The sequence below is a fragment of the Leopardus geoffroyi genome, chromosome C2 (genome assembly GCF_018350155.1).
Source record: "Leopardus geoffroyi isolate Oge1 chromosome C2, O.geoffroyi_Oge1_pat1.0, whole genome shotgun sequence".
NCBI lineage: Eukaryota > Metazoa > Chordata > Mammalia > Carnivora > Felidae > Leopardus > Leopardus geoffroyi.
Genome location: NC_059333.1, coordinates 88,823,167 through 88,895,255, shown reverse-complemented (window position 1 = coordinate 88,895,255; position 72,089 = coordinate 88,823,167). Strand labels below are relative to the sequence as shown.

The following is a 72,089-nucleotide window of genomic DNA, read 5'->3' as shown; positions in this document are numbered from 1 at the left end:
ACTGTGGGGATGAGAAATCTCCATGATCACCCCATGATCAATCCAATTACAGATATGAACATCAGCTGGATCAATGCAGATGCTAAAGCAAACTTTTTTTTTTTTGAAACATATAGGTTAGGCGTGGATTTAAGGAAGCCTGGATATGAGAATTTAAAGTTGGGTTTTTAGTTAGATCAGGTTTGTTTAGAAGGTTCTTAGAATTAGAGTGATCTACTGAATGAATTTAAAAATAAAAGTAGGATAAGATTGGATACTATACAAAAAGAAACAGAGCAGTGAGACTGAGATTCAGAGAAACTAGAACACTGTTGTCACACGGGAAGCAACTTTGCAAAAATAGTTTCTCCTACAGTTACTGGCATTTTTTCAAAATCAGAGGCAAAGTGTTCTTTGGATTTTAAGACAAAGGATTGTTTAGGGTTAAGGTTGCAGTGAGTCCTTTGGGAAATAGGAAAACTTACGTTTACAAATGAGAAAAGATGGCTCTGTGATATCTAGATATCCATCTGTAGTTAGGTATTGGTTTGCTATAGGGAATACTTTAAGACAGAGACATGTTGAAATGAGCAGTGGTTCAATCTAAGGTATGGGACCTACAGGTGAAGGTGAAGTAACAATTTGGAAGAGATAAAAGAGAAGCCATACTAAGATCAGTAAAAGCAACTGAAGCTGTAGAAGAGCCCATGGGTTATAAAGAAATTAAAAATGAGAAACCTATTACAAGTTAAGTGCATTGCTAGGCTACACAGCTCTATTAGGTATACGAATGCTATTAAATGCATGGGGAAATTTTATGTAATATGGAAATATTGCATGCTATGATTTAAATCTAATATTACCCCCCATATTCAATTGGTAGTTTTCTGCAGGAAAGATCAGCAGTAAATCGTTAACCCCTTAGTCCTCAGCAAGCTGGAGCCATTGACAAAAAATAGTTGGGTACCTTTCATGAAAATTAAGGAACTAGGAACCCCAGAATAACAAACATAAGCCTCATCAATAAGGACCCCTCTAATAAGATAGGAAACATACTCTATTCATTTTTACTATGTTTGGTGCCTAGTGCAATGCATGGCACATAGTTTTTGTTTTGTTTTGTTTCAGTTTGGCAATGTTTTTTGTGCGTGTATGCCCTTGGATGGATCAGAATATGTTTTTTTATTTGTTAATGCTAAACTAAAATCTTAGCACAATATCCTTTCAAACATTCTTTGTGTTCTTCCTCTTCCCCCCAGCCCCCCCCAAATCTAAAATGGGAAAAACATAAATCAAAGAAAAAGAAAAAAAATTAGAGTAACAAATAAAAAGATGAGAGAAACCCCAAATAAGAATAAGTGCCTGAAAAGGAAAAAAAAGCCATTGGAATAATAGCAGGAACATTACATACCTAATTAAACATATTTAAAATTGGAGCAATGGGTTAAATTGGAACATTGATGTTCGGCAAAAGGAATTAATTTGCATGCAGAGATTGGAGTTGTCATCAATGGCTGTTGTAGTTTTAGTAAGTCTTTAAATTTCCATCTTTTCCCTTTGTACTTTTCCATTACGCACAGCACATCATAACCAGATCAGTGGGGCAGCCAAGAGAGCAGAATTTATATTTCAAAATGAAAGTTGATAGTTAATAGTCTAGCAGCATAATGAGCCACATTTCTGGTCGAGAGTCCAAGCTTATACAGATAGTTCAAGTCTAAACAGGGACCCTCCCAAGCCTGATGATTTCCTTAGTAATCCCAGATGGTCGATGTGAGGCCCTGTAAAGCAATCCTAGCTATCACTGCTGCTGGGAACAAGAGGAGGCAGCCATGTAGGGTTGCCTCTGGGGGTAGTGAGGGAGGCACTGCAACCCCAATTTAATTTTCAACATGATTCCACTCATGGAGGAGTTGGGTACATTTAAATCACCTTTTCCTCTTATTAACAGTGGTAAGCCAAATCCATGTTTTAAAACTAAATATTTTGCCTTAGCAGTTTGTGTATTCTTGAGCAATGCATGATCTAGAGAAGAGAAATATAGTAGTTGAGGGGTGAAATTCCTTGTAATGACAATAGCTTATGTTTATTCAGTGCTTTCTGTGAGCAAGGCATTAGGTAAAGCCCCTTTCATGTATTATGCCACTTAATCCTAACAAAATCCTAATGAGTTAAATACCATTCTAATCCTCATATTAATGATAAAGAAACTGAGGTTTATAAAGGTTAAATAACTTGCTCAAGTGGCACAGCAGAGATCTGAACCCAAATCTTGTCTGATGCCAAATCCCATGCTTTTTACCATAGTGTATGGGCTTTTCTCTGAAATTTAAAGGAGCAAGAGAGACCTGAAAGTTGTCACTAGGATCTCCTTAGGCAATACTTTAATGCCTTGGGTTAATATACCATGATTCTTGTAGAACTCAGTGAAGCTAAGACTCATTTTGTAGAATCCCTTCTGTTACCAATGGGAAGGAAGAGATCCAGAATGAGTGCTCTTCAGTGGTAATGATTGTCCTGGCCTTTCAGCACTTCACCCACATTGTCAGGCTCAAGTCAGATGTCATGTTCTTTGAGGAAACTTCCAGAAACACCGTCACCTGTAGTCAGTTGTAAGCACTCTTTCTTTCCCACACAGCCCCACCACACCTTGTGCATATCATCTCTTCTTTACTCTCTCTACAGATTTCTAGAGGGCAACATCTACATTCCATTTTGCAGCTTAATTTCCAGAGCACAGTGCCAGGCTCAGGAGAGATTGTCCAATTGAGCTAAATCTATTGAAGACATTCTGCTTCCATTTTCACATATTTAGATGTTTTTATTTTCAATTTTAAAATGCCTAAGAAATGAGAGGAAAGAGCAAAGGCCAAGGTAATGGATCAATTTGTATAAAATACCTTGAGCCCTGACCAGGTCCCTTACCCAGGTAAGCCATTCGTCATGTGGTTCCCAGGTGCGAGTACTCCAAAGATTATGTTCAAATTCACAGTAGGGTGGAGGAATATCAGAGGCATAAGGTTTGCTGCAGCTGATGGGCCTGCACCTCATCTATCATATTAATTCATTTAATTAATTAATTAAATTAACTCAAGCAGTCATTTAAGATACATTGTGTGTATATTGAACAACATACAGGATAGAGATCAGAAGACTGAGGTGTTTTTTAGAGACGGGAATTACAAAGATAAATATGATGGCAATATCTCTGTTTTCAAAGTCTCGATTTTCTATTAGAGAAAACATGCAGGATTCTGCTCTAAGAGTTTATTTTGTTCCATCACAAAAACAATTTTTATTTATATAACACTTGACAGTTTACAAAGTACTATCACACTCATTTATTGTTTCATTTTGTTTTAAAGCTAGGTCCCCAACCAGCATCCTGCTGATGGTGAAAACCAAACATACTTTGTTATTTTTTGCATCTAGTTCATGGAATTAGAGGCATCCAATGGAAAATCATGGTAATTTAAGATCATGCTGATGGCATAGAGAAGAGGCTGATCTTTTGTTATAGACATTAAAGGTGCACTTCCTAGACTAGACTTCTATGCTGTGTTAAATGCGTCCATTTTTAGCTCTTAGCCTTAGGGAAAAAATAAAAATAAGCCCTACCTTAAAAAACACCAGCATTGAAACTACACCAACTCTTTCATGCTAGATCACAGCTTCTTATTGTGATGCTATCTTTCCATTGACCTGCTGTATTTCAGCCCATTCCTGCACTATTGTAGCCAACTGCCATCAATAAAGTTCAGAATAATAAGGCAGAAGATTTGTATTGTTTGTTGTTTTTAAGAAAAGAAAAGCAGAAGACAAATAGCTTTGACAACCAGAAAAAAAGCTTTTACAGATAAATGGCATGCTTATATGCATTATTTTTATTTTATTTATGTTAGAGAAAGAGAGAGAGAGGGAGAGAGAGAGAGGGCAGGAGTGGGGTAGAGGGGCAGAGGAAAAAGAGAGAGTCTTAAGCAGCCTCCACGCTCAGCGTGGAGACTGATGTGAGACTTGATCCCATGACCCTATGATTATGACCTAAGCTGAAATCGAGTCAGATGCTCAACCTACTGAGCCACCCAGGTGTCCTACATGCATTATTTTTTTGCATCATAAAAGGTGCCAGATAAGTTTCCCTCTAACTGATAAAAGTCAATTGTATTTGAGGGAATGACACAAGGCTTCAAGGATCAGTTGAGTAAATTTTATTAAGGCCCAAAGGGGTAATAGGAGAATCACGTTTACCATCTTGGGACTAGCTACAACAGCCTCTCCCCAAGAAGAAAGCATGACATAATTCATTGAACAGAGACAATAAAGATAAGTTCCTCAACCAGTTGGACCCTGACAGGCTCACACCCCAGTGATAGCCCTGTCAGTTCAATCATATCCCACCTAATGATAATGCAGTTTTAAATTTAAGGATAGCTCCAGGCCTAGTCATTTCTCTTTTGAAATGACAATTTACTCATCAATCTTGGGGAAAAAAAGAAAGGTTTTAGAAGAAAACTAGAAAGTCAAGGCATACGCTTGGTCAACAGTGAGTATTCTCCTCCACAGTAGAAATGTCCTGTCAATACAGTTAGCACCAAAATATTCCCCACTACCCAAGTCCTAGTAAAGAAGGAGAAATACTGACAAAAAAAAAAAAAGTGTTTCATTACCTTTCATTAAAACAGGGAAAGTTAAAAGTGAGGACCCAGGTTTTTGATGGGTTTGTTTTCTCTTTCCCAGACTAAGGAAATGAAAGAAACTGAAATGCTGTTATTTGAACAGATGAGTGGGCCTGTGTTTTCATCTTCTTAACATGGTCTTTTGCAGCTCAGTGTTTTAAATTGTGTTCAGATTCAAATCATCAATTTTTCTTAGTATGGTTCAAGCCTATGAACTCTTTATCTAGCCTTAGATCCTGAAGATTTTATCTTATTTTTTTTCCTAAAAGTTTTACAGTTTAAGACTTTACATTTAAGTCCATGATTCATTGTGAGTTAATTTTTATACAAGTTTTGAGGCATTAGTGGGTTCTTTTGTTTTTGTTTTTGTTTTTTTGCATATAGATGTTCAATTTTTGTAATGTCATTTATTGAAAAGACCATGTTTCCTCCATTGAATTTTGTAACTTTGTAAGGCCATAACTTTTAACATCAAGAATACATAAATTGAGCTAAACTTCCTTATGCCTAAGCAGAGAAATAGTTCAAGCTTAGAGAGTACTAATTCTGTGCCTAGGCATTGTTCTCAGCTCTTTACTTATCTTTACTCACTTCACTGTCTCAACTCACAACTCACTTAATTGCCTTAAGAATTCTTTGAGGTAGATGTTACTATTGCTCCTATTTTACAGATCAGGAAAACTGAAACTTTGCCAGGTTAAATTATTTGCTCAAAATCATGAAGCTGGTAAAGTGGGAAGCCAGGATATGAATCTAGGTAATGAACCTCTGGAGATTGTGCTGTTAACCTTTGTGAGAACTGCATTATTGACAGTGTATCAGATGTTTAGGAAAATATTGAACATTTTGCCATTTTTCTCACTGTTATCCCAAGGTATTTCAACTAATATAGGAAGGAAAGACTCTCCTCACTTTCCTCTTTTTAGGTTTCATGTGTTTGATGTTTTATTCATATCAAAACTAGCATGTCCATGAAAATACATCTTAAGAGTCAAAAAGGATCACATTATTTTCTAAATTTGGAGCCTGTTTCACAAGCTGAAGCTCTTAGTGTTGACACCTTGACCTTTCTCTTACCTACCTGCCAACCAACCCTTCCCTATAGGATCTAAAAAAATAAATAAATAAAAATAAACACAGGAATCTCCTGGGGAATCCCAGTGTTATTGCCCTTAGTAACAGAGCTTAGGTTGTTGACTAGAATCGACTCTTTTTCTTTTCTTTTCTCTTCTTTTCTTTCTTTCTTTCTTTCTTTCTTTCTTTCTTTCTTTCTCTTTCTTTTTTTAACATTTGTCCTTTTAAGTTTGCTTCCTGGCTCCTTAGGATAAACACAGCAAGTATTTATTTAAAAGAAGTCAATGCTAGCAATCCTGTCAGACAAAAATGATAGAAAAATGGTAATTCAATATTCCCAAATGGTAAATATTTTGTTTCAAATAGAGGAAGGAGATGGAATTTTAAAATATAAACAACAGTGGATTATGCAAAAATTTATATCCTCAGTAAAAAACAAGGTATTTTTTTTTTTACTGTAAGGACATTTTAGAATCTTTATTTCAAAAAGCATTTCTGAAGTTGTGTAATCTCACACAGTGAAAGAGCCAGAAGTTCCTTCTCAAATGTAAAATCAAACTGAGTTGGGTTATAGGAAAGCTGTTAAACTGAGTTTGAAGAATTTCTCATTATTCTGTTTACCTATTCATGAAGTAACTTCTCATGTTTTTGTCTTAAGTGAGAAGCCCTGTCCTACAATAGGGACTTGTGGTATATTGCTTTATTAAGAACAAAAAATGGGATAAAATCCGTGTGGAATGATTTTGAAGTCCCAATATTAAAACTAGTTGGTGTAATCTTGAAGTCACAAGATGTTTTAAAGTTGTCATCCTGATTTTCAAATATGTTTCAAACTAGATTGCCAAGCCTTCTGAGATGTTTCTGTCACTAAAATTGGAGAGATTTGGCATGTTGTATATCTGAGAAGATTGTTTAGAAATTGGAGGGTACTATGTCTACAATTGGCGAAGCTGAAGGAGTTTATGGATTATAAACCACATAATTAGGTTATTCTGAACTCTTGAATAAGTGATATAAAATATAGCACTTGGGGATCTTGAGCCTGCTTCCTGCTTGCTCCTCCTTTTCCCATCCCCACTCTCTGCAGCACTGTTAGTCCTTTTTTTCTTCTTTGTTCCTTTTCCCACTTTACATATGTGTAAAATTTGTACCATATGTTAAAATAATGCTAATATTTAAAAAATAAGATAATGGTAATATTTAATTAAATTCTAGACTTATTTATATTTATACATAAGGAAAATTCTGAATTACAAGTCCATGTAATGTAAGGGTTCTTGGTGAAGCAGAAAGGTGGGATAAACATTGTATTTTATACATTAAAGGACTCCCAGACCTGTAAAGAAAGCAAAGTCAACATTGTTCTTGTTAGCTTAGACTATAGGAAATTTAGGGCATTAGGAAAAGGCTAGCTTTTTTTAAAAAAATTAGTTTCTCTCTGTTTTCCTTCTCTTCAGATAGAGAGGCTCGGTATTACAGCAAGACATTTAACTGTGTAGGTCACTTGTGTTTTGAATTTCATTATGAAAATCAAAAAGGGCAAAAGTAAAATAGAGTGTAGTAAGTACATGGAATCATCAGTGTCTGAGATAGTGGTGAGACAACTTCAAGATAAAGAGTAAATCAGACAATTTCCCTTTTTTCTATAACCACATACGATTATGACCTTCCAAATGGCTTACTTGCTTTGGTAAAGTCTACTCTTTACAAGATTCCCCTGAGTGATCCTTTTGAAATGTAAACCAGATCTGGTCAACCCAAAACCCTCCAATGACTTTTCATCTCAGAATAAAATCCAGAGTTCTGTCAATGACCTTACAAGGTCCTATGCAATTTGTATCTCCTGTTCCACTGACCTCCTTTCTCTTAGCATCTTCAAATTTGCTCATCCAGCTGCCTAAACTGCTTTCCCCCTAAGATGTTCCAATGGTTTCTTCTCTCATCTCCTTTGGGTCTTTGGTTAGCGACTCCTTTCTCAGGATATCTTCCTTGGCCACTTTACCCAGCCACTCTCCACCCTGACTCCTACTATTTCTTATTTCCATTGGCTTTATTTTTATCCTTAGCACTTTTAAAAATCTAACACTAGATATGTTACATGTTTATCTTGTCTTCCATTTGTTTGTTTTGTCTTTCTAGTTCCTACTAAAATTCAAAACTAAGTGTAGGAATCTCTGATTAGTGAAGTAATGCATTTCAAACACACAAAACAAAATCTGACACATAGTATGGTCTTAGTAGATATTTGTTGATAAATGCTTACTGGATGAATAAGTCATCTGTCAACAGAAGCTGAAAGAAATCTGCCATTTTCCCCTTGATATTTATAAAGAACCATAGTCTGAGCGAAGCAGAACAAGCAACGTCACTGGTTGGATACCTGAATTTTTTTTTCAATTTATTTATGTAGTTTCCTGCTTTGGTATGTACTTATAGGAAAGGCCTGGTGAGACTTCCACAAGATGATGGTGTAGGAAATCCTGAATCACCTTCTTCTATAGACATACCAAATCTATAATTGTTGATAGTTTTGTTTTTTTTTAAGAGCAAGAGAGTGTGTGTGTGAGTGGGGGCCAAAGGCAGAGGGAGAGGGAGAGAGATAATCTTAAGCAGGCTCCACACTCAGTGCAGAGCCTGATGTGGGGCTTGATCCCACCACCCTGGAATCAGGACCTGAGCCAAAATCAAGAGTCAGACACTCAACCGAGCCACCCAGGAACCCTGACATACCAGATCTGTAGCTAAGTATGGATTATTTCTCTATGGTAAAGATCTGAAATCTAGATGACTTCTCCACACAAAGGATATAAAAACCACATAGAGATGGCTGGGAGAGTCCGAGACATTCTCACCAAAAACCCTATGTCTGGTGCAGCAATACATAATAGTGAGGGATCCCACCAGTCTTCACTTCTGGAAGAGAAAAACATTGGTGCCCCACATCAGGTGCCTCAACCTTGGGGATTTGTACTGGAGAGAGAAGCCCCCAAAAGTCTGGCTTAGAAAATCAATTGGGCTGGTGTCTAAAGGATCCAAAATGCTATAGGAAACAGATTCTCTTTTTAGAGAGCTCATGTAGAATCTCATTTGCTCTGAGATTTGGTGAAAAAAATAGTAGTTTAAAAAGCACCTAGACTGTATGTGAAAGAGATTTATTTGCTTATGTAAAAGCATCTGCTGGAGGGGTAGGAAACACTTGAAACTCTCCCTGGAGATGGAGGTGCTGGCAGAAGCCAATTTTGCACTCTCCACCTACACTGCTAGCACCCGTGGGTGAACTTGGATGTGAAATCCCCTCCCCCAACTGCCTTACTAAGACAGAAGAGGCAAGGAGATACAGCTCTATATGTCTGCCTTGCTGAAGCTGGGGAGCACTGTGGTTGCAGTACTCCACACTCCTTGACTGGGGTAGGTTGGGGTAGGCAAGTGTGAACAACCATTTTCTTGCTCCCGGCTAAAGCCAGTATGTGCACACAGACAAGGCACTCTCCCACTGCATTTCTGAAGTTCATGAGCATGGGCAATAAAGACATTTTCCTGCTGCTTTTCTGATGCTGGTGAGTATGCTCTCTCCCCTACAGTCTCCAACTGACTAGCTAAAGCTAACAGGCATGGACAGTCCACAAAGTGGATGCTCCTTGATTACCTGGTTCTGGTGGCCAAAAGGGGCTGGTGTTCCACAGGAATACAATAGTCAGAAAGATAGTTCTTGTCAGGCTACTACCACCGGGGCACTGCACAAATAGCAGACTGAAACCCAGTATTCCTGTGAAAAAGGCCTATTATCTTGGGGCTTTAACCTTAGGGACAAGCTTTAGACTCTCATGTCTCTATAGGCCAATGAGGCACTTCCAGGGAAAGGAAGGAGGGAGACATCATCCTTGTGCACCACTTCGGCTTTAATATAGCCAATGAGACCTCCCAAAAAAGAGCTTATGCACTCATGTGGAGCCCCAATACTTCCAAATATCACTCAGGGAACATCTCCAGATCCCCTGGTCTGGAGGCCAGGAGGGATTACAATTGTAGCCCCACAGTACTGTATATATCACATACTTTAAAAGCTGCTTCCTGAGGGTCTGGCTTACAATAAGCCCAGAACTACATGTTAAATGAGATTTCTCTCCTTGGAACCTTGACAGATCTTGGCATGCCTTCCACAACTGGGACATATCAAGAATAAAACAGGCAGTTTCAACAATCACAAAGGTTTGAGAGATAACTAAGAGGGCAAGATTGAATGAAAAGTATCATTACCTACTCAAGGCCACTCCTTCAAGACTAAAAAAGGTAGCTGTTTGGCTTAACACACACAAACAAATACAAAGAGTCAAGCAAAATGAAGAAACAGAGAAATATGTTCTAAGTGAAAGAATAAAACAAACCTCAGAAAAGAAAAGAGATAAGTAATCTATCTTAGAATTCTAATAAAGATTTCAAAGTAATTGTCATAAAGATGGTCACTGATCTCAGGAAAAGAATGGATGAGCACAGTGAAAACTTCAATGGAGAGATAAATTATTAGAAAGTACCAAACAAAAGTCACAGAGCCAAAGAATACAATACAATAAGTCAACTGAAAAATACACTAAAGGGGTTTAACAGCAAACTGGGTGAAACAGAAGTATAGATCAGCAAGCTGGAAGACTAAGTGGTGGAACTCATCCAGAGAAACAGAAAGAAAAAGAAATAAGAAAAATCTAAGGAACTTCTAGTCTAGTACTAACATTTGCACTTTAGGGGTCCCAGAAGGAGAAGAGTGAGAGATAGGGGCAGGCACCTTATTTGAAGAAAGAATGGCTGAAAACTTCCCTAACCCATGGAAGGAAACAAAAATATCCAGGTTCAGGAAGTGCAGAGAATTCCAATTAAGATGAGCCCAAAGAGATACACACCAGGACACATTATAATTAAAATGTCAAAAGTTAGATAAAGAGAGAATTTTAAAAGCAGCAAGAGAAAACAAATTGCTGAATACAAAGGAAACTCCAGAAAGCTATCAGAAGATTTCTCAGTAGAAAATTTGCAGGCAAGGAGGAAGTAGGATGGCATATTAAAAATGTTGAAAAGAAAAGCATTCAGCTAAGAATACCTGACCTGGCAAGATTATCATTTAGAATTGAAGGAAAGATAAAGAGTTTTCCAGGCAAACAAAAGCTAAAGGAGTTCATCACTATTAAAGTAGCCTTACAAGAAATGTTAAAGAGACTTCTTTATGCTGAAAAGAAATAGCACCAATTAGTGATAAGGAAACATGCAAAAGTAAAAATGTCACTCAAAAGGTAAGTATATACTTAAAATAATGGTTTAATCATTTATAAAGCTACTAGGAAGTTTCAAAGACAAAAGTGGTAAAATGAACGAAAACTACAATAATTAGTTAAGGGATACATAAAATAAAAAGATGTGAAATGTGACTTCAAGAACCTAAAATGTAGTGGGAGATTAGTAAAATTGTAGAGTTTTGGAATGTGTTCAAATTTAAGTTGCTATAAACTTAAAATAGACTGTTATATACATAGAGGGTGTTATATGTGAACCTCACAGTAACCACTAAGCAAAAACTTATAGTAAATACTCAGAAGAAAATGAGAAAGGAATTTAAATATAACAGTGAGAAAGGGCATCAAACCACAAGGGAACGGATAGAGAGAAGTAGAAAAGAACAGAGAAGAACTACACAATTGGCCAGGAAACAAGTAACAAATGTCAGTAAGTGCATACCTATCAATAATTACTTTAAATATAAATGGACTAAATTCTCCAATCAAAAGACATAAGATAGCTGAAGGGACTAAAATAAAAATAAAAAACTCCAAGATACATCTATATACTGCCTACAAGAGACTCACTTCAGAAGTAAGAGCACACACAAAATAAAAGTAAAGGGATGAAAAGAGTTATTCTATGAAAATGAAAATGAAAAGAAAGCTGGTGTAGCTATACTCATATCAGACAAAACAGATTTTAAGACAAAGACTGTAATAAAAGACAGTGAGGATATTACATAATGATAAAGGGGTCAGTCCGGCAAGAAGATATAACATTTATAAATATATATGCATCCAACATAGAAGAACCAAAATGATAATAATAAGAGACTTAACACCCCACTTCCATCAATGGATATTGATGTAGATCATCCAGACAGAAAAATCAATAAGGAAGCATTAGCCTGAAATGACACATTAGACCAGATGGACTTAATAGAGATGTACAGAACATTCCATGCTCCAAAAGCAGGAGAATAAATACTCTTCTCAAGTGCACATGGAACATTCTCTAAGACATATCACGTGTTAGGCCACAAAAGAAGTCTCAATAAATTCAAAAAGCTTGAAATCATATCAAGCATCTTTTCTGACCACAATGGTATGGAACTAAAAATCAATTACAAGAATAAAACTGGAAAAACTACAAATACATGGAAATTAAACATGTTACTGAATAACTACTGGTTCAGAGAAGAAATCAAAGTAATTTAAGAATGCCTGGAGATGAATGAAAACAGAAATGCAACATACCAAAATCTATGGGATACAGCAAAAGTGGTTCTAAGAGGGAAGTATATAGCAATATAGGCCTACTGGTAAGTAGAAACAAGAGAAATATCAAGTAAATAATTTAACCTAAAGGAACTAAAAAAAGAAGAAGTGAAACTGAAAGTAAACAAGTAGGGCTACATCAAACTAAAAAGGTTCTGCACAGCAAAGGAAACCATGAACAAAATGAAAAAACAACCTAGTGAATGGGAGAAGATATTTACAAATAATATATCCAATAAGGGGCTAATATCCAAAATATATAAAGAACTCACACAACTCAGTAACAAAAAAACCAAACACTCTGCTTAAAAAATGACCAAAGGATCTGAATAGACATTTTTGCAAAGAAGACATACAGATGGGCAACAGACACATGAAAAACTGCTCAAAATTACTAATCATCACTAATCATTAGGGAAATGCAAATAAAAACCATAATGAGGTATCACCTCACATCTGTCAGAATGGCTATTCTCAAAAAGACAAGAAATAACAAATATTGTAAAGGATGTGTAGAAAAGGAGAACCTTGTGCATTTTTGTTGGGAATGCAAACTAGTGCAGCCTTTATGAAAAATAGAAAGGAGGTTCCTCAAAAAATTAAAGATAGAACTATCATGTGATCCAGAACTTCTACTACTGAATAACTATCCAAAGAAAATGAAAACACTAATTCAAAGAGACAAGTATTTTCATGTTCATTGAAGAATTATTTATAATAGTCAAGATATGGCAACCTCAGTGTCCATGGATAGATGAATGGATATCCGATCATATATATGTGTGTGTATACACACACACACACACACACACACACACACACACACAATGGAATTATTCAGCCATTAAAAAGAGTGCAATCTTGCCATATCTGGCAATGTGGATGGGCCCTGAGGATATTATGCTAAGTGAAGTAAGGTAGATGGAGAAAGACAAATACCCGATTTAACTTATATGTGGATTTTAAAAAACAAAAACAAGCAAGCAAACAAAACTTGTATCTCTTAGATACAAGAACTGATTGGTTGTTACCAGAGGGAAAGTGATTGGGAGAGTGAAATGGGTGAAGAGGATCAAGAAGTACAGACTTCCGGTTATAAAATAAATAAGTCATGAGAATGTGTAACATTGAGAATATAATCAATAACATTGTATTAATTTTGTATGGTGACAGGTACTAGACTTTTTATCGTGACCATTTTGCAATGCACACAAGTGTAGAATCAGTATGTTGTGCTCTTGAAACTACTATAGTATTGTATGTGAATTAAATCCCAATAAAAACAAAATTGTGAGAGAAGCCTAGAGGTTTACCTAAATTATTAACTAATTTAAATCTCTATTTCTATTTTGCTGCAGGAGGAAATCCACTTGTAGTGTCTCAGCCCATGGACCAATGTCATATTGACTGAATAAAACAATTTGACTTGGAGGAAGTTTGATACATGCTGGATGAGAAAAAGTGTCTAAGCAGCTTTGAGGTTGGTCAAACTTGGATTTGAGTCCCAACTCCAGCAATGATTCTTAATGTACACTTGGTGAAGTTGCTGACCCTTTCTTGAATTTGATTTTCTCTTCCTTTATAAATGGGGTTCTATGGGGTATTGTATTAGTTTCTTCTGGCTTTTGTAATAAATTAGTACAAACTCCATGCCTTAGTAAACCCAGAAATTTATTCTCTCAGAGTTCTGGAAGCCAGAAGTCCAAAGTCAGTATTACTGAGCTAAAACCAAGGTGTGGGCAGGATGATGCACCCCATGGAGACTCTCGGGTAGAATTTTCTTTTGCATCTTCCAGTTTCTTGTGGCTATTGGCATCCCCATTGCTTGTGACCACATCACTCTAATCTTTGCTTTCTCTTCTTTTGTCCATATGATCTCTTTGAAATCTTTCTTATAAAGACACTTGTGATTACTTTTAGTACTAACCCAGATTTTCAAAATAATTTCAGGGCCCCTGGCTGGCTCAGTTGGAAGGGCATATAACTCTTGATCTAAGGGTTGTAAGTTTGAGCCCCATGTTGGGTGTAGAGATTACTTTTTTAAAAATCTTAAAAAAAATAATCTCACCATCTGAAGATCCTTAATTTAGTCATATCTGCAAAGACCCTATTTCCTAATCAGGTAACATTTACACTTTCCATAGATTAGGATGTGTATATGTTTGGGTGGGGAACATTTTTCAGCCCACTAAAGGTATCCTCTTTGGGTTGATATTACAATGTCTGGCATATTTTATGAATTCAGTAACCTTCCCTTTCCCATTACTTTTCCCTCTCTTCCTCCAAATTTCCATAATTATCCTCTGCCGTACCACCTTCTACCTCTAAGCAAGATAAAACTATAAAACAGGCTATGCCTGCCCTTGACATCCCTATGCCTTTCAGTCTTTCCTTTCATAATTAGTCAAAAACATTTCTTTAGGAATCACTAAATGCAATGCCTTAGACTTTAGGTGGCATAGAAGAAGCAGAAGCAGAAGCAGAAGCAGAAGCATTCCTATCCACAATAACTTATACTCTGGGGTGGGAGATAGGTAATTAAACAAGCACTTGTAAAGTAAGGAGGAAGAATTTATGGCTTACACAGAAGTATCTGCAATGCACAGTAAGTTAATAAAGGAAACAATGATTGCTACTGAGAGGTAGAGGCCAGAGAAAGTATCTTGGAGCCAATGAAATTTGAACTGGGCCATGAAGATAAGAAGGATGCCAATGGGTTAACAATGTTGAAAGAGTTTTCCAGACAGGGGAAAGACGCACAGGAGAAAGAGCTCTCTCTTATTTCTCTGGAAAATCACTATCTTCTCACTTCCCTCTGGCTGCCTTAAACATTCCCCCTGGGTCAACCTATCAAAACCTGCTTTCTCCTCAGTTCACAATGTGGGAAAATATCCTCTCCTCTAAATCTCCCTCCAATTAGCTGCTTCAATCTAGGTGTTGAAAGGAAAATAATAAGATTAATCTAATTCGCTATATGGTGTGCGTGGCTGATAGCTTCTAAAATCCCCTAGAACAAAAAGAAGAGTTTCTTAACACCAATAAATTTCTTTTGGGATTTTATGCCATGTGTAAAATTATATCCAGGAAGAGTGTGTTCCTAAATCACTTCTATTAAGGAAGATTACTCTAAATGAAGAAAACGATAAGCATAGGAAATTTTCCAAATGGTAAAAGTGCCTAATTAAGCAGCAAAGATTTTGAGCTATCGAAGACCACTTCATTATTTTTTATTCTCCATCATGCCAATGTTGTCAGAAGAATTCTGCCTCCCAATCTCATCCCTGCCCTACTCTCCAAAAAGAGGAAAGAAAAAAATCATTTTTAATTTTCTCTTTGCATGTTTTAAGAGGCAACTTGGGAAGCAATGGACAGAAACAAATCAGGCAACCCTCCCCCCCCCCTTTTTTTTTTCTCCAGCTAATTCAGAATGAATTGGATTTACACAAGCAACCGTGCTTAAGCAAAACCGTTCCTATGGTTACACAGAAGGCTTTCTAAATGTGGCACAAGATGCAGGCAGCCAAAATGACTTGACTGTTTATGTTAAATATGAAGTCTATTCCCTATTGAAATTTAATGATCTACTAGCTGCATTTTAGCAGCTTGCACCCTGATAAAATTAACATTTCGAATACATTTGGAGAGATAAATTGCTTTAGCAATTGGCGAGTATTCGCTCATTTTTATTTGATCACATCAGTGATTCAGATGAAAGCATTTCCCCCTGCACTATTAGAAATTGGGTCTACAAATTATCCTCATCTCTGGGCCTGCAAGTCCCCAAACACATTTTATTATCTTTTTGCAGGTTTGTTGGTGCCAGATGTTAAACCTAACACTTGGTAAGAGAGCTCAGAAAAAATATGTATTTTTTTTCTTTTACAGGAACCAGGCAGAGTAGGATCAACACTGTTTTCTTGTGGCACCTCTTGAGCCATTCAGTGGTTCTCAAATATCCAACAAGGTGAGTGAGCAGTTCAGACAGGGTGAAGTCTATTCCTCACCTCCCCCTGCTTCTCCTGAATGAAAAAGACAATCTGTCTGTTTTGAAAAGCTGACAGGAAATTGGAGCCTGGAAAGATATATTCACTGCATATTTTAGCTGACACCATTCAAATTTGCTACATAAGGGCGTTCCTTGATGTCTGTTAGTAGGAACCTCCCATTCAGAAAAAAACAGAAAATGAAAACAGCCTACAGGATGCCAGCCTCATGTATTTACATATTTAGTTCAATTCAACTAATATGTATTAATCATCTTGTATAGACTAGGCACCATGTAAAAGACTGTGGTTATAGCAACAAAACACATAGTCCCTGAGCACAAATAGCTCTTGGTCAAGTAGAGAGATAGGCAATAAATTATGTTATGCCGTGTCTTTCTTCTCAGTAGCAGACTATGTGTTTCTCCAAATCATCTTCACTATCTCACACCAAACATGAGAATTTTACAAAAGATTTGAGTTATCAGAGAAGGATTATTATACACATATCACTTGGAGTACCTCGCTAATTCATTCCCCCTACATCACTTCTCAGTATAGTCACCCACTGGGAAATCCCTTCTTCCTTCCCTCTTTCTCTACAGGCCCCCAATTCATTGGTATCTTTCTCTCTCTTGTGGGACCTCACTGTCAAAACACATTCAGGCTCAGAAAAGCTGTCAGCTTTGTCTATCCAGAACCCAAATCTTCATTTTCCAGAGCCTAGGACTGTGCATGTCGAGACCTTAATAGATGAATTATATGAAATTCAGCTGCAATGCACTTAAATCCTTGAAACAGAAATTTATCAAAACTTCTCTAGCCTTCCCTCATTAGAGGCAAAATATTTCATTCTAAATAGCACACTAGACAAGCTGGACATTTAATAGTAGTTTAATTATAATTTATCTCTTGAGATGAATGTACTTAACAAATTTGACACTTGAGAATTTTAATCTGTTTGAGGAAATTTATTTTGAATTGGCAAGTAGAAATACATTCATCACATATTGATTCCCTTGTCATGGTAATTCCCAAATTTAAGTTACCTCGTAGAGCTCTAATTGGTCATTCTAGAAGTGATTAATTACTATGATCATTGTTATTAATATATTTTTTGAAACTTTTAGTAAATTTTCCCTGTAGAACATTCATTGAATAAATAAAAGATGTAAATTTGCCCTTTTATTCTTGAAAAAATAGCTTTAATATCTATTCTTTCAGAATAAGTAGCAAGGGACTGGTATCCAAATATAAGAGACTTATTGAAATATGTGTCTGTAGGCTTGACAGATAATGTCCCAAAGTCTGACAGTGAAATGAGTTTTGAAAGTGATCCATACCTTTTGAGAGAGTAAATCCTAACAACTCAGTATAGTTCAGAGGAATTTTACTCTGCATTTTATACCTTGCTTTCCCCAAATCTCAATCCTCTAAGAATATAGGGGTTCCTGGAAAAGAATTGATAGTTTGTTAAAAGTAAAGTACTGAGAAGTCTCCCAAAAATCCAGCTTACACACAATGAATTATTCACCAAAATTCTACTTTCTTTTTTCCTGTTTATAACCAGTCCACAAATCCACTAGAATATTGTTTAGATAAAGATGAGAACTGAGCTAAATATAAGTTTCTTTTTTTTTTTTTTAATTTTTTTTTCAACGTTTATTTATTTTTGGGACAGAGAGAGACAGAGCATGAACGGGGGAGGGGCAGAGAGAGAGAGGGAGACACAGAATCGGAAACAGGCTCCAGGCTCTGAGCCATCAGCCCATAGCCTGACGCGGGGCTCGAACTCACGGACCGCGAGATCGTGACCTGGCTGAAGTCGGACGCTTAACCAACTGCGCCACCCAGGCGCCCCTATAAGTTTCTTTTTCCTGAGAAAATGGATCTTCATACAGAGCTCTGAAATCATAGAACTTTGATATAAAACTGCAGAGTTGGATCTTTGTTATGTAGGAATGACATATGTGGGGGATAAAGACTGAGAATGGTTTAGTAGAGGAGTGAAATGATCAAACTTGATTTTGGACAGATGAGGAAAATATTACTTAGCATCTCACTCCTTGACAACATGGGGTTATGAGCACGAATGTTATGGCAAGTCAGAGAGTTTCATGGCTTTAGCTGCAGGAGACAGGTAGGTAACCAGATGCCAAGAAGAGCATACATCTACAAAAAATTGTTTTTTCAAGAAATGATGAATCATCTTCCGGTCCAAAATTCATGATTTCAGATTCAAACAGGAATGTTTATTATGCAGTATCTTGGAAGACATATATTTGCTCTTTCCATCCTTGTTCTCTGCCCTTTTTATTTAAAAAAAGTGGGGTGGGGGGAAGAAAAATGAATGCCAGATGAATTTTAAAATGATGACTCTAAAGTATTGATGCCTCAAGTGCAAATATGAGGAACTTTAATAATTGTTTCCAATATGCAATGAAGGAGATTTAAATAATGTCTTCATGGGGTAGAAACAGTTAATTTTCCAGGGCTGATTTCCAGAATTCAGGTCAACAATCCATGCATAACATAATGTAAGATGTATTTAAATACCCAAAAGTAATTTCATTAGGCAGTGAACCACAGTGTTGTTCCCGTTTGTTCTTACTCAGAACACACTCACCAGTTCACTCTGCATCCATCACTTTTATTTTGTATCAGATACTCATTGTCTGAAGTAATAATGGATAAGTGATCCAAAGAACAGAGTATTGCTTTGAACTGCTGACACACTGAAGAATGCAGCATTATGCAGGATTGTACTGCTAGCCAAAATACCCATGTTTAGCTCTAGCTCTTTCCAGAAAGCATGCCCTTGTTCCCCCATTTCTGTATAATATGCATTCTTTTTTTAAAAAAAAAATTCTTAATGTTTTATTTATTTTTGAGATGGGGGGGGGGAGAGGTAGAGAGACAGGGGGAGACACAGAATCTGAAGCAGGCTCCAGACTGAGCTGTCAGCACAGAGCCCAACACAAGGCTCGAACTCATGGACTGGGAGATTATGACCTGAGCCAAAGTCAGATGCTTAACTGACTGAGCCAACCAGGCGCCCCTCTGTATAATAGATATTCTACAGTGAGTGATTAAAAATGGAAGTTTTTCGGGGCGCCTGGGTGGCGCAGTCGGTTGGGCGTCCGACTTCAGCCAGGTCACGATCTCGCGGTCCGTGAGTTCGAGCCCCGCGTCGGGCTCTGGGCTGATGGCTCAGAGCCTGGAGCCTGTTTCCGATTCTGTGTCTCCCTCTCTCTCTGCCCCTCCCCCGTTCATGCTCTGTCTCTAACTGTCCCAAAAATAAATAAACGTTGAAAAAAAAAATTTTTTAAAATGGAAGTTTTTCTCATTTTGTTCGATAGAATGGGAAATGGTATATGATGTATTTAATTTTAATCATACTACTCCGTAGACACATTTTTAATGAACTGTGTTTGAAAGGCTGCTTTTTATTTGTTTAGTGTAATATATCTTGAAATAGTAACTAATATGAGACAAAAATGAGACAGTGCTTTTGTATTTTTATGTGAATTGTTTGGGATGCAAACTTACATTATGTAAAATTAAAGTCCTCGGGGGCGGGGGGATCTATCTCACCCAAACACCACTGACTAATCAACTAAAAATAGAATCAAAGAAGCCCCTTCTACTTTGCAAGATCTGGATTTGTGGTTATTTTCTAATGACCCACATTCAGCACAACAGCACAAACCCAGGGGAAATCTGTATATGACATGAGACAAGTTGCATGAATGTTGTGGCAAGATGGACATAGTTTACTACAGAAAACAGAGAAGACATTTTTTCCTTGTTGCCACAGAGGTAAAAATGTGTGTGTGTATCTGTGAGTGTATGTCTCTGTCAGTATCTGTGCATATGCGTGTGTGTGTGTGTGTGTGTGTGTGTGTGTAGATAGATACAGATATGTGTAGGTATCATTTTTAAGAGATGCAGATTGTAGATGTAGTCTTGAGTTCAGGGAGGAGATAGTGAAGACCATGACTAGTATGGAGTTGTGTGAGCTCTTCCCTTGGCACACGGTGAGACACACATTTTGGTTTTTGCTGCCACTTGTTTGCATACAATATAGGGACTATGTCTGTGTCTTTGATGATTTGGGAACTTGAATTTTGCACAATAATATGGTACCCCATAGCCTAGATCCAAGTTTTAGTTTGCAAGCTAAACAGAAGACCCTGAATGTGAGAGGAATGGGGAAAAGGCCAAATTACAACTGTTGCGTCAAGTGGGTGGAATGAAAAAGGATGTGCAACATTGTAAAATTGCATGTGTAGCTGAAAACTATTGGCCTCTAGCCTTAAAGTTGTGGAGGATTACATAAAATGCATTGTTAACCTCATGGAATTATGCCTGACTTACTAAATATGAGTATTATAATTTGTCTTTCCAATCCTAAAAGTTCAATGTGTCCATTATTCCATTGTGGTTTCTTGAAAGTTCTTTCTAGTTGAGTTATAGACAATGGCTGCTGTTCTATATTTATACTTAAGAAAAGTCAGAAACATTCCCCATCAATGCTTTGAAATTCCCTGGCTATCTTCTAGAAAAATATCATTTTCAATAACAAAAGTCATTAGGTTTCAATCATCAAAACTTATCTCTTGACTTCTGACATCAGTTATAATTTCAGTTGGATGTTTTGCTGCATGATAAGATGAAATGAATATAATTAAGTTTAGTGTTGATAATGTTGGAATATTTGGAGGCATTTTCCTGTGACACTAACTTCCTTTCAGCACCCAATAGCTACTATTTTCCATTATGGTAAAGAAAGTTCTGTTGGCCTTTATAATTAGAAGAAAATGACACTACTGCCTTCCCATCACAGGAGGATACTTACTTGTTTCTCCATTAGTGTGAATAGATTTTCATTGATCCATTTGCACTCTGTTACTTTGTCTCTCTTGTGGTTGCAGGCACTGTTTCTGAAACTTTCACCAGGGTAGAAGGAGAAGCGTAGATAGCTGAGTACTACCACATGCTCTGCTGGAAAGTGACCTGGCTCTGACATTTTCCAGTTATCTGGATAAGTCACTTAACCGGTCAGGCCTCAGCTTTCTCCTCTCAACTGAGTTACTTGGAATAGATTATTCTATGTCCATATAGAATTTTTTAAAAATGTATGTGAACCATATTTTTGCCTCTCCCTTGCCCCAATTTTATTAAGAAAACCTTCATATATAAAGAGAGATAAAAGAATAATACAATGATCAGTTATACATCCCTTACCTATATTTAAAAATTGTTAATATTTTCCCATTTGTTTCTATTTTCATGAAACATTTGAAAGTAATTTGCAGACATCATGACACTTTACTCTTAAGTATTTCAGCATGAATCTCCTAAGTGTACCATTCTCCAACATCACTGTAATACCTTTATCACAACTAAAAAAAAAAAAAAAAGTAGTAACAATAATTACCTAATAGCTTTTCTTATGTAAATCAAATTCAAATGTCCCGTCTGTCTCAAAATTGAATTTTCTATTCCCTTTTGCCCCACCTCCACTTAGGGTCCAGTTTTTTTTTTTTTTTTCTTACATTACTTATAGTTGTTATTCATGACAACTTATAGTGTCATAGATTGCATGGGCTTTCACATGATGGTACTTTTTCATTCAGTAGCAGTTGATTGAAAAAATACATAAATGACAAAAATGAATGAGTGAATGAATGAATGAATGAATGAATGAATAGGGATACCTAGTATCTGGTAGTTGTTTAATATTTCCTTACTGAATACATGAATTTATTAATATTTTTAGGTGACATTGCATTTTACTAAACACAACTGCAGCTGAATATAGTTACAAAAAAACAAGACATTTCTGGGTGAAAGGCATTTTTAAGTTCAGTCCACAGACTCTAGTAATCGCTAATGTGATTTTGATCACTTACTATGTACCTGGTGTGGAGCCAAGCACTGAGTATTAGCTCATTTAATCTTCATAACAAGCCCACAGGGTACCATTTTATAGATGGAGAAACTGGGCATGTTAAGTATTTGCTAATGATTTCAGAGTCCATAAGAGAAATAATCTATATATAAACCTGAGCTTATCACAAATACTATAGTGCTTTGCAAGACAAGCTTGCTGCAGTTCACCCTCAGCCCCATCTAGCAGATAGCTTGGTATCTGTCTGTCCACTCAACTGTCCCAGAAGAACCACTATCAAATACTTAGCTTAATTATTGCTGTGGCTTTAAGGCAACTCATATCTCTGTGAGGAAGCCCTTTGAAATACAAAGGATCAGTGCACAGTTTTTTTGTTCAGAAAGATCTTTGAGCAAGGTCATGTCTGTTTCCTGAATGAACGGGGTTAGGATAGGAAAACTGGAGAGTTTCCCAGCTCAAAGAGAGCCAAGTTTTCACTGTGTCATTTCATTCTTCCCTTTGAAGTAAATTCCCAGAAAATCAGACACACCCATATCCAAACTTAAGTACAAAACACATCCTACAGCCAACTGGCCATGATTCAGGGAGTATGCCACCATTTTGGATTGCCTGTACTTTTCTTCCCTTTCATTAGTGAGGATAATCGCATGTTTCCTGTAACTTCAAAAAAAGTGCAGATTAATCCAGTACAGGCATATCACTGTAAAGGATCCTAAATTGTAAAGAGAATAAATCAGAAAAAGGAAGAGATCAACTTTACTAAACATCTGATCCCTTCACAGCTGCAATTCAGTTTGGTCTGTTCTTTCAACCTGCCATTATAGACTCTCCCTTATTTTTGTGGCTTCATTTCCCATGAAGTAAATTTTTATTTAAAATTTTTTTTAATGTTCATTTTTTTTTGAAAGAGACACAGAGCATGAGTGGGGGAGAGGCCAAGAGAAGAGGGAGACACAGAATCCAAAGCAGGCTCTAGGCTCTGAGCTGTCAGCACAGAGCCGGATGCAAGTCTCAAACTCATGAACCACGAGATCATGACCTGAGCCAAAGTTGGGTGCTTAACTGACTGAGCCACCCAGGTGCTCCATGAATTCTTATTATTGATTCTGTAAGTTAGTGGTCTGGTCACTTAAAATTGATATCTTTATACTCTTAAGGAGAAAGTCCTTTCTAAAAATCCAAGTAGATGGATTGAAAAAAGAAATAATAGCCCCCAGGAAAATGTCTGGCCAGCAGTTGGCCTTCTTTGTGGAATTAACTTCAAACCCCCTAACACGTTTTTTAAAAACATGAATGAACTAAATTAAATGTCAACAAAAGTCAAAATTAATCATAATAGTGATCAATACTATGTATGAGAAAGACTTGTTCATATGGATATAAAAGCAGTCTGTGAGACACATATTTTTAGATGCCTTATAAACTAAACTTATGGAGAAGAAATCACACAAGGTTTGACCACAGATGAAATGTGGATCAGTCCCACAACTTTCTAGTCACCTAATTTGTAAGTGCCCTCAATGCCTCCCATTCTGGGCACTCAATAAATACTAAACAGGGCAGCAATTTCCTTTCCTGTCTAGTCAGGGTATCATTATTTCTGTACAGTCTCTGAGCTAGTGAGCACATAGAAAAACACAGTTCACCACAGCTTGAAATATGTCTTTCGCTCTCCCACCTCCTCTTTTCTGTGTGCCTTCAGTTGCTGTAAAACCTACTGGAAATCTAAGAATGTTAGCTCTCAGTTACCACTTATTAAACCTTAACCTTTCCTCTCCCAAATGCCAAGTTCTAGCAGATATAATCAGCGTATTTTATTCTGCCCTTTCAATCAGCCGTTTGGTGATGTTGATTTGCTGCTAAAGGAAGTTTATAAAAAAAAGAAACCCACTAGCTTTTGAACATGTCTCTGTTCCTTAAGGAGAATGTCATTCTACGTAACTGTGTGTCAGGATGTTGTCAACAGTTGCTTTCTCCATTTTGGAGGTCCTGGGGGAGAGCTCACTTGTAACTTTCACATCTCTTTTATTTATTAAAGCACAAAAATACAAATCATTAACATCCAAATATACTTATTACTTTGGCACTGAGCCTCCTTTCATGCTGCTGAACAGCCATCTCTGTCACTATGCACCATGATGCGAGTCCTATGCTCGAACATTCCTTTGGTTTCTAGGATGCCACACCCACTTTCTTTCCTTTTCAGCCTCCTTCATTGACCCCTCCTCTCTCCTCTAAACGTTTAGAGAACACTGAGTCCTCTAACACTGTTTTCGTGTTCAATTCTCCAGCTTCTCCTCTCTAGGGACATTTGCTCCTTGGGACTCCTCATCTCTCCAGAACTACATATCCAAAACATCTCATGTTTTTCTTTCCATTTTGGAGTTCTGAGCTCCAGATTATTATACTCCTTATTCAACATCTTGACTGAAAATCTGTAAGGTTTTATAGACTTACTACAACAAAAAGAGAACTTTTTATGATTTCTCCAAAAGTACACTTCCTCTTGGGGTGCCAGGGTGGCTCAGTCAGTTAAGTGTCCAACTCTTGAGTTTTGCTCAGGTTATGATCTTGGGGTCATGGGATGGAGCCCTGTGTCGGGCTCCACACTGGGTGTGGACCCTGCTTGGGTTTCTCTCTCCTCTCTCTCTCAAAATAAATAAACTTTTTTTTTTTTTTAAAGTACATTTCCTCCAGGCTTCCCATTTCAATAAAATCTGCTACCATTCAACCAGTTGGTCAAGCCAATATCATAGGGGCATCCTTGGTTTCTTTATTTCCTTCCTTTTCCATATATAGTACAAGTGCTACCATCACTTTCTCTGAAATATATCCTGAAGTTGCTCCCTTCTGTCTCCAGTGATAGGACTCTCACCCAAACTACCATCATCTCTTGCCATTAACTACTGAAGAAACCTCAGGCTGGTTTCTAGCTTCAGTCTTTCCCCTCTACAGTCTGTACACCTGAGTGATTTAAAGCATAGATGCATATAAGATGACATAACTTCCTGGTCAAAACTCTAAAATAGCTTCCCATTAGAAGTCGAAGAAAAGACAAACTTCCCGACCATGGCCTACAAAGTCCGCATGGCCTCCCACCCCCCATCCGTTGCCACTTTCCCTTCACTCACTGGGCTGCAGCCACCCTAGCCCACTTGCTTCCCTCCAAACACATAAAGGCCAACCCTGCCTCATGGCCTGGTGCTTGCTTCTTTCTCTGCCTGGAACACTCTTTCCTCCGATTTCCACATGGCTCCTCCTTTACATCATCCCGGTCCTTACTGAAGTATCATCTCAGAGAAGTTTCCCCCTTTGAAACTGCCTCTCCCCCCACGTCTCCAGTTAATCTCAAACTCCACATGCTATTTTACTTTTCTTCATGGGACCATTACTGCTTGGACATATTTCATTATTTTTTAAGCAGTCCATTGCTTGCCTCCTCTACTAGAATGGAAGCTCAGTGAGGACAGTGACTTTGCCTATCTTGTTCAGACAAAACGTCCTGTGTCTCCAACATTTGGAATGGTGACTGACATATGATAGTCACTTAATAATATCTGATGAATAAATGAGTAACCGGTCAGAAGTCCTCGGTAAATAAGATAATCTAATCCATCTTGTGACTTGTTTTATTGTTCTTTATGAATTGTGCTATTTGTATATTTGTTTGTTTTTATATTAGTGGTCCACTAATTTCAAAAAGGATATACCCATATTCTTACAGAGAAACCCTTCCTAAAAGTCTGGGTGGATGTGATTTAACAATAGCAAAAAACCAAACTAAAACAAAAACTGTTGGTATTGCTAAAAATTTGGATTTATATTGTCACTCAGTCACCTGAAAAGGCCTATTTTTTTTTGTTTTGTCCAAATCTCTAAATGATCATGGCCATGAGGCTTAAATGTTAATGTTCATAGTAATCAGCTAGGGAAACTGGCTGGTAAATCTGGTATTCGGTTCTAAATCTTGATTTGTTGACAAGCCCCCAGGTGATGTTGATGTAACTGCTCCTTAAACAGTTTTCAGAAATACCGGATTGTGGGTTTTGTGATTCCTTTCATAATTTTGAGAAAAATAGATACGTACCTATGTGATTTACCTCAAATTGAGAACCAAATTTTGTCACTTAGGTGCCGGTGCTGGGTACCCAAAGAGCACATCTTAGTCATGTGAGGCGTCTGTCAACTATCGGGAGCCCAGGTGAGAGGTAAGTTGAAAACAAAAACCTTTTGGGATTCTGTTGCAAGATCGCATGGGGAGTATAGGTAAAGAAGCAGAGACAGAGCCAAATAAACCAGAAGACCAAGAAGACAAGAACAGGAGGACAAAAGAAGGCTAGGAGGGGAGCAGAGATTTTCCTAAATGAGACTAGAGTTCTTCAGAAACTGCCTGGGGCAGGTGTGATTTGCACTGGGGACACCCATGCCTTTAAGACTGATTTGTGGGCAAGAGGAATGGGAGAGGAATGAGGTCTTAGTTATGATTTACAGTTCACTAGTCCCAGCAAATAGGCCAGTGTCACTCCCAGTTTTCAGGCCAACAAGGATAAGGACCTGGAACATGAAAGGATTTAACAATCAAGTTAAAGGTGAGTTCAGATTTCTAGATAAGACACACTTCAAACAGTGTTTATGCTATTTGGATATCATGCTCAGGAAACCAAGTTAGAAAGAAACGGGTTTCCTTCCATTGCCTGGCTAAATAGATAGGACACAAAAGGAAATCCTGATATAGAACTATTCCTGTCACAGGGAGGCATAGAATCCTGAGTGGAAAATGGAACAGACTTTCCATTTTTTATCCCCTCTCGCCTTTTATCCTTTAGCAGAATTTATTGCAGTGATTTGTTTAATTGTCGGTCCTCCCTGTGATGGTGTGATCCCTGGGAGGGCCACCGGGTCTCCTCTTCTCACCATTGTATCCGGTGTTGGTTACAAAGAATGTGCTCAATCCCTGCCAGTTACTGGAAGCAATGCCCAAGTGAATGTTTAAAAGAACACAAGACCCTCATATTAGCAAATAAACTATACTGAAGGAAAGATAGGTCCTGACTCACTTCACAGATACTAGATGAGATGCCCTTAAGTCTTGTTAAGGCCACCTACGCAATCATTTTAAAAGTCAAGATTATAATGATAAGCATTAGAATTGTGCTCTTCATATGCACGGTGCACTTTGCAAATGACAACTGCAAAATATCTTGCTACAGTCCTTAAAGCCCAGAAATAGTTATATTTGACGTCTATGCCAACAGAATGGATATATTTAATACACTGGTGGCTAAAAGCCATGTAAAAATTCTCTTTTTATTCCCCACCCTCACCCTTCTCTCTACCCATGTAAGGGTAGACCTACCTACGCACCGTGGTGCAAAACTCTACCATAACATCACTCCTGGAATTACCTGGCTTTGGTACATTTGTACATAACTGTTCTAATGTAACAGCGAGAATTTTTCCCCTCCTGTTTATTTCTCTGAAGCTGTAATAAGCAATCCTGTGTGACATTGCCTGTGGAGCGGTTGCCAGGCAGCAGAAAGAGATCTACAGCAGGAGGCGGGAGAGCTGGGGGAAGAGGGGAGAGCAGCAGCGAGAGGGGGAGGGAGAGAGGAGGAAGGGAGGAAGGCTGAGCCAGTGGGGGCTGGGTTCCCAAAGTGCTGAGCCAGAATTCCATGTCCTCGTCATCCTTCATGTTCCCTGAGCATAATGAGCCAATAAGCTGAACCTTAGAGGGGGAAATAAAGATGGAAAAGAAGCAGTTGAAAGTTTTCATTAAATAGGGTGTCAGCAATGTTTCTTATCTGGCAAAGAAAGGGTTTCTGATTTTTTTTTTTTTTTTCTGTTGAACTTTGCTTCTTGGGAAATGCAGCTCTACAAATATCATAAAAGGGCCGGCTTCTCAGTGGGCCTGCTTTGCTGTAAAGCAACAAACAATTAGCACATAATATCTTCCAGCGCTGTGCATAGGGAACATACACATTATAACTTGAAAGGTTTCAACTTCTTGTGGCGTGGAAAGGTAAAACACAGAGAAATGGTACTCAGCCCTTTACAGAATATGCAGTATTGGGAGGCATCTTGGTGACCATGAGCCACGAGGTTATTCAAGGCGTTTCAAGAAGCTGGCTCTGTCAGTGTGAGGCTTTGTGCAATTGGCGAAATTGGGAGCCACGGCTGAATCCCATCTCTTGGTTTTATAAGAATCTTGCTCTAATGAGATTAAAATGATTGGACTGGGCTCTGAGCAGAAGGGGTGGGGGCAGATGGCACGCAGGTCCCTCCACGCTGGCCTGGATGTCCCCCAGCACAACGCGTCTTGCCTTTTGCCAGCCTTCCAAGCTGTCTGTGACTCGTTGGACACTCTCCAGTGGTAACAGACAATGATTTTTATTTAGATGTTTGATTATTCTTGTTAATCAAATAGAACCAGAACAGAAGGTTTGTTCAAAACAAACAATGTATTTACAGATAGCTCTATTTGGTGGATGCACAACTTTAAGGCACTGAAGTTACTAGTCATTCTTCTCAGAAGATGCACACCCACCATCTGGGAGAGAAAATAGTACAAAACATGTTAAAGTGGCAAGATGATTGCAATGAACTTGAAATTAATGTAATGATGACCAAGTTTGTCTTTTCACTTTAGCAGTGGGAGCTAAGGATGGGAGGGGAAATGTAAAATGAGGATGATCGACTGAAAATTGTGAGGAGTAACAGATGGGCCCTCTCCCCCATCTCCTGTAGCATATTCAAGCTTCTTTCTCCTGTCCAGTGGCCTGGCTTTTTAGTCCCAACTAAGGTCACGAATGAATCAATCAAGATAGTCAGTGATTTTCTGCTCATTTTAGGAAAAAGATAAAGTGTCAGAAGAAAAATACTCCTTAGCCTAAAACACACAGAAATAAAAAGGAGTTACAGACATGGGACGCATCAAAGAGACGGCCTGCCTAAAAGAAGGCACACAAACCAAATCCACCAAGAACCAGGGCTAGATGCAGGGACAATCCTACTCTGCTGTTTCAGAAGGCTAACACTTTTTCCTAAGGAACTGCAAAATATTTACAGACACTTGACAGTTCTCTAGGTAGCACAGTTGGAGTATGGACACTCAAGCTCTCTGGAATGTCTTATGATTGAGGTTTTGTCTATACTGCACAGCAGGAGAAACTAATCAGGGAAGCTGCTGGTTCGCCTGACCACACTGGTTAATGACCGTCTCCAGAGAGCCTCCCTGGAAACGGGAGATGAAATATCACACTATTTCATGTGAAATTGCACTTTTAATCAAAGCAAAAGGGAAAAATACTCTAGAGTCAGTCTCATAGTTGGGCCACAAAGGAAATTTCTACCAGAGTCTACAATCACTGTTTTTTACTCTTTATAGATTTTATCTCTTAAAGTTTAGTTTTTATTTTATCAAAGTTATGCATGACCTACAAAACGTTAATGGAACTTTTCCTAATCTCTCATAGTCGATAGCAAGGGATGAAAAAATCCACACATTCTAATGAGCGATGGACCTTCTATGCAGGACTTGCCAAGAAGCAGTCCAAACACAATATTGTGACCTTGAAACCACATGCACCTGCAGCCTAGACATAAGAGATTTCTCAGATAATGAAAGGCCATTTCTGTAATAGAGCTGACTGTCCTGTGTGAATGTTCTAGCGTTGCCCCTTAATTTCCTTATTCTTCTCTATCCCAAACCATCTCAAACCACGCAGGGAGATTCCATGGGACTTGTGTCACCATGGGAATGGAACATGAGAGGATTCTTAGGGGAAATGGAGTTGTGTCTCCTGATGTTTGGGAAACCATGGGTTTCAAGAAGAGCACCATTTGGCATCGTATTTGTCCAAAGTGAACAAAGGCATCATCCTGGACCATGAAGGAGGTAACACAAGAAGATGGAAAATGTAAGTGGTTAAATTTTTATTACTAAGACAAAGGTGTTGGTCCAGTTAAAATTCAAAGTGAAGTACTTTTGTTGGATTTAACTCAGTTGGAACCGATTAGACAGATTCCATTTTCTACGTGCCGATAATAATGCTTAGGGAAGGACTAAGGTATGGAAGAGATCAAACACAAGGCCTCCTTATAAACACACCTGTGCACAGCACTTATAATGTACACATAATAGTCAGCATATCTTTCCTCGTGAGGTTTAGATTGTCGAAAAGGTGTTAACACAATTTACAATGGGGCGTGTTTTTTATTTGCAGTGCAAATAGGAAAGGACTTTTGATCCAAAACCTTCCCAATGCAGAAGCAAGACATAATTTTCAGGGTAGGAAAGATAAAGAAAAATAGAATCTGCATCTCCTTTTGAAGAATCCAGCTCTAGCTGCCAAGAATAACAGCACAAATAGATTCCTGTGAGGGGATAAGCACCTTTTCAATCCTGGGAGCTTTGTCATTTTTCAAAACTAGTGCATTTTTCATAGTTTGCCACAGTGATCTTCAAGTGGATAAATGGATATGGTCAAAAGCAAGTTAATTCCCATCTCATCCCTTTTTTAAGGATAACAGATATCCCCAAAGAGAAGTGGCAAAAGGCAATGGCAGATGAAGAAAATAGAGGCGCAGCCAGAAAATGAGCGGATTCAGAAACCAATTAAAATAAAGCACAGCTTTAAAAGATTCCTTAAGCCATTCACATGTTGCACTACTGGAAAGACAACGGTTGCTCTCAGCCATTCCTTCTTAAATGTTTTGTTTTTGTTTCCAGAAATAACAGGTTTAATTAAATGTGCAAGATACACTCAAGTGATCCAGACTAATGCACCCAGGGATTTTAAAGTCACTTAGAAGATTTTAGAAAGGATTTTGATTTGCCAGGCTCAGATACTAATGAAGAAAGCTGGTCTTCAGGGAAGGAGCATGAATGCCGTGTATGGCTCTGTTACTGCTGTCAAAGCCAGTTATTACATTATTGGGAAAGAATGGTTTTGAAAGTAGCAAACATTAAGTAAACTGGAAAGGAAATTAGCTTTATTAAACTCCTTATATGTGCCAAGGTACTTTCACATGCATTATTTCAATTAAATCTTAAAACAACCCTGAGGAAATGGATATTATTGCCCCATTTTTAAGATACAGAAGCCAAGGGTTTGAGAGAGCCAGGAATAGTAGGGCATGCAAACCCAGGGCATCTCCTGGAAAATCCACTTCCTTTTCCATTACACTGGCTTGTCCTCCATGCTAATGAGGATGCATGGTCACTAAATGCTGCCCCCCTCCCCCCCCCAGAGCGAGAGATCAAGGTGCCTGGTAATACACTAAACGCATGCTACACTTTTCATTCAAAACAACAATATCCCTGAACAGCCCAGGTAGAACACAATTGTATGTTAAGGATTATAATGCAACATCAAGCCTTCCACAGACTTTAACAGGAACGGTCACAAAATGTTGACAATGAGATTTACTGAACTTGAATACAAATGCTAGTTGCGGGAATACACGTACTGTGACCTTAAGAATTATTTTTGTATGAGAAGGGAAAAGGGAGAGAGAGCTGCAAATCACTCAAGACCACCAAAATGTTGCTATTTATCTGTGATTAGAAATTTGAAAACAAACTGTATAAAAGTCTTAAGTTTTAAAAGGTATAAATGCATTAGGCATGCCACAATAATACTGTCTTTTTCTATAAGCCACAAAGATAATGAATGAAGCTTAGCACATACGACAAGTAGGTCGAACTACCTTATGTTTTGTTACTATACAGAATAACACCCTGGCAAGTCACATGGGTGTTTAGCACTGGACTTTAAGTCACGAGACTTGGGCTCCAGTCCTTTTAACTATGAACATGAGAGTTTTCGAGCGAATTGGTCTTTCTTGGCTCCAGATTCCCAGATGTGATATAGAAATACCCTTTAACGTGTATCAGCATTTATGAGGGTGCAGTAAGTACATGCACAACATGTGTTTTTAAATGAATTTATAAAACAAGGAATTGGGTTTGATTTTTTTTTCTGAGGTCCCATAATATTCTAACTTTTTATTAACTGGGATTTATTGAACATATCCAAATCCCAGATACTTCCAGAAGAAGCTATTCAAAACAAACTACAAGAATAAACGAGCTTTTCTCAGAGTTCTCTGCCAAGGACACAAAGCATGTCCAACTTTTTCAGCTAAACAAATGTGACTGGAAATAGGATATGACATGTGAAGAGAAAGGAGGATAGATTTACAAAGAAGTTAAAGCATTTACATAAGACTTGCCATTAATAATGTGTTATGTTGTAGAAAGGGTACTGAGACAGGAGCCAGCACATAGATGGGATTCATTTCTGGTTCTAGAACTAGATAGCACCATGCCTTTCACTGTCATTCATTCCCTCTGGTTCATGGCTTCCTGAGCTATAAAATTAATTGCAGCATCATACCACAGAGGTAAAATGAGGGATGGCCAAAATGTCATATAGCCAAGAAAAAGCAGACCTTTGAGGAAAATCCACATTGTGGAAAAAAAGCACCATATTCAACCAAACAGAAAAATTGATGCTCACGTCATCATATCAGTGTAGTGAGTAGAGGGAAATTTCCTTTATTACTATTATTATTAGCATTTCCCAATAACTGTATGTTTATCCATGACACAAAGATACACTAGAATGAAAAATATCAGACTTCTTTGAAATTAGCAGTATCATATTCCAAATACTCTTTTCAGCCTGTTTACTTATATAAAAAGTCAGGGTCCAGAATAATTAGGTTGCAGGAAGCTGGGTAAAAAGAAAGCAGAATGAGATGGCAGATACAAATTTAAATATAATCCGACTACTACAAAAAGGAGTGGGTCTGAATGTAGTGGTGTTATAACACATAAAAAACAACCTAAACACAAAACATAGATATGTTTTTAAAATATGAAATATATATGAAAATATTTCATATACACACATATATACATATACATATGTATATGTATATATATGTGTGTATTACACATATATGTAATATGTAAATGTGTTTACATATTACATGTATGTATGTACATGTATGTGCATACATATTATGTAATATACATAATATAAATACATATTATGTAATATTATGTATTATAATGTATACATATTATGTATACATATAATATATACATATTATGTAATATGTATACATAATATGTAAATGTTACAGTTATGTATACATAATGTGTAATGTACATAATGTAAATGTACATACATTTTATGTATATTATGTATACATAATATATACATATATTGTATAATATAATATAATATAATATATAATATATAATGTAATGTATATATATATAATATAATATATAATGTATATAATATATAATATAATATAATATAATATAATATAATATAATATACAATATATAATGTATACATCATATTATGTATACATAATATGTAATGTACATAATATGTAAATGTATGTATACATGATATGTAATATGTATACATAATATGTAAATGTATTTACACATTACATACGTGTATGTACATAACACACATATATGTAATATGTAAATGTATTTACATATTTACATATTACATATTATATATGTAATATGTAAATGTATTTACAACTTCTGAAAACTGGTCCCTACTGGGGAAGTTACCAGGACTGGAAACTGGGTGAAAGAAGTGATGTGAAAACGATGTCCACATTGACTACATATACCTGGCAGTGTATAGAGTGTGCCCTGTGAGAATATATGTATGCATTACACTGTCATCTAAAAATCATTTTAGAGACACTAATAAAAAGGGAAACAAAAAGAGCACGGGCTACAGAGTCAGATAGCACTGGGATTTATCCTAACCCTATTCCTTATTAGCTCTTTATATTTGAATAAGTTAATTAACTTTTCTCACTGACATTTTTCTTATCATAGAACAGAGATAAAAATAACTACCTTACAGTGTTGTGATAAGGATTAAAGAGAATGTATGTAAAGCACCTGGAACATATTCAAAATTTAATAAATTGTAATCGTTATTATATGATACAATCTTGGTTTTATTTAATGGATCAATGAAATAGATTCTCATTAGAACCCTTTATTGCCCGATACAAACGCCCCCTTCTCCTGCCCGTTTGGTTAAAAAGGCATTGGAGGCTTGGAAAGAACAGAATAGATGTTCCGTTCTTCCAGCAGCCACACAGCCCCCTCTGGCAGGTCATGGGATCTGCAGGTTGTAGCGGGAGCATGAGCATCGTGTGGGTCTTTGGTCCTGAGAAACCTGCATCCTTGGAGCGCAGCACAGAGAAAGAGTGACAACAGGAGGAGTATAGACTTTAGGACGCTTTCTACAGCAGAATTCAGTATCTTGTTGCACACTTCACTCTCCTCGTGGCTTTTTTCCTCCTTTCCTCGCTCCTCTTGGAGATGACGTCGGCGGGAAAGAAGAGAGGCTGTGATCTGAGGCAGCTGGTCGTCCAACCAACGAGTCTCGAGTCTCGAGTCTCGGCTACACCACCAAGATCAAACCGTGTAAAATGCCTTTCAATCCGGGAGACTATCCTGGCAGGAAAAAGCAAAACACCACAACTGGCACAAAGTGGTCAGGGCTACCTGACCTCCTGCAAACTGTTGGAATGATGACTCAGAAGAAAGGGTGGAAAGGAAGGAAAAATGTTTGGAATATCAAGGCCTGTATAATACATCAGGGGACAATAGGTATTTTTGCTTTTGGTTTTTAAAAACCAACTGATGAAAATGGCCCAAACACCCTGTACTTAAGGAAAGGAGATGATGGAGGAGATGATGAGTGCCCTCTGGAACTCTACTCCTCCCTATTTAGGAATGGGGTCACAGATGTACATTTTAGTCTATTTTCTTATAATTCCTGTTTATTCAGGGTCACCCTTAGCTCATATAGTATGTAAAGAAAAATACCCTTCTTCCTCTGGGCAGATGAACCTATGCTAGGGAGGATGCCTGTGAAAGCAGAATATGGGTTGGATTTCAGCTCCACTTGTCCCTTTGGTCAGGCACTCTTGTGCAGTGAACAACCTGCATAACACTATGCAGCAGCCCTAATCTCATATACCCAAAGTGCCAATCACTTGCCCCTCTGTTCTGGCACCTTTGTGCAGTGAACAACCAGCACAACACTATGCAATATCCTTTCTCTTATATACACAAAGTGCCAATCAACCTGGGACAAATGCTGTGTTTTCCTCATCTTCTTGCCTTTATCTGTTTTCCTTCCTCTGAGCTCAAAACTGGCCAGAACTATGGTGAATGTTTAGAAATTAATCCTCTCAACAATCCTATGAATTAGGTATTATTATCATGTATTTCTTCCAGATGAGAAAAACCAAGCTTCAAGAATCAAATCAGTCACCCAAGGTTGCACAGCTCATTACTAACATGGCTAAGTTTGAACTCAGCTTTAGATAGCTCAGGAGCCCATTTTTTTTTTAATTTATTTTTTATTTTGAGAGAGAGAGAGAGAGAGAGAGAGAGAGAGAGGATCCCAAGCAGGCTTCATACCCAGTGCAGAGCCTGACATGGGGCTCAAACCCACAAACCATGAGATCAAGACCTGAGCTGAAACCAAGAGTCAGATGCTTAACTGACTGAGCTACCCAGGTGCCCCTCATGAATCCATTTTTAACACCTTTGTCCCTTCCTAACCTCAAGGTTGAATTAACATTCAAGTTCTTTAAAGTGAAATAATTAAAATTTCAGCCATGTATTTGATTTAAATAGAAGGAAGCAACCTCTCTCTAAATATTAATTAAGAATTCCTTTGAGGGGCTACTGGGTGGCTTAGCTGGATGAGCATCTGACTCTTGATTTCGGCTTAGGTCACCATCCAGGATTGTGGGATTGAGCCCCATGTAGGTTCCACGCTAAGCATGGAACCTGCTTAAGATTCTCTGAGCCTCTCCTTCTGCTTCTCCCCTGCTCCTAACACATAGGTATTTTGTAGCTATTAAAAGGAATCTGTATAGCCTCCCTCAGTGATAGTTATGACAATGCGTACTGATTCAGAATTCAAATAATCCTCTCTGCCATCATCTGAGACTCTGAGTTGAACTGACCTCTAGTCCCCTCATTACGTATTTTTGCACATCAACATGTTGACCCCGTATTGGTGAAGATAGAAATAACCCTCCATGTGAGCTGTTTCTTAACTCCAGGTCCAGGAAGGACAATACACTGTACAGTAAGCTGTTGTAGTTGGAGAAAAATCTCTTCCACACCTTAACTATTCGTCAAAACTTACTCTGACACTGAATTATTAAATAAACTATTGGGATATGAAAAGCCTTAAGGGGAAAAAAAGTCTAATTTCCAACTCAAGATCAAAGAGGCTCACTCATCCAGAAAACAGTCAGATTGCTAGGAAGATGCTTTAAAGCAATTCTCCATCTGGTCTGCTTTTGAAAGATTAGCAAATTAATCACATGGAAGTATGAGCAAACAGAAAGTGTAAAGCCATCCACAACAAACACAAACAAACAAACAAACACACAAAAGACATTTGCAACATGAAATAAAAAGCAAAATGAAGGGAATTGTAGGCCAAACTCTATAACCTAACATACTTTTTTAACATAAAATGGAAATTTTTAGAAAATACAGGTTAATTTATGACACTAAAGAAAGCATTAGGAGAGAGATGGCGGTCACTAGTGCTGTTTGCCAAATATTTTCAGTTCTCCACGTTTCTATGTATGGGATAGGACTGTTTGCAGACCCTTGTAGTCAGGGGGAGTTACAGAGCTAGTGTGGACCAATGAATTCAGTTCAGAAGTGATATGTTATTTTAGGGCTAGAGCATTTAACTGGCATACCTTGCAAAGCTCACATTTTCTTTTAGCACAAGACTGGCAATGTTTGCTGATTCATCACTCTGAGTCTCCCTGGGGCTGCTAGGAACAGGACCCCACTATCAACCCAAGACGGTCATGGACAGTGGGCAAGGAATACATTTTGTCATTTTAAGCAACTGGAATTTTGGTATTTGCTACTGTGGCATCCTAACTAATCAAACATTAAGTAAGATCAAACAATAATGAAAACGGCAACTGAAATGACTGAGATCATTGTTGAATGTAGTAGTTATTAGAAATATGATATAGGGGTACCTGGGTGGCTCAGTCAGCCTCCAACTTTGGCTCAGGTCATGATCTCACAGCTTGTGGGTTCAAATTCTGCATTGGGCTCTGTGCTGACAGCTCAGAGCCTGGAGCCTGCTTCGAATTATGTGTCTCCCTCTTTCTCTGTCCTCTGCTCGCACTCTGTCTCTGTCTCTCTTCCTCTCACAAATAAATAAACATTAAAAAATTTAAAAAAAAGGAATATGATGAAAAAAAAAAAAAACTCAATAGAGCACATTAAAATGCAAGACCAAAGAGCAAGTATGGAAGATGGCACTTGGAAATGTAATTTGTGAAAAATAAGAATTACTAGTAAAGACAAAAATGTGGAGGGACGCCTGGTTGACTGAGTCGGTTGACCGTCTGACTTCAGCTCAGGTCATGATCTCCTGGTTCCTGAGTTCCAGCCCACGTCTGGCTCTGTGCTGACAGCATAGAGCCTGGAGCCTGCTTTGAATTCTGTTTCCCTCTCTCTCTGCTCCTCCCCCACTTATGCTCTGTCTCTCTCTCTCTTTCAAAAGTAAATTAAAAAAAAAGACAAAAATGTGGAAAATAATAGATTTACTTGATCTTATTAAGTATAAGAAATGAATACTTTGGATAAGAAAAAGCTCATCACATATGAAGGGGAATTATTAAATGTGAAAAGCAACAATATAGCTTACTAGAGTAACACATTAACAAACCAAAAAAAAAAAAAAAAAAAGAAAAGAAAAGTTGGGGGTAAAGCTAAAACTCTGAGATTGGGCAAACGTTTATCAATAAAACAGAAAGACATGTTAACATTTAAAACAATCTAAGTGTTTCAAAAAGGGGAATGATTAAATTATGGGGCTTCTCCTTTATGCAGTATTATGGATCCATTAAAATTATTTTAAAGATTAAGTAAAAACAGGGTAAAATATGTATCATATAATATAAAACTTAAAAAATTGAATCCCTAGATTTTTATTTCGCTGTAAATGTAACTTTTACAAATTTTGCATTTCAAATGGGCAGGAAAAGGAAATTTTAAAACTTGTTGCACCAGGGTAGTGGAATTAGAGATTATTTTCATAATATTTATTATAACAATAAACTATCATAAGCATTTAAGTTAATGCATCAATAGTCAAGAGCATAAAGGCCTCTTGATTTCTTGAAGACTTTATTTATTTATTTATTTATTGCTTTTTTTTAATGAAATTTATTGTCAAATTGGTTTCCATACAACACCCAGTGCTCATCCCAACAGGTGCCCTCCTCAATGCCCATCACCCACTTTCCTGTCCCTCCCCCACCCCCCCATCAACCCTCAGTTTATTCTCAGTTTTTAAGAGTCTCTTATGGTTCGGCTCCCTCCCTCTCTAACTTTTTTTTTTCCTTCCCCTCCCCCATGGTATTCTGTTAAGTTTCTCAGAATCCACATAAGAATGAAAACATGGTATCTGTCTTTCTCTGTATGACTTATTTCACTTAGCATAACACTCTCTAGTTCCATCCACGTTGTGACAAAAGACCATATATCATTCTTTCTCATTCTTTCTCATTGCCAAGTAGTATCCCATTGTATATACAAACCACAACTTCTTTATCCATTCATCAGTTGATGGACATTTAGGCTCTTTCCATAATTTGGCTATTGTGGAAAGTGCTGCTATAAACATTGGGGTTCAAGTGCCCCTATGCATCAGCACTCCTGTATCCCTTGGGTAAATTCCTAGCAGTGCTATTGCTGGGTCATAGGGTAGGTCTATTTTTAGTTTTTTGAGGAACCTCCCACTGTTTTCCAGAGTGGCTGCACCAGTTTGCATTCCCACCAACAGTGCAAGAGGGTTCCTGTTTCTCCACATCCTCTCCAGCCTCTATAGTCTTCTGATTTGTTCATTATAGCCACTCTGACTGGCATGAGGTGGTATCTCAGTGTGGTTTTGATTTGTATTTCCCTGATGAGGAGCGACGTTGAGCATCTTTTCATGTGCCTGTTGGCCATCTGGATGTCTTCTTTAGAGAAGTGTCTATTCATGTCTCCTGCCCATTTCTTCACTGGATTAAATAAACCAGTTTTTCAGGTGTGGAGTTTGGTGAGTTCTTTATAGATTTTGGATACTAGCCCTTTGTCTGATATGTCATTTGCAAATATCTTTTCTCATTCCGTTGGTTGCCTTTTAGTTTTGTTGGTTGTTTCCTTTGCAGTGCAGACGCTTTTTATCTTTATGAGGTCCCAATAGATCATTTTTGCTTTTAATTCCCTTGCCTTTGGGGATGTGTCAAGTAAGAAATTGCTGCAGCTGAGGTCAGAGAGGTTTTTTTCCTGCTTTCTCCTCTAGGGTTTTGATGGTTTCCTGTCTCACATTCAGGTCCTTTATCCATTTTGAGTTTATTTTTGTGAGTGGTGTAAGAAAGTGGTCTAGTTTCATTCTTCTGCACATTGCTGTCCAGTTCTCCCAGCACCATTTGTTAAAGAGACTGTCTTTTTTCCTTTGGATGCCCTTTCCTGCTTTGTCAAAGATTTGTTGGCCATACTTTTGTGGGTCCAATTCTGGAATCTCTATTCCATTGGCCTATGTGTCTGTTTTTGTGCCAATGCCATGCTGTCTTCATGATTACAGCTTTGTAGTTGAGGCTAAAGTCTGGGATTGTGATGCCTCCTGCTTTGGTCTTCTTCAAAATTACTTTGTCTATTCGGGGCCTTTTGTGGTTCCATACAAATTTTAGGATTGCTTGTTCTAGCTTTAAGAAGAATGCTGGTGCAATTTTGATTGGGATTGCATTGAATGTGTAGATAGCTTTGGGTAGTATTGACATTTTAACAATACTTACTCTTCCAATCTATGAGCACGGAATGTTTTTCTATTTCTTTATATCTTCTTCAATTTCTTTGAAGACTTGATTTAAATAAGACAGATTTTATGCCTGAGTACTCATCCTTAAGCAACTTCGTAAAGCCTAAAATTTCATAAGAAATTATCTCCAACTTTTCTCCCTCTAAGAGATATATGATCTTTGACTATTATCATTTATTCTGAATTAAAGAAAATATGAATGTGGAAGGATTCAGTAAAATAAAATTAATCACCTTTAAAGAAAAATACTTAATTCAGATAGACACTATTCTAATCATTTTTGTAGTATTTCTATCATCATAATTAATCTAATATATTTTTTTCATTACACAGTGGGTTATTTCTTTTTTAACAAGATTATTAGTTTCTGTGTGTGTTGGTGGGGCCATGTTCCACTCTTGTGTTTGACCTATGTCAAAATTCTTTCTTATTGAAGAGTAAAGTTTATTGTTCATTGATGGAATCTGAAAAAAAGACGTCAGAAGCTAGATGAAGATGTACTTGTTGAACCTTTAGGTAGTGAAGTCATCTACAATTTCTGTATTTGCATTAGGAATTTAGGTAGAGTTATATATGTAAGGATGCTATATATATGCTACGATCACTGTTACTGATAATATCTTTAATGAGTACTGAGCACACAAATCCAGCACTGGCCAGATAGAAAAATAAATATGCCTTGGTCTTGTAGCCATAATAGATTGCCAAGTCTGCTGGATTTACATCAAGATAGATCACTGACTTCAAAAGCAAGGCTAAATGGCTCCTATGTTCCCAACATAATGTGATGTACATTCAATATCATTTCACTCTTATTGAAAAAATTGTTGTGAATAAATACATTACATGATGGAAGGAAATACACTAAAATTTAAATATGGATATTACTGGGAAGTGACTTCTACTTTATTCATTTATTTTACCAGATTTCTATAATATCTATAAAAGCATGAATTACTTTTATGATAAAAAAATTAAATTTAGGCTACTCAGAAAGTCAACCTAAAAAATGAAAGCTAGCTGTTCTATTTTTTGGAATTTATTTTTTATAATTTTATTTAAGTATATATATGGTATAATTATCATTCCAGAATATGGGACTGGTCTTTGTAAATTTGTATACATCAAGTACCTTTTTAGTATCTGCACCCCCACCCCACACTCCACCGAAGTCTGGCTGCATGCAGTGTTTGGTGTTTCATTATAACAAAAGAATCCCGGTGAACAAAACCACGTAGGTAGAATCCTTCATTAGGATTCATTCTGTCTTAGCAAGTCTTATTTTGTTCAGGTATGCTGCACAAATATACTCACGTTGGGTCTCTACCTCCTGTAGTCACCTTCAAGGACTTAGTAACTGTGACCTCTTCCCCCGGTGAATATGGAAAATTCATTTCAGATCACACTCTGTCATTTTCAGTGATTTTAATGAATTACGAAAGTCTGATCTTGTAAGATTCCTCCACCCACATCCTCCCCCAGTTCCCCACACTTTGCATTTCCCATTGCCTCTAGGCCTGAAGTTTCATTCATTTGAAAACTATTCTTGGAAAGATCTCCCCTCCTCCAGCTGTTAATCTGTCATTAATGGACCATAAGTCATTCAGATATACTGCGCTCTTATGCAACCTCAACAGAGTGGAAAAAATCATTTGCTTTACTGTCAATGTAAAAACTTTTATCTTTTTTGACAGTTTTATTCAGAAAACCTCAGCTTTATTTTAATTTGATTCTAATGATGGTTTTCAGAAAATGATTTGAGTAAGTAAAAAGTTTAGTGCAGTGATAGCAGTCATGATTTCTGTGGTGGTTTCTTTCTGGGGTATTTATTGAAAAGATGGATTCCAGATACAGTGCGTCATTTTTGGCACAGTGGATGGAAGTTAATTATTCAGAGCTGGTAATGTGGTAGTATTTACTCAGGAATTTAAATGAGCAAGGCCCATTTGTTTTATCTCCTCTCTCTTTCCTAGCTGGAACTTCCCTGAGCAAAACTTAGATTCACAGATATTCCCACAGCTCTGAACTGATAGCAATTGTTAATTGTAAGGATAAGGTTAAATGACCTTCACATTTTCTATTTATAAAAATGACCTGAAATGCATTCAGCATGCAGTGAAAATGAAATGGCTTTTTGCTCCTTTTAAAAAATCTATGTATTTATTTATTTTATTTTTTAAGACTGTGAACTGCCATGTTGAAGTCAAGGGTAGAGATATATGTAACAATCTGAGGTTGTTTTATTTTGGACATTTATGAACTGAATTAAGCATAATTAGGGCTCTACCTATATTTTCAAACTCATTTTCATGTAGTAGAGAAATATTAATCACATCTGAGTTTACAAGTCTGTAATGAATTTATGCTTGGTTGTTAGTAGTTAAAAGACAGAAACTAAAGCCTGTATTCTAAAAATAGTTTTATTTGGAAATATTTACATCAGCTTTTCACAAAGTAATATGACCAGCTAAAGTCTACATTAGCCTAAATAATAGAGTTATCTAATGGCAGTTCATTTGGTTATCAGTAATTTTGCTGTGGAATATCATCCTTCATGGAAATTATGGCAGTGATAGCTAAGGAAACAAGGCTATGCACATTTTCAGTCAAGAGATCTATGTATGAGCAATCTGAAAAATCCATCACTGTGCAACTGCTAAATTAATAACACTTTAAATGATTTTAAGACTCCATTGTGATTTCAAAGGGGCAGCTAGCTAAGGTTAGCTCATGAAATCAAATATGAAATTGAAAGTGGACGTTTTCTCTCAAAGCTTATTTTATCCAGAATTGCAAAGATGTAAAACAGGTAACAAAATACAAAATACATGTCAAAGAAGAATAGTCCTTTTGTTTGTTTTATTTCTTTACCTGGATGGAGGCAAAGGTGGGTGGATAGCTGCCATGGAACAGGTGTAGAAAAGCCTCAAAGAGGAGTATCTTCAAATATTCCACAGCTGTGTTTCAAATACTTACTTGCATAGTGACTCTGGGGAAATTGACATATTCCAGTAAAAGATAACACTAACCATCATGTTCTATATTTTGCAATTTTGTTATTAGGTATTAAGTGAAAAGAAACAGAATTTTTTTCATCTTTCTTTTTTTCCCAGATTGCATCTTTATGTGACATTCCTCAGACTTCTCTGAGGAAAAAACATGTTAGTGAGAGGATTATGTTCCCATTCCACCCTAATTATTTGAAACAGAAAAGTTCAAATCAAACAATGAAGCTTTTCTAAATCTGAAAATGTTTCCAATCTAAAGATCTAAAGGCCCTAATAGTTTATAAGCTCTGCCTGCATAATTTAGGCAGGATGGTAAACACAGCTTCAAGAAATTTTAAGCCTTGCTTTCTAGACAGCATTAACTTTTATCCTCACTAGATGAAATCTTATAATACCTTACTGAATTGTTCCATTGTATTTAAACAACAACAACAACAACAAACCGTACAGATTTAGCAAATGTTAAAAAGGACATTAATTTCACTGTAGTTAAGAAAAGACAATTCACTACTTAACAGAAAGTTATACGTGGGACAACCATGTAATTCTTGTAGATATATATTTTGTTAATTAACACAAAGTGAAAGTTTGCTTTGCAAACACCTAATGGGTGGGGTGGTGTTCCTATCAGAGTAATCGGGAAAGAAGGTACTGATGTCTGCTATAATTTGTATGCTTCATTTTGTTCAACTGCTTACATTTAATCTCTTTTTGTCTATTTAGCTTGGGTATTGGCCATTTATCATTTCACCAAATGTCCCCCCTCTACAGGAGGGATGGGCTTTGCAAAGTCTGTCCTCTGGACTTCATTAGCAGATGTCAGATAGATTGAGAGGGAGGAGGGAGAATCATTCTTTCTCATGCACAGGCATGGTGATGTTGCCCAGCTGTAGTCCACTCAGACATCAGAGCAGACACACCAGTTCCCAGCTGAGTGTTTCCAGGGTCAGAGCCAGCAGACATATAAAAGAGAAATACTTATTACCCATCCAGTCCTTTGGGACTGATTCCATATTTACATGCACAACAATTTCAAGCAATCATATTGTTTTGATTCATTCTCAGGGTACTTTTTAATGTTACTGAGGGGTCCTGAGAGCCTATTTGAATACTTACAGATTTTTTCGTTCCATTTGCCTTCATGATTTTTCAGAATTTGTTTTCAATTAGTTTGGAGAGTGAAAATCTGGATTGGAATTTATGCAAGTTTGAAGAGACCACTCGGCTATTTACTGTCTGTGCATATATTGTTTAAAACCACAAGATAAAAGTGCTTATTAGAGGATAAATAAACAGATTATTTTCAATATATGAATAAAACTACTTGGATAAATGTCTTTGAGGTAATGCAGTGTTCATTTTAGTCTTAATAATTCTCTGTTCCACCCTAAAGGACATTATCTTTTTTTTCTTTTTGCTGTTAGACCAACAGAAGATACATGATAAAAAATTGTTACAATTTATTTAATAGGCACTATATATACATCATTTAATTTGCTTCTAATAACAAGTATAATACACTGCTTTTTATCCCTATTTCACAGGTCAAGAAACTGAGTCTCAAATATTTGATGGAAGTCTACCTGGGTCTAAAGCTTGGGCTTCTAACCAAGCCACAACATAATGTTTGAATCTAAGGAAATATCCTGCCATCGGATGGAGCCACTCCATTTCTTCCTCTGTGAGTTCTCTTCATGCTTGGTGAAAGGTGTGGCACTTTTGTTTTCTTTTTCATTTTGCTCCTTAAATCGGTGACAACACTGCATAGCAATTAAGGCCCTGATGGTTGGAGTTTGGCTGAACTTGGGTTTGAATTCTAGCAATGATTTCATGGATATGAAACCAGAAACACAGGCAACAAAAGTAAAAATAGACCCATGGTTCCACATTAAATTAAAAAATTTCTGCACAGCAAAGAAAACAATCAACAGAGTGAAAAGGCAACCTATGAAATAGGAGAAAATATTTGCAAACCATATATCTAAAAAGGAGTAATATCCAAAATATACAAGGAACTCCTACAGCTCAATAGAAAAAAACCTAACAACCTGATTTATAAAATGAGCTAAGAACTTGAATAGACATTTCTCTAAAGAAAACATATATATAGTCAGTAGGAATAGGAAAAAATTAATTACTCAATGTCACTAATCAAATTAAAACTATACAAATTAAAACTATGATGAGATTTCACTTCAGACCTGTCAGGATGGCTATTATTAAGAAAAAAAAAAAGACAAGTGTTGGCAAGAATGTGGAGAAATTAAAATGCTTGTCCACTTTCGGTGAATGCAAAATGATGCAACAGCTATGGAAAAGAGAACAGAGGTGCCTCAAAAAAGTAAAAATAGAACTACCATATACTATAGTATTCCCACTTCTGGGTATTTATCCAGAAGAATTGAAATCAGGATCTTGAAGAGATATTAGCATTCCATATTCATTGCAGCACTATTCACAAAATTCAAGGGGTGGAACCAGCCTAAATGTCCATCACTGGATAAATGGATAAAGTATGGTATATACATACAATGGAATATTTTTTCAGCCCTAATAAAGATGGGAATTCACCATATTCAACAACACAGATGGCCTTAAAGACGTTATGCTAAGTAAAATAAGCCAGTGACAGAAATACAAATACTACATGATTCCACTTATATGAGGTATCTTAAAAAGTCATATTCATAGAATTGAAGAGTGGAGAGGTGCCAAGCTGGCTTAGTTGGTGAAGCATGCAACTCTTGATCTCAGGATCATGTGTTCATGCCCCACATTGGATGTAGAGTTTACTTAAAAAAAGTAAAATAAAAAAAAGAAAAGGATTGAAGAGTGAATGGTGGTTCCTAGGGCCTGGGGGAGGGGAAAATGGGGAGCAACTGATCCATAGGTATAAAGTTTCAGTTAAGCAAGATGAATAAGTGCTTGAGATCAAGTACTTATAGTACAATATAATACTGTACCTATAGTCAACAATACTGTATTATGTACTTATGGGTTAAGAGGGTATATCTCATGTTATATGTTCATGGTAAGTGTTCTTACATTAAGATGAAAAAAAATTTTTTTTAAGTCTTATTGTAGGGGGCACCTAGCTGGCTCAGTTGGAAGAGCATAAGACTCTTGATCTCAGGGTTGTGGGTTCAAGCCCTATGTTGGGTATAGAGATTACATGAACAAATAAATAAATAAAAGTCTTATTGGAATTTTCATTGAGGAAGCATTAAATTTAATGGTTAACTTAAGGAAATTGATCATGTCAAAACTTTTGATTCAAGAAGGTATACCTTTCTATTTGTTCAAATATCTTGTGTCCTCAGTAGTATTTTAGAATGATTTCTTCAAACAAATCTTGCACATTTTCTTGTTCAGATGATTCTTATCTTTTTTTTTAATTTTTAAAATGTTTTATTTATTTTTGAGAGAGAGAGAGAGCGAGAGCGTGAGCATGAATTGGGGATGGGCAGAGAGAGAGGGAGACAAAGAATCTGAAGCAGGCTCCAGGCTCAGAGCTGTCAGCACAGAGCCAGACGCAGGGCTTGAACTCACAAATCTCAAGATCATGACCTGAGTTAGAGGCTTAGTTGACTGAGCCACCAGGTGCCCGTATTCTTATATATTTTTATTGCAGTTTTGATATTTAAATAAGATCTTTCCTTCCATTATATCCTCTGTTTTTAAAATATGCAGACTATTGATTTCTACATATTCATATGTGTCTAGCAACTTAAATTTTTTTCAAGTTTCTTTTTTGAGTTTTTCAAACTCAAGGTTTTAATTGCATGCTCAAGAATCAAAAAGCTTGGTGATTGTTGGTCTGTATGATGAAGTCTAAACTCTATAGCGTGAAGGCCTTTTGTTGATACTTCCTGACTTCTCATGTGCCACTATTCCACCACAAACATACTGAATGCTTATCATTCAAAAATGCTTCAAAAAATTGTTGAATACAAACAATTCTTGGATACTTTTGCCTTTGCTATAGTATCACTCTGCCTATAGTCTGCTCTTTCACTTCTACTGGTGCATTTGTAGAGAGAACACTTCATCTTTGTTCGGACTCAGTTTATGTGTCCCCTTTTCTGAGAACCCATTAGATCCCTCAGACACAGTTAGGTTCTCTCTTCTTTCTGTTTTCATAGTGCTCAGTATAAGACTGATTTACTTCAGTCATCTTCTTACATTACCTCAGAGTGTCAAAGAAATTTTGGAATTTATTTGTTTTCCCACCAAAATTAGATCCAAACCTCAATCTCTTCCATACTTCCATGCGCATTTCTCTCAAATCTTTTTCTGACCTAAACATTAGATTAATCTAATCTGATCTAATTTAATCTAAATCTCTGAATTCTGTTGGTGGTATTCCTTTTTTGTGACTCAAGGTACTTGCAAAACCCTTCTACCTATATTATTTGGGATGGAATCTTCTACCCTTTCTAACCAAGCCTCCCTTCTCTTCCTACCTCTCCCATCAATGTGGTCAGAGCTTAGGGCATTGTTGGACCCCAGTTACTACGAGTGTGGTTATTATGTCCTAAAGATGAACAATTTATGTGAGGTACTCTCTTTTGTACTTACTTCTCCTGTGTGATATATCATACATATGCAGGACATGGATTCTTGAGGTAAGCCCGAGGATCTCTTTTTCTATGCTAGCTTTTCCACACTAACAACTGAATGGTGAGTTAAGCTTAGAGGCAGACACAGCCCCTCAGATAGAAGAGGGAATCAGTAATCCTGCTTTAAGCTATAGATAACAGTTCATTTTTTAAAATTTCTTTATTTATTTTGAGAGAGGGGAGGAGGGGCAGAGAGAGGGAGAGACAAAATCCCAAGCAGGCTGCACGCTGTCAGCAGAGCCCAACATGGGGCTCAAACTCACAAACCGTGAGATCATGACCTTAAACAGGATTGAGAGTTGAAGGCTTAACTGAATGAGCCATCTAGGCACCCCATAACAGCTCATTTTAATAAAGACTCAGCATTTAGAATTTAGGGTACTGATTTTGGTGTGATAGACATAATTTTCCAAATTTAATGAATAATTGTAATGGATCCAAGAAGCTAAACAAATCAAATTTGAGATAACACCAAGTAAAGCACAGCAAGGTAATTCATAATCAACTTTCTGAAGTACAATGACATGAAACAAAATCTTAAAAAATACACAGAGGAAAAAAAGACGTATTACATATATGGGGAGAATGATTCAAATGAGGGCTGAAATTTTATATAAAAACCATGGAGGCCAGGAGACTGTGGAATGACATCTTAAAGTGTTGAATGAAAAGAAAATTTGTCAACATTGAATTCTATATCCAGTGAAAATATCCCTCAAGTTGAAAAGCAAAGTAAATCATTTTCAGACAAACAAATAGAATCTTAATAGCAGGTAAATATTGAAAGAAATGTTAAAGGAAAATTTTCAGGCAGAATAAAAGAGTAAATGGAAACTTGGATCTATAAATAGAAATGTGGAGTTCTGGAAATAATAAATATGTGATTAAACATAATATAGTTTTTTTTTTCATTTTGAAAAGGATAATTAACTTTTTACAGCAAAAATAATATATTGTGGCTTTAAATACGTATAGAAGCCAAAATATGTGCAACAAATGCACCAAAAACACAAGGCACAGAATAGAAATATATTGTTTTAAGGTTTATATATTATATATGAATATTTATATATTATATTTGAAGACAACATGTGATGAAGATATGTGTTGTAATCCTAGAGAAAACACACACACACACACACACACACGGCAAGGCAAAACAAAGAAGTATAATGAAATACGAATTAGGAAGTAAATGGGAATATTAAAATATATTCAACTAATGCAAAATACAGCTATTAAAGAAGGAAATAGCAAAGAACAGATGCACAAATAGAAAACAAATAACAAAATGGCAGGCTTACACCAATCATAGGAAAATTGTATCAAATGTAAATAGACTAGGGGTTCTTTTGGAATGGCTGAGTAGTTCCTAAAAGATGGTACCCTTTCATAGATAACCAATATTAGCTCTAGACAAAATACTATATAAACAAACAAACAAACAAACAAACCAAAAACAGTGCTTGAAGGCAATGAAGAGCTAACAACAAAAGCAACCAGATTCTGGAGGCAAAGTACACATTTGAAAAAGGCAACAGCACAGGGTAACTTATTGGGTTTCACATCTTTTATCTGGAAAGCAGGTGAGATTTGGCACTACATGGGGTGACTGAGTTTTTAATTAAGAAGCGCATAGACTTTCTAGACTGAAGAACCAGAGGACAGAACCTGGAGAAATACTAGCTGCTTAAAAGAAATTATGTTTTCTATGATAAAGTCAGAGACTAGGAGCCCTACCTTCTTTGTATAAGCTCTGCCCAAATCTCTGATTTATCTCTGAATATGCACGTGTGGGACAGACTCTAGTGAAGCCAGGGGTGGGGGGGAGGATGATGAACTAAGGTTTGAGATGCTATCAAGAGTTTGGAGTATAAAACCAACTTGGAATTTCCAGAACCCATTTTCCCACAATATAGAATTCAAAAGGTCCAAAACACAATCCAGTTTTACCCATTTTATAAGAATGCTTCTGCTTCTGCCAACCCATTGTAAGATAAAATAGCAATCCAAGGAGACAGACCCTGACAGGGTGCAGCTCTTGGTATTAACATACATGGATTTCGAAGCACTACTATAATTAACCTCAGGAGGTTTAAAAAAAAATGCTCAAGGGGTGCCTGGGTGGCTCAGACGGTTGTAAGTGTCCGACTTTGGCTCAGGTCATGATCTCACGGTTCGTGAGTTCAAGCCCCACGTTGGGCTCTGTGTTGACAGCTCTGAGCCTGGAGCCTGCTTCGGATTCTGTGTCTCCCTCTCTCTTTGCCCTCCCCAGCTTGCACTCTGTCTCTGTGTCTCTCAAAAATAAATAAACATTAAAAATTTTTTTAAAAAATGCTCAAGAGCATGGAAAGGGGACATCCCAGCAGAAAAAAAAAAGTATATAAAAAAGATCCAACTGAAAAGTTGTAGAATTGAAAAATACAATATGCTAAAAAAATGTTCACTGGATGGGATGATCCACAAAAAGGAGATGACAGCGTAAAAAGACACTGAACTTGAAACAGAAATAGAAATTACATATTTTGAAGCCTAGAGAAAAAAAAAAAAACATGTAAAGAACAGACCTTCGTGGACCTCTGGAACGTTATCAAAGGACTAACATTTGGGACTCGAATTCCAGAAGCAGGGGGCAGTGAGAAGAGGACAGAAGAAATATTTGATGAAATAATGGCTGAAAATACCCCAATTTTGTAAAAGAGATAATTTATAAATTCAAGAAAACTAGCAGACCCTAACCAGGACAAACACACACACACAAGCATGACTAGAAACTTCACAGTCAAACTTCTAAAAACCCAAGATAAAGAAACAATTTTGTAGCAGCCAAAGAAAAATGACATATTATACAGGACGCAATAATTAGACAAATAAAGACTAGAACACAGTGGGGAAACATCTTTAAAGTTCTAAAAGAGGAAAAAACCAAAACCAAACAAAACCAGTCCTCTCCAAATTCTATATCCGACAAAATACCTACCAAGAAAGAGAGAAAAAAGACATTTTCAAAGAGGGGCGAACTTTTAAACATTATCCTCAGTAGATGTACACTACAAACAATGGTAAAGGAATTTCTTCATTATGAAATAAAATACAGTTGACCCTTGAACGACATGGATTTGAACTGCGTGGGTCTACTTCAACACAGATTTTTTCTTCTTCTTCTTTTCTTTCCCTCCCTCCTCCTCAGCCCTGCAAAAAGCTTTCGTATTTCCATTTGATTTGGGCTCCAGGGTGGTTAAAAAGCTGCTCAGTTGCTTCAGGGAGAGGCGAGGGCAGAAGCCCTGACGCCAGGGGGATGCCAGAGGGACCCCTCAAAGGGATCCGGGCCCTGGCGGCTTCCAGCCATGCTTGAGGGTGAGCCTTCCCAAGAGATATTCATCCAGCCCAGCCCAGCCAGCCTGAAGCGGTTACTCAGGTGGTCGCCCCTCTTCTTTGTGAGTTTCACCTGCTCATCCAGGAAGTGGTTCTCCGGGAAGTCACTGAGTCTGCGCAGGCAGAACCCAGGGCGCGCAGGTATAAAAGGGCCTGGCTCTGGTTCGTCTCCAGGATCGGGGTAGTTTTTATGGAGCCCAAGGTTTTCTCCCATTTATCTTGGGTCAGCTTCTGCGCGTCCTGGAAGAAGGCGAGAGTGCTGCTCTGGTTTTGCGTCTTCAGTCGCTCGGAGCTCTCCTGCTTCTCTTTGGCCAACTCCCAGAAGTGGCCCAGCCCTCCAGAGCCACGTGTCCGTGAAAACAGACGCCAGGAGAGAGGTAAGTGTAAGTCCTGCAGATGCCCGTTGACCAGGTGGTTGATGGCCGTCTCCATCTCGGTGGAATAATTCTGACACATCTTGGAGCTCATGGTAGATTGGCAGTAAAGAGCTAAGATTAGAAAAATGGTGTTGATTGGTTCTGGAAGCAGAGGATGGTTGAGAGCATGGTTTCTAAGGTTGCGGCTGGAAAAAATGTTGGAGGGCCGTGGAGGCTGGAAGAAGGCGGTGGAGGCTGGCATCTCTGGTTCTGTTTTGTCTGAACATGGTTAAAATTTTTTTTTTAATCTTTATTTTTGAGAGAGAGAGAGGGAGGGGTAGAGAGAGAGGGAGACACAGAATCTGAAACAGGCTCCAGGTTCTAAGCTGTCAACACAGAGCCCTAAGCAGCGCTCAGACTCACAGACGTGAGATCTTGACCTGAGCTGAAGTCTGTCAGTTAACTGACTGGGCCATCCAGGTGCCCCTGTTCTGTGTGAACATTGTTGAAGCAAAAGGCAAATCCAGGGACCACTGGGAGCAGTGCTTACATGTAGATTTTTTACAGTACTGTAAATATATTTTCTCTTTCTAATGATTTTCTTAATAACATTTTCTTTATTTTAAGAATATGGTATACATATACAAAATGTGTACATAAAGTAAAATATGTGTCACGGACTGTTTATGTTATTGATGACTTTCAATCAACAGTCAACTATTAGTAGTTAAGCTATTAGGAGTCAAAAGTTATACATAATTTTCCATTGCTCCAGGGGTGTTGGTGCCCCTGACTCCCGTGTTGTTTAAAGGTCAACTGTAATACCAAAGGAAAACTCAGATCTTCAGGAAAGGATTGAGACAGTCAGAAGTGGTAAATATCTGGAAAAATGTAAAAGCCTATTGCTTTTTATGTTAATTTCTAAAAAATACTTAGTTCTGATTAAAGCAAAAGTATAACATGCAGGGTATATAGTGGTGTAGTGGTAATGCCTATGACACTATAGTATAAGTGAATGTGAAGAGGAAAACGGACCTATGATGTTAGAAGGTTTATATATTTTCAAGAACTATTATTATATTCTAAGTAGACTGTGAAAAGTCAAGTATACGTATTATGACTCCTAGAATGCTCACCAAAATTAATGTAGAAAGGTGTAACTAGTCAATAGGTAAAATTACTTTCCAAACATGTGAGTAAGCCAAATACTCCCAATTATAGGACAGAGATTATCAGGTAGAATAAAGAAGCTAATTTTTTAAGTACCATGCACATATTAATTTTAAGAAAGGTAGAATAGGTATATTAATATATCAGAAAATAAAGTTCAGGAAAAAGGAAACATTCTATAATGATAAAAAGAACAGTTCTTCAAGATGTCCTAACAATACTAAATGTGTATGTACCTGATAGAATTTCAAAATGATTGAGGGAAAATATTAACAGAACATGAAGGAAAAACTGGTGTATCTACAGTTACAGTAGGAGATTCAAAACTCCTCTCTCAGTAAATGATAGAATTCATTGAGAGAAAAATCAGTAAGAACATAAACAACTTGAAAAATTTTATTAACCAACCTGATGGTATTGACATTTATAGAGCACTGCATCTAACAACCTGCAGCATGCTAATTGCTTTCAAACAAACGCACACAGAGCATTCACCAAGATGGGACATATTCTGAGCCATTTAAAAAGTTTCAGTTTCAAAGATTGAAACTATACCGTGTATATTTTCTTACCACTGAGGAATTAAAGTAGAAATCAATAAAAAATGACATCTAGAAAAGCCTCAAATATTTAGAAATTAAGCAATCCAGGTCTAAGAAGCCTATGAGTGATAGAAGAAATAACAAAATACAGAATATTCTAAGATGAATGATAATGTCCAAAAATTATGATTTGTGGAAGGCAGTTAAAACAGTGCTTAGAGGGAAATTTATAGCTCTATGTGTTTAGTTTGGGGGAAAAAAAGCAAGGTTTAAAAGCCAGTCATCTATCCTTCCAGCATGAGAAGTTAAAAAAAGAAGCAAGTTCAAATCGACATTAAGTGGAATAATGAAAATAATAAGAGGAGAATAAATTAATGAAATAGATACACAGTAAAGCAATAAATGAAATTAACTGTGGTTCTCTCAAAAGATTGTTAAAATTGATAATCTCCCTGTCTACATCCACCAAGGAAAAAAAGAGTACATAATGCCCAATGCCAGTAATGAAATAAGGATGCTACTATAGATCTTATACATATTAAAATGATAAAAAGACATTTTAAAAACACTTGAGCCAATAAGCTCAACAATTTTGATGAAACAGAGAAATTTCTTGGAAGGAGCTGGGGGTGTGTGTGGACAAACTGTTTTTTTAAAAAAAAGATTTTGAATAGCCCAGGATCTATTAATGAAATATATTAGTAATTAAAAATAATTCTCCAAAGAAAGTACCAGGCCCACAATGCTTCATTTGTGAATTCTGTCAGAATTTAAACAACAGGATTGCCTGGTGCTTCAGTTGTTTAAGCATCAGACTCTTGATTTTTGGCTCAGGTCATGATCTCACAGTCGTGGGATTGAGCCTGTGTCGGGCTCTGCGCTGACATCATGGAGCCTGCCTGGGATTCTCTGTCTCTCCCTCTCTCTCTCTGTCCCTACCCTGCTAGCACACATGCACACATACTTTCTGTCTCTCAAAAATAAACATTTAAAAAAAACATTTAAGCAACAAAAATACATATCCTATATAAACTCATTTACAAAATAGAAAGAAACACTTTACAACTCATTTAATAAGGTCAGCATTACCCCAATATCTAACACAGAAAAAATCATTACAATAAAATAGATCTACAGGCTGAAATCCCTCATAAGCAAAATTCTTTAACAAAACAGTAGTAATACACACACATGCACACATGCATGAACACCCCAGTGGGGTCCATCTCATTTCTACAGTTCAGCATTCAAAAGTCAGTGTAATTTACGATCTTAATAGAACATTTCAGAACAATCTGGAAAATCTGTAAACACCAAAATATATGCATAGGAAACATTTGACAAAGTCCAAAACTCATTTAGATCAAAACTCTCTCTAAACTAGGAAGAGAAAAAGACTTCATTTTGATGAAGAGCATCTAAGAAAAACCTATAGTTAGCATCATACCTAATAATGAATGACTGAACACTTTTCCCTGGAGAATGAGAATAAGGCCAGCATATCTGCTTCACCACTTCTATTCTACTTTGTAATTTAAGTTATAACCAGTGAAATAAACTAAGGGAAAAAAAAGATGAAAGTCATGTAGATTGGAAGGAAAAATAAAGCTGTCTTTATTTACAGATAATAGAAATTTTAAGTAGTTCAGTCTTGATTAAGTGAATTAGGCAAAATTATATGATACAAGGTCAATTTATTTCTGTATGGTAGCATTGAATGAATGGAAATGATTAACAAATACAGTTTACATTAGCATTAGAAAACAAACTACTTAAGATGAACTTAATATTAAAGTACAAAGCTTGTATACCGAAAACTGGCAGACTATGAGAGAAATTAAAGAAGACTTAAATAGAGATATATCATACTTATGTGTTTTGGAAAATTCACAATTAATGAGATGTCAGTTCTTCTCAAATTAAACTATAGTTTCAATGTAGTCTTTTTTTTTTTTAACGTTTATTTATTTTTGAGACAGAGAGAGACAGAGCATGAACGGGGGAGGGGCAGAGAGAGAGGGAGACACAGAATCGGAAACAGGCTCCAGGCTCTGAGCCATCAGCCCAGAGCCCGACGCGGGGCTCGAACTCACGGACCGCGAGATCGTGACCTGGCTGAAGTCGGACGCCTAACCGACTGAGCCACCCAGGCGCCCCTCAATGTAGTCTTAACCAAAATTTCATCCATTTTTTAAGATGTAAACCAACAAGTTACTTCTAAAATTTATGTGGAAATGAGAGTGCTTAGAATTTTAAAATAATCTTGAAAAAGGAAACAACAATAAAGTTTGAGTTCTTACAAATGATTTGAAGACTTATAAAAAAGCTAAAAAGAGAGTATGCTTTTGACATAAGAATATATCGATGGAGTAGGTTAGAGTCCAAAAAATATTTATACCTTCATTGTGAAGTTTCAACGAAGACTCCAGATTATTCCAATGGGGAAAAATGTCTTTTCAATAAATGGTGCTGGGATAACAGGATCATGATATGAGGGGAAAAAACCTTGTCTCATGCTTCACTTCATATATAAAATTTGACTTGAGATGGATTCAGAACCAACCATAAAATCTAATACTATAAAGTTACCAGAAGAAAACATTGAATAATATTTTCAGTACCTTGAGATACACACATATTTTTTAGGACATAAAAAATCAGGACATAATTTTAAAAAACTATTAAAGTTTACACTATCAAAATTGAACAATTCTTTTTTTTTATGTTTATTTATTTATTTTGAGAGAGAGAGAGAGAAAGAGGCAGAAAGAGGGGGAGATAATCCCAGCAGGCTCCATGCTGTCAGCGTAGAGCCTGACGTGGGGTTTGATCTCATGAACCAAGAGATCATGACCTGAGCTGGAATCAAGAGTCCCATGCTTAACTGACTGAGCCACCCAGGTGCCCCTTGAACACCTCTTTTCAAATGACACAATTTAGTAAGTGTAGAGATAAGCCATAGACTGGCAGAAAATGTTTGCAATGCATGTATCTGACAAAGAACTTCTATCCAGACTATACTGCAAACTCCTACAATTCAATAAAAATAAAGGCAACCAGTCTGATCAAAACATAAACAAAATATTCGTGGTTGTCACCGTAAGAGGATGGAGAATATACTGATTGAAAGACATACTAGGATTTTTCTGGGGTGTTAAAAAAAACACCTTGATCTAGATGTGGATTACAGGGTGCTGTTTTCAGAACTCTTCAAATGATATACTTAAGATCTATGACCCTCTCTTTTTGTAAATGGTACCTGAATAGAAAAAAAAAATATATGGTGTTACTTTAATTTCCAAATTTGCTACAACACCAATCTGGTAGTGATTTCCTCTCTTTTGTATCAGGTAAGTTAAAAAAATCACAGGTCCAGTAATTTATTTTAATAAAAATGCAGAACATTTAAAAAGACCATCAGTATTACAATATGTGTTCAAATCTAGAAAGCCTATTTGCTGGAGGATGTGTGGGAAACGAAACTATCATCTGAGCTCAGGTTATGGTAAATAACTGTTTTGCTGCGATTAATAGAAGTGTTTACTTCTCATTTAAAAAGTAAAAAAAAAAATATACACCCATTAATTTTTCACTTGCTAATGCAATAATCAGGTATGATTTTAAGACAAGGAAAAACAATTCTTCACTCAACATGATGTAGCAAAAATAACAAGGACCAAAGTCAGGAAGTCTAAACTAGATTCTTGGCACTGGCACTTTGGAATTGTGCATTGAACCCCAGAGAAGTCTCTAGCTCTCTGGTCTTCCCTTCTCTCATTTACAAAATGAAGTGATTGAACTGAATGACCTCCAAGTTCCTTCCTCCCTCTAACATTCTGTGATCTATGATCCATTCCTTGAACTCTGATCATAGGTGTTCTCTGTTTTGACATTTTAATATGTCATGGCACTTATGCTTATATTCATTCATTATATTGCTGTTTAAAGTTCAAATTCAGGAAGCTGTTTTACGAATATCAGAAATATAAATTAATTTTAGTTGATATTTATGATCCTGTTAGCACATTATTTGTTGTTAAGGTCACATAAAGAACTAATCATTCCCACTTTGATTCCAGAGGCATAGTGTATATTACAATAACATAAATCATATTCATGTGAATGTGAGATGAATTTCAAAAAGAGACAAATTCCACGCTTTGCTTAGTATTTCCATATTGCATGTTATGAATTTATTTCTTATTCATGGTACTAACATTAATTACAATAAATTTGTTTTATATTCATGTAGACGTCACACACTTCTGGAATTTAGCATTTATAATACATGAATAAATGGCCACTAGCCTTTTATGCTCCTATTTCAGATGTAGTTACTCAAATGAATAGTCACAAAATTAACAAGCTATGAAACTAGGAAAAAACAATCTGGTGATTGCATTTTGTTGATTTTGTCACAATATCAAAATATATAATTGCTTACCTCTGGCATCTATTTAGTAATTTCATGTTAATTATTTATCAATAGCCAATGGCCTAAGTGGAAATTACTTTGATTTGGGTTTAGTACTTAAAGAAGCTGGTTTAAGACGGCTGGATATTCAGTGAAACCAGCATTCCTATTAAAGCATAGACCTGGATTCATGTTTATGTTCCTTCACATCTCCTTGCTTTGATGAGAGACAATGTGATACAATGCAAAGGATTAAAATCAAGACACCAGAAAATGGGTTGAAGCTTCAGTTGTACCACTTAAAATGGGCTTATTTCAGGCCAGTTTCTCAATTTCTCTAGATGTGCAATATGTAGGTAACATAGCTATGTAATTCACCATTTGTGAATATACCTGGAACTATATAGGCAATCAATATTTAATTGGATATAGATTTGCATCCAATGTCTTCAGTCTAACTCTACCTTCTGTTTTCTTAATCCTTTCATTTTACAATTACTCTATTAGATGAAAAACCCTTCCTCTGTTCTCTCACTCTGTGTTCTCATTAATTCCCTATCCAGACTACTATATGCATCCCTGCTGGGTCATCGAGGATCCCAGCTCCTTAACAGTGGGTTTGTTGGCTCCCATCTTTGGAGACAAATCATTCTACCCCCCCCCCCCATCCCCCAGCCTCTTCCTGAAGCACTTCTGCTATCTTTTTTGAATGACACTTTCAAAATGTCACTCTTCCTTAATGATATTGGAACCAAAAAGAGAAAAAAAATACTACTACTGAAGAAAATTCTTCCTTCTCCAGTTCTTAATATTGCTTCATTGGACACCGAACTGTAGCTTTGTCACTGGCATCCTTATTATTCTGTAGTCCCATCATTTGTTCAGCCATTTGATTCATTTCTTTTTTTTTTTTAATTTTTTCATGTTTAGTTTTTGAGAGAGAGAGAGAGAGAGAGAGAGAGGGAGGGAGGGAGGGAGGGAGGCAGAAGATCTGAAGCAGGCTTTGTGCTGACAGCAGAGAGCCTGATACAGGGCTTAAACCCACGAGCTGTGAGATCATGACCTGAGCTGAAGTAGGATGCCTAACCGACTGAGCCACCCAAGGTGCTCCTGATTCATTTCTGAATCACTCCTGATATCATTCCCTGGCTCAGATCTTTATTGACTTCTTATGGCTAACATGATAAATTCTAAGTAAATCACATGATTTTAAGGGCCTCTGTTAATCTGGCTCAAACATTCCTTTTAAACCCTAATCTCTACATTTTCTTGCAAGACTAATTTTGGTTACACTGACCTGTTGCTTGTATCTCTTCCTTCTTCGTCTTCATAGTTGTGTTCATATTCTCTGTACCCAAAAAGTATGTTTCCCTCCTAACCCCACATTTTAAATGATGCCCATTTGTCACCTGCAGACTCCAATTCTATCTCTTCCTGAAATTTCCTTGAGTTACTAAGAAATAATCTTTTTCTATAGTACGTTGGTCCTGTCCCTTATAACTTGCTACATGTACTCATATACTGAGATACATGTCTTGTCTCCCCACGTGTACCTTGATTACGGAACATATATGTGATTTGGCTGTGACTGTCTAAAGAGGTAGCACATGGCTTATAGAAAACAGCTTCAGCAAATGAATGAAAGAAAATATCTCTGTTATTAAAATGAAACATTTTCCCATAAGCTTTGCAAAAACTACAGAATGCAGAAAATTATCGTATCTATAAAAGAACCCCAATGGAACTAAATTTGGCAAAAAGAGTGAATTTATTATGATGGTATAAGAATATCTCAAGTACCATAAGGGCTGTGAATTGGCAGGACTTGGGAATGGACTACAACCAAACACTGGCCCACTGTAGGGAGACTGAGAAATCATTTCTCTCCATTTCTCATCTATGATTCTTTCTGAATGTCTGACATTGTTTGATCTCTGTCTCCAAAAATGGATTTTTTTTTTGTCTCTCATCCCATATTACAGACCTCAGCTGTGACAGCTTTGCATTTTCACTTCTTCTGTTAAAGAATATCTGTGCTACAACAATTCAGATCACTTAGTTATAAATTTCATTGCCAGGGAAGAACTCTAATATACCTGGCATTATCAAGTGCCCATCTTTAGTTGTGTCATCTTTGATTAGAGAGCAGAGTCATATTATCAGAGTTTTCTGGAGAAACTGCCCTTTCCCCAAAATACATATGATTATAGTAGGTACCAACGCCCTCTTTTGCATCCAAGGATGTCTGTAACCATTTGCATCTTTGGGAAAGAGAAGGTTTTTGAGAAAAGTGTGCAGGTGGTGCAGGCGACCCATTAGGTTACAGAGCAGTCTGTAAATTATAAAAATTTATAACTCACCATTCTGTAATTTTGCCTGGCTGCTAGTTCTTCAAAAATACTTTCTGAAGTACTGTTCCTTTACATTTTGTTCCAGACGCATTAATTCAATCATTGAAGCCATTACTATTGAAAGGTTCAAGTCAGAGTTATAGCTTTTGATGAAAACTTGTGAAATCATTTTGCTGCTTGAGGCTGTTTATCTTTGAAATTGGCAAAAGATCACTTTTGTCACCAAACAAGTTCCTGAAATAGCCCTTCATCTTAGAATGAAGATAGAGTCATCCAGCAAGGTGTAAAGAACCATTATTCTTCCATAGGCTAGAGGGCAACTGACCTCCAACATAGGATTTCGTGAGTTTGAAAAAGAAGATAAATCAGTCTACTCTAAATACAAGTTATTCTGGCCATTAAATGTTGGTTTTTTTGGCAGACAGTTTCAGGCATGATTAGAAAGACTATTTTTTGTTTACCCATAAATGTGTCTCATCCCCTTCTCTGGCCAGAGTTCAAGTGGGATGAAGTGATCCAAGGACTCCTGTGTTAGGGGCAGATGCTCTCACATGAGGTTGAGATGTGAGGTAAGGAACTGAGGGCAAGTTCAGGAAATTGTTTCCTGGACCTGGGAGAAGTCAAAGGAAGGAGAATAAGTCTCAACAGCGACTAAGTGAAGGACTAGAATCTAAGTGGGGATTGAATATTGATAATTGAGTGGGCTGGGGGTAAGGGGGAGGTAGGTAATGAGGAATCTGAGAATGAGGGTTGTGGAGCAAGCAGATGGGTTATGGCCTATAGAAAAATCAAGAGTACTGACACATTTATTTACTCAGTTCACACATTCCTGCTTTGTTTGGGTAGGGATTTTTTCTAATGGTCTGGGACTGTGTATATAAAAGCTTATCCTCACATGGCTCTTCTGATGTTAGGTGCTGCTATTTGAGAGGTGGCGGGATGGACATGGCAAATTGAACATTAGGCCACTGACCTCTCCCCTCTGTTTTTCTGGGAGTGAGAGAAGACATATATTCAAAACCCTACTTTTAGTCCTTTCTATTATGATAGGCCACAAATGATAGCTGTCCATTAATTTATCTGGTGGGAAAGTTGTTAATTCAATAAAATTGTACCATTGACATTTCTGTTTGGCCCCTTATGTCAGTAAGTAATATATTCAGTTGCAACAACCAAAACTTTCAAATAGCAGTGGATTTATCCCTGTGGACAAAAATTATGGTGGAAACAAACCAGGGCTAGTGACAGTTCTGTGACACGTCTTTCCTCTCTACCATCCTTAGAGCAGAGGCCTTTGATTTGTGATAGTCACATCTTGGTTGAAGAAAAGCTTCTGTACCTTTGGAAGCTTTGTGTCTGCATTCTAAGTAGAAAAAATGAGAGAGACTGAAGGGCTGGGTTTCTGATTGTCCTAAATAGAATTGAGAAGTTATTAATTATTAAGAAGGGAATAAAATTTGAGGAGGCAAGCAGTGGTATTTGCCTTACCTTCCCTTGATCAATTCATATCTTTCCATTTTTTTCTTTTATTTTTTCTTCATTAAGAGATCAAGTTGAACTATGAAATGAGGTTAGTGTATGGCTTATCACCTGTCCTAGGAACTGGGGATTGACAGTGCCTTGGTTGAGCAGACCTAGTCTCTACTTAATTTTTCAAAGGCAGGTAAGGTGTCTTGCATTGCTGATGGTGCGTACAATGTCTGTGAGTTCTTTCACTTGACCCTCTGCACATTTGTCGTGAAGGAGGAAGAGGACAGAAGGTGGATAGGATGTACAAGTGTTTGGGAGAGAAATGACCCTGTTGCATGGTGTGACCATGTGTAAAGCTGTGGTTCAGTGACAAAGCAGGAAGCCGGGGTGCTGGGTGGGGAAAGGTGAATTGGGAAAGGATGATGTCTGTGGTGTGAAGTGGTTGGAGTTTTTCTTACCATAACAGAGAACTTAGGAGGGATTTAAGCAGGAGAATATGTGAAAAGCCAGAAGAATCCTCAAGAGATGAGTGAGATGGCAACAGAGAACACTCATGTTATTGTCTTTTGTTTTTGTTTTTGTTTTTTTTTGCATCCATGTACTAGTTCTGAACATTGGAACTTAGAAAACATAAAACATGGGGTGCCTGCATGGCTCAGTCGGTTAAGCGTCCGACTTCAGCTAAGGTCATGATCTCGCGATCCGTGAGTTCGAGCCCCACGTCGGGCTCTGTGCTGACAGCTCAGAGCCCGGAGCCTGCTTCCGATTCTGTGTCTCCCTCTGCCCCTCCCCTGCTCATGCTCTATCTCCCTCTGTCTCAAAAATAAAATAAACGTTAAGAAAAAGAAAGAAAACATAAAACATGTAATTCCCTTATTCTTTAAGTTACCACATTAAACTTCATAGAAGGTAATATATCAAAGTAGTTTTTCTTTATTCCCTTACCTGAATTTAAGGTATTCTTTTTCTTCTCTGTTTAAAGAATTGCAGATTTATACTTATTAATATTTAATATAAAGTAATTCAGCTGGGTCCAGGATTGCAAGACAAGTTGGGAGAAAAATCTGAAAGATACGTGCTCCACCAGCAGCTTGAATTTACACAAGCTCTGTAACTACATGGGATCTGAGGCCCACTCTTCATATTAAGGAATGTGCTGCTTTCTGTTCCAGACAAGCAGATAAACTACCAACCGTACTGGGAACCAGATGACCTCCTCCGTGTGACCTCCAAGCAGCAGGTGTAGACAAAACAAAGACAGCCTTCCTTTATCCCAAAGGAAGAAGAGACCCAGATCTTTACACCAAGCCAAAATCCATAAAAAGGATCAAATAAAGGCTTTAATCAATTTAGGTTTCTTTTCCAAAGAGAGAAATTGAGCACATTACTGTTTCCTGAATTTAAAATTTAAGAAAAGAGTGCATAAAATTTTATTTAGTTTCTTTTGTTTAACTCTAGCATTTGAGAAGGTGTGTATTTCTCTGGGTGGCTGACAGCTACCTGGAAAAATAAAAAAAAAAATAAGACCTAGATATCTAATCTGCCATTTTACAGTCAAGCTGTTTTAACTCAGGAACTCAAAAATTCTCTGGGATTCGGAGTTTTACCTATGAAGTGGGATTTTTTTTACTCCATTCAAAAATGTCTTTGTCTATTTCAAGGAAGATTCTATTTAATCTTTAAGCTGCTCAGCCAAAGTGTGAGCAAAGAAAGCATTTCCCTATATAATGTCCTATAAAAAATAGATTGGATTCCTCTGGATATGAATATTATAGTCAGTTGAAATACATAACTTCAATAATTGTAAGTCCATTCAAATTCCAACAAACATAGTAAGTTTTATGTGACATGGAGGGTGGTGCTGAAAGCAAACAGGCTTCATGTTCAAGAAGAATTTTAATGCTTTTTGTTGTAATTTAATTCTTTTGGATCAATTAATTACCAATTAACACCTTAGTCCAGATTTACCGACAACCAGATAGATGTAATACAACTTGAGAAGGTGAGAAACTAGATATCAAAGTGGTTTTGATGAGATTTGTGAGTGAATAGGAAATAAGCTTCCTATTGTCACCTTTTGACTCTAAGACTTAAGTGTTTGCTTTAAATTTTCTCAAGTCCAAAGTAACAATGACATTTCTCCAAATATTGTCCTGTATTTAAAAACCTCTCAACACAATGCTGTTCTCGCCAAGGTGATAGTTCTCATTGGCTCATAGGAATTTTTGTGAAATTTGTTTAAGCTATAGGAAACCAATAGCAAGAAAGGATTTTACCAGAATTGATAGCTGCATTCATGTTTGTTTGCCATAGCAATAGTTCTCCTAAAAGAGGGCTAGAAAACAAAATGATGATTCCCCATTCTCTCATGCGGAAAGAGAAGAAAAGGTGTTTGAATTGCCTTTTTAAGTGTAGTAACTTTGCTATAAAACAAGACAGCTCCTTTTTTGCTGATCCCTTTAAAACCCTCGAGAGTGCTTTTGAAAGTAACATGGCAATAGGATCTGACTCTCAAAGTATCCCTTACGTTTCACTCTGGTGATGACTTCAAACCAAAATCCTCCAGGTAGGACCCACTGTTCTATATGGAGATTTTTACTACAGGATTAGCAGGAATGGGAAGTAGCTAAAAGAAACTATTTATTGGGGTGCCTGGGTGGCTCAGTCGGTTAAGTGCCTGACTTCAGTTCAGGTCATGATCTCGCAGTTCATGAGTTTGGTCCCTGCTTCGGACTCCATGCTGACAGCTCAGAGCCTGGAGTCTGCTGCAGAATCTGTGTCTCCCTCTCCCTCTACCCCTCCCTGCTCACAGTGTCTCTCTCTCTCTCTCTCTCTCTCTCTCTCTTTCTCTGTCTCTGTCTCAAAAATAAATAAACATTAAAAAAAAGAAATTTTGGAAATAACCTAAATGTAAAATGTTTTAGAATGCTTAGTTCTTAGATTGAGAATTATGTTACCTCCATAAAATATTACTGTATCTAAAAAGATAATATTATTTAAACAGGCTTCTACATCAACAATAGAATTTTTCAACATTCTAGTATTGTGCTGGCACTGCTTTGTGAATATCGAGATGCTAAGAAAACATGGCCAGAGATGTGTGTGTGTGTGTGTGTGTGTGTGTGTGTGTGTGTGAGAGAGAGAGAGAGAGAGAGAGAGAGAGAGATTGAGACACACACACACGAGAGAGGTGGACTCTTGATGGCATGCTCAATCTTATCAAGTAACAGCAAAATATTGTATATAGAGTAGTAATGGATAGATACTGAGATATGCATATCTCTTAAAGTGGTGGCTTTAAGTCTGTGTGTGTGTGTTCATTCTAATTTGAGGGAATCCAGGAAGCCAGCTGTAGAGTTAAGGAAGATACTTTTTCAACTCAAAAGCTGTGTGAGTACAGGAGAGACATGATACATTTCTATGTGTTTGGCCATCTGTTTGCTTTTGGCCATCTATGCTTCTGAACAGAGACTTTTTAAGGTCAAGAAGACAGTGAATGGAGCCCAGGAAGATCCTCACCACCTATCTGTTGGCAAACATCATTTTTGCATTAAATTTTCTCTTTTTAGAACAGGAGCAGAAAGATAGAACACATGAGATTCATGAGAAAATAATGCAAATGAAGGAGAAATAATTCTGAAGCATCAGAGAGAATAGCAGATCTCTGCAATCGATCAACTGAAAGAACCAGAAGAAAACCTGGGTGTTCACAATAGGATGAGCAGACTTGTGAATGGAATAGGATGAGACAGTTACTGGAAGAGAGGAGATTGAGAAAAAAACAGAAGAAGTACAAAGCAAATAAACTGAGATTAAAATAATAATAAAAAATAGGAAAGCCAAAATTCAGTAGAAGAATAAAATTGTACATAGAAAATACTATCTAGTCAGTATATCAGAAAAAAGAGAGAAGGAAGGACAGGTTAAAATCTAACTTGCACATTCTCCAAAAATAATAGACAAGAAGAAAGGAATACAAATAATAACAGAATACTAAAGAGAAAAAGAAGATTTAATATGCAAAAATTGTAGGTGTTCTGCAGGTGTAAACCAAGTACAATAAGGCAAAAGTCAAGAATAAAATTATAAATTAAAAAAAATTGGCAACTATAATAGTTTGAGAAAGAATCTGGTGGTGCAGATGAAATGAATCATATTCTTTCAAGCGGTTTTGATGACAAGAGAACCACATATGGATACTTTTTGCATAATTAAGTTCAAGACAAAATTCTATAAATATCTAGACAGAACAAACCCAGAAACAGTTACTACCACCACAGTAATAAAAAAGTTGACCTAAATGATGTTTATTCCTTTGCTACTAGCTGTCTAAATGCTGCTGTTGAGAACTATTCTGGAAAATCAGAATTTGAAAGATGAAGTCACAACTCAAGCATTTATCCTAAACAGACTTGATCTTTGTGGTCAAGGCAACAGAAAAAATCATCAGACAAATATGTAAGGACTCAGAAAACACACAACGCAACTGACTCTCTTGAAAATCTTAGAAGAGGTAAATAAATAATTATTAAATTCATCATCTGCAGAAAGCACAAAATATATCGTTTCATTCTAAACTTAAAAAAATAAGCATGTTATTTATTGTTTTCTTTAAACTTAGAGTTAACAAATGGACTAATAATGAAATATTATGTCATTTTATGATTTTTTTATTGGAGTATAATTAATGTTTAGTATTATATTAGTTTCAGGTGTACATCATGGTGATTCAACAATTCTATACATTACTCAGTCCTCCTCACTGTATGTGTACTCTTAATTACCTTCACCTGCTTCACCCATTCCCCCCCCCCCCCCACCTACCTCCCCTCTGGCAATCACCATTTGTTCACTGTATTTAAGAATCTTTGTCTCTTAAATTCCACATGTGAGTGAAATCATTTGGTATTTTTCTTTCTGAGTTTCTGATTTCACTTAGTAATATACCCGTAGGTCCATCCATGTTGTTGCAGATGGCAAAAATCTCATTCTTTTTTATGGCTCAGTAATATTCCCGTGTGTGTGCATGTGCGTGTGTGTGTGTACATATATACCATTCTTTTTCCATTCATCTATCAATGGACGCTTGGGTTGTTTCCATAATTTGGCTATGTAAATAATGCTGCAACAAACATAGGGGTGCATATATCTTTTTGAATTTGTGTTTTTGTTTTCTTTGGGTAAATACCTAGTAGCAGAATTGCTGAATCATACTGTAGTTCTACTTTTAATTTTTTGAGGAATCTCCATACTGTTTTCCACATTGGCTCTACCATTTTGCATCCCCACCAACAGTGCATGGAAATTCCTTTTTCTCCACATCCTCACTGACACTCATTATTTCTTGTCATTTTGATTCTAGCCATTGTGACAAGTGTTATCTGATACCTCATTGTGATTTTGGTATGCATTTCCCTGATAAGTAATGTTGAGCATCTTTTCATGTGTCTGTTGGCTATTTGAATGGCTTTGGAAAAATGTCCATTCAGGCCTTCTGCCCATTTTTTAATTGGATTAATTGGTTTTTGGTCTGAGTTATGTAAGTTGTATAAGTTCTTTGTATATTTTGGATATTAACTCCTAATCAGATATATCATTTGCAAATATCTTCTCCCATTCAGTAGGCTGTCTTGTTTTTTGGATGGCTTCTTTTACTATGCAAAAGGTTTTTATTTTGACGTAGTCCCAATATTTTAATGTTGTTTTGTTTCTCTTGCCTCAGAAAACCTACCTAGAAAAAGCTTCTATGGCTGATGTTGAAGACATTACTGACTATATTTTCTCTAGGAGCTTTATGGTTTCAGTTCTCACATTTAGGTCGTTAATTCATTTTGAGTTTAATTTTTGTGTATGGTGTAAGAAAGTGGTCCAGTTTCATTCTTTTACACGTAGCTATACAGTTTGCCCAACACTGTTTGTTGAAGAGATTGTCTTTTCCTCATAGTATATTCTTGCATCCTTTGTCATGGAATAATTGACCATATAATAACGAGTTTTTTTCTGACCTCTCTATTGTGTCCTTTGATCTGTGTGTCTATTTTTGTGTCAGCACCATACTGTTTGATAGTTACAGTTTTGTAGTGTATCTTGAAATCTGGGAATTGATACCTCCAGCTTTCTTCTCATTTCTTAAGATTGCTGTTATGCCATTTTAAACTTAAATTTTCCTCTACTGGCCATTTTGGTGACTTTTTTTCTATTATAACTCATGCTAAAGTGAAAGAACCTGTGTCCTAGAAGTCTTACAATTTCCTTATAATTAATTATAAAAATTGCACAGAAATTAAAGTTTAAATTTTGTAGAATATTCAATGCATAAACAATTTTATGATGTGATGTTAAGAATAGAACAAGAAAACAAGAGAGACCACGTAAGTCATAGCCTGTAAAACTGTGCTCATAAACACACACATACACAGAATGAGGGGCATCACTAAAAACCTAAAAAGTGGCTATTTGTTGATCATGAGATTGGGAGTGATTTTTATTTCACTCTTTAATATTTTCAGACTTTTCTTCACTGATTATTTATTTTTATTACAGTAAAATGAATGATCAAATTGATGAAAATTTGATAAAAATGAATATATTTATAGAATTTTAAATTCAAGAAATAATATATTTCTGCTGCTTTGTTACTATATTATATAAAAATAACTGGATTGATATTCTTCACTTTTGGAGTATATTGTTGGAATGAAAATTTATTGAACATGTTAAATATATGTTACATAGTTCATGTCATCATCATTAAAGATTTTCATTCAAATAATCCCTAAAAGAATTACAGAAAACTATTTAGCCACTCATACATTTTAAAAAAATATAAATGTTTTACCATAAGTGGTTAGTTTTAAGAAATATAATTTCTAGTTTTTTGGAAATACTGGCATTTAAATTAAAACTGTTATATCCCTTTTCAAATTGTACCCAATAGAATCTAAATAGAATAGGATAAATAGAATAGAAACGGCTTAGTAACAAGGCCCATGGTGGGGCTTTATCTCACGAACTGTGAGATGATGACGTGAGCCAATATCAATTGAGCCACCCAGGTGCCCCAGGAGAGAAAGAAACTAAAGCAGACTCCAAACCCAGCACAGTGCCTGACATGGGGCTTGATCTCCTGATTGTGAGATCATAACCTGAGCCAAAAACAAGAGTCGGAGGCTTTACTGACTGAGCCAACCAGGTGCCCCCACATTGCATATTTTAGACGAACATTACTGTTGAATGTGCTTATTTTTGAAATAAGACTGCTTTAAGCTTCAATTTGAATCCTATATTGAATTTCTTTACAAATGCAAATCCTAAAAAACCTGTTCATCTTATAAATAGGTAAATAAGTAGATGGGGTGGAAGGGAATTTTTTATGCAATGTTATTCATTTATTTGAACTTATTCCCAATTATGTCAAAGAAACAGAGGCCCTATCACTAAAATTATATTTCATCTGTAAGTGGATAAATAAATTATGTCTCCCTTAAATTTTTTTGGAAATAAAACCACCTGACTTGTAAAGATATTTGTTACCCCATCAGTAGAGTTCCCACTCCCCTAGAATGTGGGAATTAAACCAAATACCTTTTATAGACTTAGCGACTGTTTCACTTAGAGGCACCTTATTTAGCCTAACATACAAAAAAAAAGCACTTAAAAGAAATCACATGTTGAAAATGTCAACATCTTTGCTGATGTATAACTTTAAACAGTAAAATCAGTAACCAGAATTATGATAGAGTGTATTTCTGTTAACCCTATGAAATTGCCATGATCTATCCACAGTCAATCCTCTCTCTTCCAGCCCCATCTGCTTTCTGTCACTAAATTTCAGCCTTTTTCTAGAAGTGTACGTATATAGAATAATACAGTATTAGTCTTCTGTGTCTGAGTCCTTATAAAAATGTATTGAAATTCATTCTTGTGTTTTTCAAGTTATCTATAATTCTTTTATGTTGCTGAACAATACTATGAATGTACCATACTATGCCTACCTTTCACCAGCTGATGGATATTTGGGCTGTTTCTAGTTAGAATCCATGGCAAATTAAGTTTCTATAAATATTCAAGTCTCCGTTTTCATTTCTCCTATGTAAATACCTAGGAGTGGGATTGCTAAATTGTGGGATTTGGGACAGATTTGGAAATGCGCCTTCATTTCTGCCATTTAAAATAGGGAGTATAAGCTTTTACCATCTCAATATTTGCAATTCAACACATTGTTTTAAAAAAAGACTGGATTCAAATAACAAAAGGGGTACCTGTACCAGCACCAAATCATAAATGTCAAGAACTAATACTTCCAAATGACAGGTGACAATTGTTGATAGAGTGCTACTCACATGGACAGCCATATGCAGCAGCTAATCATTATGTAGCAGAAAAAAAAATTTTAAAGAGAGTTTATAATAGTACTTAGAAACATGGGGAGTGTAGTTAATAAAATAGAAATAGCATATATTCTATTCAAAAAACTCTTACTCAAGCTTTCATGACTGTTCAGAGAAAATGCTTGCAATGTATTAAAGGTTATAAAATTGTATAGTAGTTATGATTTAAATTTCTATTAAAAATGTTAATATATATACACATAAAGCACATTTATAATATCTTAGAGAAGAAATTTCACCTGATTTTTATTTCCTAATTTGTACCTTTTTACCCTATCCGTTTTTTTCTGTGATGAGAATCTATATTTTTATAATGGAAAACCAAAAACAAATCTTATCCTTTTATTTGATCTTCACATGAGCAAGGTTTTCAGAGAATAACTCATAAAGAAAAAAATTGATAAATGTAACTTCTGAAAAATTTAGCCTTTTATCATGGCATATATACCATAAATAACTTCAAAGGTAAATTACACACATACTGGCAGAATATTAGTAACACATATGTGTATGTACATATGTGTGTGTGTGTGTGTATTTAAAGTTTTTTTTTTTCATTTTTGACAGTGAGAATGATCAGGGGAGGGGCAGACAGACAAGGAGAGAGGGAATCCTAAGCAGGCTCCACGCTGGTAGTGCAGAGCCAGACATAGGGCTCAATGCCATAAACTATGAAGTAATGACTTGAGCTGAAAAGTCAGATGCTTAATTGACTGAGCCACTAAGGCGCCCCAGAATATTAGTGATATATTTAATTTGTAGGGAATTTGTAATAATATGTAAAATAGTACCTCAAGAGTAAAATGCTCCTATAGAAATATAGGGAAAGACCAGTTTACTAAAAAAACACAAGTAGACAATAACAGAGAAAAACATGACTGCCTATGTGAAGATAATTAAATTTTTTTAACGTTTATCTATTTTTGAGACAGGGAGAGACAGCATGAATGGGGGAGGGTCAGAGAGAGAGGGAGACACAGAATCCGAAACAAGCTCCAGGCTCTGAGCTGCCAGCACAGAGCCTGATGCGGAGCTCGAACATGGACCGCGAGATCATGACCTGAGCCGAAGTCAGATGCTCAACCGACTGAGCCACCCAGGCGCCCTGCAGATAATTAAAATTAAAACAAGACCTTGCATTTCAACTATTATAGTAGCAAAAACTAAAGTAATAATGACTCAAAGGACCATACTCCACCTTTGGGATGAGCTGGGGAGAGAAAGGAAACCAGATATGGATGTAAAGCCTGAGTGATTTAGAGCTAGTAGAGGCAGGAGACCAGAACAAGAGATCATGAAGGAGCTTTGGATACAGTGAAGGTGAAAACTTCTATCCCACATGGTTTTCCAATGCATAGGAGATGGGGTGCAAGCCATTTTAATTAAAAAGTTAAATAATGACCCCATAAATTCCTAGGGAAAATCCAGAATCTAACCTCTGGTTTGATAATCATTTACATGTATAAATTTGCTCCACCAGTTTTCATCATTTACTCATTTGCATTAGTTTTGTTTTTAACCATAGTTTCGTTTGTTGTACTTTTTACCCAACTCAGTATTTCCACCAGTCAAGAACTATATAATTGATGTCTTGCTTATGCACTCCTCTAACCAAGGCACAAGAAAACACATGCAAATCACTACAGTTTAGCTCTGGTCCCAATCTTGCATACTCTATTTAACAAATATGACTCCTGAAGTTATTCAGCATTCTCTTTTAGAAGACCATTATGTAATCTTTTTTTTTTTCTACTAAAACATTTTAATATACATCCTTTGAAGAATCTTCTTACCACAGATGTGTCCTCTTAAGGGTAATATTCAGGGGCGCCTGGGTGGCTCAGTCGGTTAAGCGTCCGACTTCAGCTCAGGTCACGATCTCGCGGTCCGTGAGTTCGAGCCCCGCGTCGGGCTCTGGGCTGATGGCTCAGAGCCTGGAGCCTGCTTCCGATTCTGTGCCTCCCTCTCTCTCTGCCCCTCCCCCATTCATGCTCTGTCTCTCTCTGTCTCAAAAATAAATAAACGTTAAAAAAAAATTTAAGGGTAATATTCAGCTGGTATACATCACTGTAGCAAAGTCCTGGTTTATCATCAGCGCCCATTGTGATTGCTCTATGCCTAATTCTGATTGGTTGATGTCCTTGACGTGTGTTGTTAAATATTTTGATTATTACTGCATTATTATAGTATCCCTTCAAAACATACACAGTTTCTGGAACAACACCCCCTATATTTTGCTCTATGTTGTGTTATCTCTATCACTGTTTGAGAGGACTTGCTAGGTTGGCCTCCTGCA

At 36.8% G+C, this 72,089-nt stretch overlaps 2 long non-coding RNA genes across 2 annotated transcripts; both read left to right on the top strand.

The window, feature by feature from the left end:
- Positions 1-13,639: 13,639 nt before the first annotated feature.
- On the top strand, positions 13,640-23,122 carry LOC123611229. The gene is made up of 3 exons (XR_006718494.1): positions 13,640-13,754; positions 16,160-16,238; positions 23,080-23,122. It is a non-coding gene; the product is annotated as an uncharacterized LOC123611229 (long non-coding RNA).
- Positions 23,123-23,187: 65 nt separating this feature from the next.
- Positions 23,188-44,994, top strand: LOC123611228. Its single transcript, XR_006718493.1, has 4 exons — positions 23,188-23,279; positions 26,303-26,379; positions 29,896-30,087; positions 44,651-44,994. It is a non-coding gene; the product is annotated as an uncharacterized LOC123611228 (long non-coding RNA).
- Positions 44,995-72,089: the final 27,095 nt, after the last annotated feature.